Below are 72089 nucleotides of genomic sequence, written 5' to 3' on the forward strand. Positions count from 1 at the left end.
ATCTCTCAGCCCTAAAATGTTGTTTTACAAAGTGAATTTGGAGTCTCTAATGCCATATGAATAGTTGTCTTCATTTTGCTTCAGTTTTCTTCTTTTCATATATAAGCCAGTACACTGTCACATTTTTTTTAAAAAAATCAACAATTACAAAGTAATATCCCAATTTCAAGAAGAAATGTCAATTGTTTCCACAGATGAGAAATTCATTTCACAATTTTGTAAAATCAAAATATTGTTGTGTATTATAGTTTTAATCACCTTCCAGTCATTGTATGCTGGATGGGAAAAGACTGTCACAGTTGTACTTTTCTTGTATACTCTTCTATATAACTTATGTGTGTAGCTAAACTGTGCTAAAAGTAATATAATTGTTACAAAGTGTATAGCCATTTTATCATTCCTAAATTTTCTGTACTTATCTTTGCTTTATTGAGGTTTAAGTTAAAGAGAAGAGGTTGCTACCTTTAAAGAATTTTTTAAATAATTCAACTAAAGTTCTAGGAGAAATGTTAGATTATTCTAAAATTAGTTTGTGCAGATCTCAAAAGGATTTTTTTAAGAGCATAGGTTATTTTAAAAAGATATTAAGGAATGAAAGATCCTAGTTTCCCACTCGTTAAAGAAAGGCCTGCTTATTTATACCATGTGTTTGGGAAGCACTGTAAAAACCTTATGATCTGACGAAGAAAAAAGGTATGATTAAAATTAATGGGCATAGAAGTAGGCATTGTGCCAACTGAAGAATGTCTTCATCTTCTTAATATTTGGGGGCCTACTTATGTCTATTTACATAGCAAATGATCAATTTCTCATCTTTGAGGTAAGGCTGAGGATAAAATACTAAATAAATACAGGAAAACTAAATGCGAAGTGTCTCTTTTAGTCCTTAAAAATATGAATGAAGTCACTTTCTCTGAACCCTCATTTCTGAGAAGGTTTGATTCAATAATTTCTGCAGTGACTTCCATTTCTAAACCCTCTTATTGTTTTCCATTTTTTTTATTTTAAAGCTATGGTAGTTCAGTTACATCATTGGTAATAGGCTTTTTGTGTGCTATCTTTGGAGTCTAACTATAATTTGTAATATGATTTCTACAAGAAAATGTATTCCAAATTATTAAAGTGAAGTGGCATGTCTTGGGAGGAGATGTGTTTGTCCTTACTAGATGTCTTCAGACAAAGGTTAGGTAATATTTTTCATGTGGGTTCTGATCAAAAGGAGGTTCTTGTTCAAGTATGTATTAGACTAGACAGCCTCTGAGGTTTCTTTTTACTTTGAGATTCTGTGGCTATCTATCAATTTCTCTTCAATATAAAAAAATGAGTAAAGCTGTCATATTTAGGATTTGCCCATTTTCTCCAAATGATTTTGTGGTTTTTTTAAATTGAAAATTGAAAATCATATTTTGCTACAGGCAAATTATTATCATTTCTAAAATTGAGAAAAAGATTTTTTTAAATGTTTGCTCTTGGGTTTCAAATACTGCACATGAAAGGACTGCTGATTCAGTGTTCCGCAACCCTTAGACCAGAGGTGTCAAAAACATGGTCTACTAGTATGGGGCCCACAACCATCCCTAGAGCTACAAAACCAGATGAAAATGTAATTGGGAAACAAAATAAATAAACATACAATAAGAAAACTTAGATAATGTTAATACATGGATTTCTAAGTCAATATGTACCTTCGAGGATTCTTATGTATGGTTTAGTGGTTCTCATTTCTACCTGACTTTGATGCCACTTCCCTAGACTAGCATGAAAACCCATCCAAAAGATAATTTCTATTTTAGCATTTTACTTTCAAAATAGCAATGATTCAGCTATGTCAAAGCTTCTGACCATAAATGGTGAGAAGTAAAATTTCTTTTTAAAGTTACTCATGAGACTTTAAATTAGTATGGGGGAAGAGGGAGAAGAGAGGAAGAGTTGGCAAAATGAAACTATAGTGAAATAAGATCTTGTCTAGGCCTATCTTGAACATTTCCAGGATCAGAATAGGGAGTTCAGTTTGTAGGATCATAGATTTGGAACTGGAAAGGACCTAGAGGTCATCTACTCCAACCCCTTATTTTATAATCAAAACAATTCCAGCACAGAGAAGTGATTTGTCCAAGGTCACATAAGTAGGAAGAGGCAGAGCTGTGATTTGAACCCAGGTCTCTTTGATTTCAAACTAAACATTCTTTTCCCTACATCATGTTGCCTCCCTATCAGAAGCTTCATCAACTATAGCTTTAGAAGTGAGGACCCACTTGAATCTGAAGTAGTCATCCTCCTGACAACCAAGCCTGCAAGTAGGAGTTGAGTGAGCAACCCAGAGGTGTGCTTCAGTTCCACCATCATTTAACACAAGGTAGTAGGCAGAGAATGAGCTCCCGTAAACTCACAGGCTCACCCTCTATGGGGCTTACAGAAAGAGGGAGAAAGGTCCCTCCTGTAGTCAGATACAGCAAAAGAATGGTTGTGCTATGTCAAAATACAAACCTAGTCATACAACCTTAAAAATATTAAGGATGATGAGAGTCAGGAATTGATTATTTTCCAAATCACAAAGCCCCTACCCCTATCTTGCCAGCAGACTTCAAAAGCATCACAGAAAAAAGGAACATTGCCAATAGTCACAGCTCAACATTAGAATTCAAGATGGAGACAGTCACTTGTCTCCTTCAGGTTTGATATTTATTACATGGTATTGTCCAACCTCTTGAGAGAGAAAAAATGATCTATTTCCTGGCTTGTCCTTCAGTAAAAAGTATTAATTACTGGTTTACTACTTTGGACCTCTGGGAGAAAGAATATTTCCCTACCATCAGTGCAAAAAAGTTTTTGGTTATCTACAAGGAACTATGTGGCAAATGGGGTTTGGGAGCCAAGTGAGCAGTGCCTTTTCCCTCAGGGTGGTCTTTGCACAAACACATTTCATAGTAATAGCCCTCTTAATTAAATGGTTAATCTTCTCTTCTCCTAGGGACTTGTTAGATTGTTTAGTACAATTACAGCTCCCATTTCTGTAAGACTTCAGGGTTTACAAATACAGTCTCATAAGGTAGGGCCAGTACTGCAATCACACCCATTTTTCAAATGAAGAAGACAAGTGATTTGCCCGAGGTCACAAAACTTGTAAGCCTAAATTCCGGGACTCAAGCCCAAATCAGCCAATTCCCACATCCAGGACTCCTTTCATAGCACTATACTGTCTCTACTTCTACTTCATTATCACAATGGCTAAATTCTCATGAACCTCTTTTTGTAGTTTCATTTTCTGTCTCTTGGAAAACGTGGTTTTGCTTAACTTTAGTTTTCCCACTGAACTGGATGTTACTCTGCTTTTGACAGGTTTATGGCAGTCATCATAACCAGTAAGCTTCCAGGACTTTCCATTTTAACAAGCATTTAAGTGTCTAATACGTTCCATGCCTTTTGCTAGGCTCTGGCAGAGAAACAAAGATAAAAGTTGTTGAATTTATTTCATTCAATAAAAATCAACAATGGTCAAAACTATATAGAACAAACTTCTAGCATGTTTCAAGACCAAGGCAGCATGAAAGAAATTATTTGGGAGAGGTGATACTAGGGGTGTGTTGAAAATAAGAATATTGCTACCTTTGTAGTTAAATTCCTATGCTTGAACTCTAACCCTGTTCATTAAGATCTAAATCAAAGACCATTTGTGCATTATTAGAGTTTCTACTAACCTGGGAGTGTCTACACCTTTCAGCCTGATGGGTACTTTGTATAATATAGATGCCAACCACAAAGAAATACTTTGAACAGAGTTATGGCTGTGACTTAGACTAATAAAAAGGCAGGCCACTGAAAAACAAAATGGTGTTCTTTTTGTATTATCTGATGATGTGTCATGTCTTGCTGTTTTAAAGATCCCAAGACACATTTTAAAGTCTTCATTGTCTCAACTGAATGTATCCTTCAAAACATGATCAGATGGCTACTGATGAGGCACAAAAGCATTTATTTTCTTGACAATTTCTTGATTTTCCAAAAAAAAATTAAAAATTTTGGGAATGCTATGATTTATATAGTGTATTAGAAAGAATCACAGCAGATAGAGCAAACTGTAAATAGGATTTGATTTAAGGCCTAAGTCTTTCCAAGAGATGTAAAACACAAAACAGACATTTTTCATCTGTCAGATAAGCATTTGAGTCAGTACAGCACTAAGTTGGCTAAGATCTTGTCTCCAGTGATCGTAAGAACTTCAATCAGACATCCTATTTCTTGAAAAGTCTACTAAGCAGAAGTTTGGAATGCAGCAATTTGTCTATTTTAAATAGAAAACAGTCCAACTAGGATTTTAAAAGGACTAACTACACTAGTGTTCACATTCTCTCCCTAAGCAAGTAATAATATGGGTCACATAAGTAGAAAGGAAGGTCCAATAAATTTAGTTCTCTGCCAGGGTACCTTCTAATGGGTAGAGTGATGAATTTCAATAGGTTAGTTTGTTTTTTACTCTAATTTAAAAAGAATTCCCCACTTTAAAAGTTTATAAGAAGACTTTTTCTGTTTTTGTTCACTTCAATATCTTTTACAAAAAAGGACCTTATCCACGTGAAGTATCAGGGGAAATTTTGCTTTCTCTTAGTAAAAACTCAGGTTTCCTATATCTGCCAACATTCCCAAAACATCGATGGAATCACGGTAGATACAGAAAGCATTAGTATCAATCAACAGCCACAAGGAGCAGGTACTATCTGTGGTATCCCCAGTGTTTAGCACAGTGTCTGGCACATGGTAGGTGCTTAATAAATGTTTATTGATTGATTGACTTATTAAGCACCTGCTGTATCAGGCCCTGTGCCAGGCACAGGTTATATACAAATATATAAATGAAACATTCCAGGACCTCAAAGAGCTTACATTCCACTAGAGTGATACAACACATATACAAATAAGTAAATACAAGATATAACAATAAATACTAAGTAATTCTGAAAGAGGCACTAACAAGTAGGGGAATCAATGGAACCCTCTTGAAGAAGGAATCTCTAGCTAAGCCTCAAAGGGAGCTAGGAATTCTACGACGAATAAGTGAGAAGGGGGGAGGCATCTAGGTGGAAGATGGAATGTCATATGGATGGGCAAGTGGGCCATATTGCCTGGAACATGGAAGTCAAATACCAATTGTACAAGGAAACAAAGGTAAAACAAGCTTCCTGGTAAAGGGCATTTTGACCTCAATATTAAACAAAATATTCACATAGGATCATTTGAATGGTGTCAGGGTTACTTATCAAAGAAACATTTTTTAGTTATAAGTCACCAGAAATTACATGGATGACAAAACTTTAGTTGTACTTTCAGCCTTTCATTTATCTTAATTGACAGTAGTTTTAAACTCACAAAGAGAATTTTTAATAAAGGCAGTAAAAGTGTACACTTTTGTCATTTGCATAGCTCAAAAAAGTTTGTAGTATCATAGATCTTGAGCTGTAAGGGACCTTAGGGGTCATCTAGTCCAATTCCTTTTTTCAGATGAAGAAACTGAGACCCACAGAGGTTAAGTGAATGTCACAAAGGTACTGAGTGGCCAAGCCAATCTTGAATTCAGGTTCTTTCGTCTGTTGAACTCTGTTCTTTCCTCAGGCTAACATCACATACCTTTTTCCAAAATAGCATTTAGGAGAGTTTAGCAGTAGCACCATGGCACACAGCTTTGTCTGAGCTCCTCAACGCCAACCATTAGCCGGATGGAAGCAAAGTGAGATTTATTCTTTCTTGGTCCCAAAAGGCAGATGTGGGTTCAGTGGGTAAAGATCATCAAGGGGAACATTCTAGCTCTATATGAGGAGAAACCTTCTGAAAATTAGAGCCATTCCTAAGAGGAATGAGCTAACTTAGAGAGTAGTGAGCTCCTTGTTATTAGAAGTCATCAATCAGAGGCGAGGTGAACATTTATCAAGAATGGCAGAGAAAAGATGCACACATCAGGTTATATTTATCTAGACAAATTCACAAGTCTTTTCCAGTCCAAAGATGCATGATTCTATGATTTAAATAGAGTATGCATTGGTCTGTACAGGTCAGAATAAAATTCTGGACTCATAAAATTTAATTGTTTTTTAAAGTTAGGAAGCTCACTGCAACTTAACCACAAAACGTGGATTTTCACTTGAGTTTTAGAGCCAAATTACTTTGGAGACTGGATATGCAGCTTCTCTCTGGGGTTTAAATACCCTAGGTGGAGTTACTTTTAGGTTAGAGCAATGAAACTAAACGGGTAAATAGCAGTAGTGTTTCTTCTTGGCTTACAAAGGGGAACTGTTTAGACTCTTCAGTCTCTGGCTAGCCATACTGATCACAGGGTTTGTGAAGGAGTGACTAGAAGCGTATCCTTGGGATATTGCTTGGGCTGTAGACTTGTTGTCCTCCTCTTTTTAATGTAGTAAATTATTAGGCTCTCCAACTTGGATTCCATCACGTACTCTATGTGCCTTCAATTATACAGTAAACAGGTATAATTAGATTTGAACTTGGCACTTCTACAACATCACTCTATGGACACCAATTACTTTACTCAACCATTTTATAATTATTATTCAGGAGGAAACTGGTTGTTAATACACTTATGAGTAGTGAGAGCACAAGTGACTTCAAAAACGAACTTCAAAAAGGGAAGTCAGATGAGGAAAAAAAGCTCAGCATTTGATGCTTCAAAATCATCCAAATGAATAAAGAGAATGTCATATATGTACATGCTTCCTAAAGGCATACCATGGTTTTCAATCAATCATAAGATTATAGATTTACAGCTGGAAAAGGCACTGAAGGTCAGCTAATTCATGTCCATCATTTTATTATTAAAGAAACAAAGACCTGTAATAGCTAAACGATTTTCTAATCAATAACAGAATTGGTACCAATACCGAGGTCCTCAAACTACAAAATCCATGGCTCATTTTCCTGTACCATAGATATGACTTCCTACAACGTTAGTGACAGATGTATTTATAGAGAAAGGACAAAAAAGCTGATGCAATTATAGTTTTAAATTAAGTTCTCCAAGGAACTTTAATGAGATATTTTTATATATGCCCTTAATAAAGCCTTGTTGATAAACTGATTGAGGTAGTACAGAGAGCACTCAACCAAGAACCAAGAGATACTTGGGTTCAACTTAATTCAATAAATAATTATTAAGTACCAAATACGTGTGCTTCACTTTTGCCAAGTCTCAGTTTCCTCATCTTTAAAAGGGGAATGATAATATTTGTACTGTCTCATAAGACTGGGAAGAAAGTGATCTGTGATTCTTACCATGCTATAAAGCAGTGAGTCACTAAAGTGTAAGAGGTCATTGTATTGTTGAGAAGACAAATAGAACATCCAGGAGTTGAGAGTGATGCATTTCTCACTATCACATGTATACATACATATACATGTAATACCTAAGATTTATATAGTACTTGAAGGTTTACAAAGCTCTTTACATATGTTAACTCATTTAATCTTCATAACAACACTATGAGGTGGGTGCTATTATTATCCTCATTTTCAGATAAAGCAACTGAGGCTGAGAAAGGTTAAGTAACTATACTTAACTAAGTCACCAATTTAATAAGTATCTGAGGCAGAAATTCAATTTGGGACTTGCTGATGCCAAGTTCAAGTTCACACTATCAACTGTACCAAGGGAGAGACCACTCTCAAATCAAGAGGATCCTATACTGTTAATAACAGAAAACCACTTTTTCAATCCAGTCACATGACTGACTACATGAATGAAAAATCATTTATTACACACTAACTGCATGTTAAATGTTGTGCTAATAATCATTGGAGTAACAAATAGAAAAAGCAAACAGTCCCTGCTTTCGAGGAGCTAACACATTGAGTGAGACAATACATACAAGCATCAAAGGAAGTTCAGCTGCAGGAAATATGGAAAGTCCCAGGAAGTCCTAAGGGAACAGCTGCCGTGGGGCAGAGCCAAGGCCCAGAAGTCCTTAGTGTACATAAGTAGGTCAGATAATTGTTGTAGAAGATGTAAAAAGCAGGGCAGATGCTGATGCCTGGTATTCCAATATCTCATCAGGAGGAACAGAACTGTTGATTTCCATTTCATCTAAGGCCTTTGGGCAGCCAAAGCAAAAGGCAGAGGGAGAGAGGGGAGAGACTATATATGGGTAGGGACAGTGGTAGATCTTTCAGCCAGGTACTTGGCCACAGTCACATCATCATTGCTGGTCCTTTCTCTGAAATGCATTATTCTGAAAGGAGTTTATTGATTTCAAGTAATTACAACCCTTATTTCAAACATATATATATATATATGTATATATATATATATCCATATATATGTGGATGTGGGTATGTATGTATATGTGCATATAATGGTAATGTAGGCATTATTTCTATTTCACAAAGAAAATAAATTGGAACCCCTTTCTGAGGTATATATAACACACATATACACATGCACACACACAAATACATGAAGGATCTGTCAGTTCATCAATATGTGAACTCCTTCCCTAAAAGCAGATTACCATTTGTCTATGACTCATAGGTTCATAAAATTGTTGATCTAGAACAGAAAGCCATCTAGTCCCATCCCTCATTTTACAGACAAAGAAATGGAAGCTTGAGTGACCATAGGAAATCAGAGGTGGGATTTGAATCCAGGTCCTCTGAGTCCAAGGGCAGTGTTCTTTCACCTGTACCACCTGTATCATTATATAAGTGCTGGAAAATTACTTGAGGTACATAGAAGTTAAATGACTTCTCCAGGTTATAGTCAACAAGCATCTATTATGTGCCAGACACAATGCTAAGCACTGGGAATACAAAGAAAGGCAAAAAAATAGGCCCTACCCTCAATGAGCTCACAATCTAATACTTTTCAGAGACAGATTTGAATGGAGGTCTTCCTGACTTCACACTGAGTCCTCTCCTCATTAAGCCATACTGCCTTTCTCTATAGTACCTGTCATACAGTAAGTGCTTAATAAAAGGTTTTAAAATTTATTTTAGATTGGTTTTATACACACACATACATAGAGGATCCTAAATTTATTAACTGTTACTTTCAAATTGTTTGAAATGTAGTTGTATAATCATGTAGAACTCTCACCTATACACACAACTTCTGCTGGAATGGTAGAAATCAGAAAAAGAAGTATCAAGGGTGCATGAAACTATATTGAGGGCCTTTTGGCTGTTTTTAATAAGGTAGGAACCTATTGATTTGAATTTTTCCTTAAAATGGGTTCTTTAGAATACAGAAAGGGCAATTTTGTCCCCCAATGCTCAAAGGCATCTGAAGAACAGTCTACAATGAACTGGTAAGAAGTAAAATAATTTTTAGCAAATTCTCTTTCATATGACTGGCCTAGAATATAAGTATTATAAAGGTTAAGGAGAGAACACACACACAGATGTATATACATCCACAGTTGGGTTAATTTGATTATATGAGATTCATCTCACCATAATGTTCTATTTCTTGAATGCTAACGAACTCAGTAGTCACTGAGTAGATAGGGAAGTAAAAATGAGCCCTGAATACCCAGGGAATATGTGTATATAATTGGGAAAGAAAGATGATGTAGAATAGAAAACAATAATGTGATACAAGGTAAACATAGACCATGAAGCTAAGAAGTAGTATTTTATTTTTGCTAATATTAATTGAAATGTATGTTAAATGGGAGAATATTCAGGAGCTGAGAAATGATTGAATTTTTTTATGATATATTTACATTATAGAAATCTATGTGGAAATCCAGTGGAGTTGGGCCATTTTTGCCTAACCAAGAAGGAACTTCACTATGCTATTTTTCTTATAGAATAGTGCTTGCTTCTCTTAGTTCATGGATAATGAAGAGTCATTGTTCATTAACATTTTTGGATCAATGAAAGGGAGGAAGAAAAGAATGTACTTGTCGAAAGAGAGGGAAAGAGAAAAGAGGAAGAGAGGTGAAGGGAAGGAAAGAGAAGAGAAGAGAAGAGAAGAGAAGAGAAGAGAAGAGAAGAGAAGAGAAGAGAAGAGAAGAGAAGAGAAGAGAAGAGGGGAGGAGAAGAGGGGAGAAGAGAGGAGAGGAGAGGAGAAAAGGGAAGGAGAAGAGAGGAGAGGAGAGGAGAAAAAAAGCAGAAGAGAGGGGACAAAAGGGGAGGGAAGGAGAGGGAAGGGGAGGAGAATAAAGGAATGGAGAGGGGGGGAAGGGAGGGGAGGGGAGGAGAGGAGAGAATGACAATGGGAAACATGAAGAGAAAAATGCATTTGGTGTAGAGTTACCAATAATTATTTCAAATGCCACTCAGCAATACCTATGCCTACTACTTTGTTATTATTCATTTCAATTTAATTATGCTGCCTGATATTACATATAGTTCTCTTATTACTCATCTTTTTAATGAATAGCATACAGTTTTCAATCATAAGCATTCACACTTAACAGAGAATTATATGGTTTGCATAGTGCTCTCTTCACTGCAATGTGAACTTCATTATTCTCATTTTTATAGATGAAGAAACAAAATTCAGCATTCGAGGTCTTTCATGATTTGACTCCAGTCTACCTTTCTGATCTTCTCTATCATGACTATACCACGTTATAGTCAAATTAAACATTTTTACCATTTCTTGAGAATATCTTTCATTTACCCCCTCCTTACCATTCCCTTCCCCTAGAATGTCTCCTTTTATCACATCTTTACCTGTTGAAATCATACCCATCCTATAAAAACCATCTAAAGTTACCTTATCTGTGAAACCTCCCCTGATCCTCCCATTAAGAAGTTCTCTCCTACTGAGCAACCATGTCACTTTGTTCACACCTCTCTTACTGCTCTTATCACATGACATCCTGTGCTATAGTTATTGGGGTATGTGTCCTATTTCCCCTATTCAATCCCCTATTCCTTAAAAGGAGGAATGATCCCTCTTAATCTTTGCATTTCTCACAGTGTAAGCAGTGTAATCATTCACTAAATATCTGCTGACTGGACATTGCCAAAATTCATGATTTTATACCCTTTTTGATGTCCAATTTTGTATTAATCTTATGTATCCAATTACAGGTCATGGAGGAGGTTACCAGTGAATTCATTGTAGAGGTAAAGTATAATAAAATCATTCCATTAAAGTCTATTTTTTATATATAAACATTAATGATACATTCATCAATCAGGTCAGATTGCTATCACCCTTAATAATACAGAACACAATCTGAAAACAAACTCTTTGAGTGATTATAGGATTAACATTAAACTTGTACTCTGAATGACTTATAGTCAATCTATCAGGAAGGAGAGCCTAAAGCCTACTGACTTTCACCTGTCACACAATTTTGAGATTAGTGATCTAATTTCTTAACTCAGAGTTATGATTGGAAACAGCATGCTCATTGGAAGGGAAAGGACTGCTAGAGACAAGCACACTGATATCATTGACAAGTAACAGAGCCTCTTGATAGAGAAGTGATGGACTCAGAAAGTAAAATAGACATACATTTTTGAATAAAGCCAATAGGGTGATTTATTGTGCTTGCATAGGCATATTTCTAACAAAGTCTTGTTTTTTCTTTCCCCATCCCCCAGTGGAAGTGGGCAGAGAACAAGGAAAGATAGGGATAGGGCGGTTTTAAAAGGAAAAGAAAAGAGGGTCATTGAAGGATTTTCTTCAATGCAGAAAAGAGAAGGAAAGACAGAAAGAAGCACAAACAAGCAGTACAACTTTGAAAGCTGTTGGTTGGATCTATTATATGCTTTAAGAAGAAAAGTCATCTGCACATAACAGACATCTGTCATTTCATGTACAATTCTCTTTTTCTATTCTACTATGAATATATCCATTTTATTTGGTGCTTAGTTCAGACCTTTTTAAAAGAAAAATATTTAAAAAAAAAAAGAAATAGAAGAATGAGAATGAACACTGATAGAAAAGCTAAATCTGAGTTCTGAACTGTATAAACAAAGGAATTTAAGGCCAGCATTTGATACTTCAAATAATTCAAATGAGTATAAAGATAATGATGTATGCACATTTACTGCCTACATATATGCAATGACTTTCATCCCAGCTGCCTTTTAAATGTCATAGAATCATAGATGTAGGGTTGCTCTTGTAAAAAAAAATTAAGAATATTTTCGCTTTTGTGCTGGGTTAGCTTTGACTATTTTGAAAATGAACTCCTGAACATTTCAAAGATCCTGGATGAATAAGTTACTACTGTACATAAGAACATAAATGTGTATATCAAAATTGCTATAACTTCTACATACGTACTTAAGAATGTCACATTCTTAAATGCCTATCAGAAAGATACTATTATCAGACTACAATGGGGATAACATAGTCTCTAAAAGCAAGCAAGCAGTTTATCACAAGAAGATAGATAAATAGTCCCAAAGTAGATAATCTGTAGAATTGTAGATACATATATTTAAAGCTATTATTAGTATATTTATTAATATTATTAGCATTTAATAATCAAATTATTAAATGCATTTTAATATTAAATGATTGGTTTGAATTGATATTAATAATATGTTATTAATATGTATTACTATTCCTTTGTTCTCTGTCATATTGTAGTTGGAGATCTAGAAGTAGCAGTGCTCCCACAGTAAAACATCTCTAGCTACTTTTCATAAGACCATGTACATAGAGATAAATAATGCATAAGCCAGGTGTGTCCAGGTATACCAGTTTACCTAGCCCATGTTCTAGGCATACTTATGTGTATGTTTAAATATATGACTTGTTCACTATAGAATTCAGTTCTATGGAGCACTAGCAACTGTTTGGCTTGGGCACTTGAAAAGTCTGGTTAGAGGTGAGGATGTAAAGGAAAGTAGAATAGGAAAGGGATTATACCAGAAAGTCCTGACAATTTTTTTAAATGCTAGGTGCAGTGCAACACACTTTGGTACCTCCACCATTTGTAGCATCCTCATAATCATATCACTAAATCTAACCAGCCTTTCCAAAGATAATTTGGTTGATGGTATCTAAATTATATTTATCAACATATAAAAATTAGGCATTACCTTTCTTTGTCCACCAAATTCAATAAAATTCCTTTTTCCAGAGTTTCTTTCAAAAACTTTTTTTCAAAATTTCTTTAATAAATGTTTTTAACTGGATTTTTTTTTTTGCTTAAGGTGAAAGAGCTAGACAGTGAAAGTGGAACTGCAAAATGGCAAACTGTCAGAAGACAAAAGAGAGAATGGATTAAATTTGCTGCTGCCTGTAGGGAAGGAGAAGACAATTCAAAGAGGAACCCAATTGCCAAAGTAAGTGAGGAAGCCATCTTTCTACACATTTGTGGGGATCTTCCTTCTATAAAGCCATAAACAAAATGTAAAGTATCAACCATCCTTATTAGAGTCCAATCTATAATGTATAGTTATAAAGCCTGAGAAAATGTTAATTAAATACGATAATGATCAAGTGAAGAGGAAGAAGAAGAGGAGGAAGACCAGATGAAGAAAGATGGCAGAAGGAAGGAATGACTCAGGTCACAGCTGACCCATCTAGCCCTGTTCAATTTCTTTTCTTTATCTCAGCTTCATAAAATATTTCTAGGCTCCTGAGCTAGCCTTGGACTACCATGATGCCTTGAAGTAACCATGAGGAGCTCATTAATGGAGGAGGTCCATTCTATATCTCAGCACACACACACACACACACACACACACACACCCTATAAAGAACAAGGCATGTATAAAAATACCTTTTGCCCTTTGTTCAGAGGAGGCAAAACAAAGAATTTTTCTAAAGTACTTCTTACACAGAATTCAGTTTAATTCAATGAGTATTTATGAACTATGTATTATATATAGCACTACACTACATAGAGGAGAAACAAAACTTAGGTCTCATAGGGTGACGTGACACAAAAACAGAAATCCATAATGCATCATTGCACACTAAGGAAGCATAAATAAAATGCTATGTGGGGTCATAGAGGAAGGGGCATTGCTTGACTTGGCAAGGTGAGATGAGGGAGATTCAAGGACAGTTTTATATAAGAGATCGACAAAATCTTTAGTTACTAATTCGCCTCCTTCAAATTCTAAAAACGTAACTATAGCTTCATCATTAGAAACACTAAAAAGTTTTAAAATTATGCATTTTCCAACTTCTCCACATTTTTTCACATTTGATTTAGGCTTTTAAAGGAAATTCAAAAAATGAAGGAGAGGAGGGAGGACGTTTGCGGCATAAAGAACAGTGTGAGCAAAGGCATGAAAGTGAGAGACCATAGGGGCAGAGTTGTCCCATTTATGTGAGGCATAGAATATGTGACAATGAATAGTAGAAAATAAGGTGCAAATGGTAGGTAGCTGAGTGTGGAGAACCTTGAATGACAGACAAATGAGTTTGAGCTACATTAAGCAGGCAAAAGAGAACCTCCAAAGACATCTGAACGTGTTGACATGACCAGAACAAGGCATAAGGAAGATCAGTCTGGAATTCTTGTGAAAGATGGATTGTCATAAAGAGTGAGTGTAGACAGGAAGACTTGTTAGGATGCAGTCACACTTGTCTGGGCGGGTAGCAATGAAGGCCATTTACTAGACAATAATTACTAGGCAGTGAGAATTGGGAAGAGAGAATGGATGAAAGAGATGGAGGCAGAATAAACAGAGCTTGATAACTGGTTTTGAGACCTGAAGGTAAAGGAGGCATCAAAGATAGAGCCAAAGTATCAAGCATGGAAGGCTGAGTTAGTGACAATGACAAGGCTAGAACCAATGAAGTAACAACATAGAGTTTATGAATGAAAACAGTAAGTTTGCAATGGAACTTGCTGTGTTTTAAGAGTACGTACAAGTGAAGATGCAGGTCTAAAGCCCTGAAGATGTAGCTTCAGAGACATTTGTAGAGTGATGAGAGTTAAAGCCCTGGGATCGAATAGCATTGACAAAGTATAGAGTTTAGTAAAGGAAAAAAGGAGCAACAAGGTCTAAAGAGGGGTAGGAGGGCAATAAACATGAAATCTTAGAAACAGCCTAATTTTCACAGAAGTCTTTTTATTCAAATTATAACTAAACCATAGCCTTAGATTAGCTTGGGTAGTGTAGTTTACAAAACATCCATCCTCCAATGCTTTTGTGTCAACTTTTTCCAGAGTTAATTGTAGGAAATATACTTAGGATCGTAGATTTAGAGATGGAAGAGTCCCTAAATATCAATGAGTTGAATTCCCTCATTTTACAGATGAGGAAATTAAGAGGAAGAACATCTAAATGGCTCCGCTGAGAACGTAGAGATAGTAAATAAAAGAGCCAAGGTGCAAACCCTGGTCAATTGGCTCCAAATCTAATATTCTTTCCATTGCCCCACTCCAACTTATCGCCCCAGATAAACTTAAGCTGATACCACTGTCAGAACTGGTAAGATCTTCCCAGATGCAGCTTCTCAGCTTAGCTTCTGGATATGCCTCCCTACTCCATTTGTCTCCTTTGGCTTTACACTGTACTTTTACTCTGTGGTTTCTAATCTGGATGTAACAACTTGGGAGCAATTGGTCAGTCAACGTCCTATGTGTCGGACACCATACTAAGCACTGGAGATGCAAAGAAAGGCAAAAATTAGTAACTGCTCTCAAAGAATCCACAGTTTTATAGAAGACACAACAGGCATAAAATGACATACAAACAAGATGTACACAGAATAGACTGGAGATAATGGAGGAAAGGCACTACCATTAAGGGAGATAGGGAAAGAGTAGTGTGCAAGAATTCTATCATTATGATTTTCAACACCAACACACCTTAAATGCACAGCAACTACTATAGACATTTTCATACACAGCTTTAAGAATTTTTGAGAGTCTTAAATCTGCAATATTTTCACTGATATATTCAGCTGGCATCACTACGACATCACCCACCTGATGTCATCAGTCCTCTTCTAGAACGAAGGACAAACAACAACCTAGCTTTTAATCACTGAATGGGCATTGCCTCAAATAAACTGAGACCTGGGAAAGATCTTAGCTTAAAAAGGTCAGGGTCTCCCACTGCATCCATGGCCATTGCTAGTTGTCTTGATTTATGTCTTGCCACTAGATTCCGATGACTGTGGAGGGGAAGAGTGACGCCGATGACTTTGCATAGCCCTGCCTCACTTAAATCCAATTCACTTGCAAGTCAAGATATCACCTTCCTGATATTCTGAAGAGTGAAGGATGAACAACATGTTACTCCAGTGCTACTTCCATCTATCCTATGATTTCAGTGGCTTTTCTGAATTTTGATTAATTAAATGATGTCTTATAGACAGACAAGAAGAAACTAGGATAGCACTCCCAGCTCTCACTGCTAGGTTACACAGTGGATAGAGGGATGGGCCTGGAGCCAGGAAGACCTGAGTTCAAATCCAACATCAAACTAGCTGTGTGACCCTGGGCAAGCCATTTAATCTCTTTCTACCTCAGCTTCCTCATCTGCAAATTGAGGATCATAAAAGCACTTGCCTCCCACAGTTGTTGTGAGGATCAAATGAGATCATCTTTGTAAAGCACTTAGCACACTGCCTGGCTGGCTACAATAATACAGCAATAAGTTATGTAATTTTGGGCCAGTAATAGTAATCACATTCTTCACAGCCTGTCCGTGGTCATTCCTGTCCCATGGTCTCAACAGTCATTACTTAAACCTATAAAATTTTAAGCAGAAGATGTTAGGCACGAAAAATGTATAAGCAATCGTGAGATTGACACTTCTTGATTACGGATCCATAATGTTTGGTTTTGTTTGGGGAGGGGGAGGAATTAAATAATATCCAGAGCTAGGAAAGACATTAGAGATTATTTATTCTGATCATTTCATTATACAGATGAAGAAATTGAGGTTTGGGGAGGGTGGGGATGGAGTAAGTTGTCCAAGTTCACAAAAGTAGTAACACATTCTTGTGTTTTGACTTCAAAACAAAGTAAAACAAGGAATGCTGAGAAAGTTGGTACATGGCTCTCTTCTACTTTGCACAATTGCTCTTGGCATTTCCACCTGAAGTTAAAGGCATGTGAGCAACATGATACATCCTATTTTTAAAGGGAAGTAACTGAACTGATTTGTTTTGTCACACTGTGTGTATGTAGAATAAATCAGAAAACTGGGACAATTTTTAGATAACTCGAAGAAAGAAAAAAAACTTTCCCTCTCTTCTCTAAATATATCAGAAGAATCTTAGCTTTCCATTCCTCTGAGGTTCTCTTAATCTCTAGGCAAGATGGTCAATTCAAAACAACAAATTCAGTGGGAAAGAGAGGCTTAGTCAAAGTGATTTATTTGAATCAATTTTGTCCCAAAGACCAAGTGCCAAATCTGTGTAACCACAGCCTGTCTCATCTAATCTTCCTTCTAATAGGTTCAAATTGTAGATTTGTAAAATTTCTGAGACTTTTAGAAGGATGGAGTACCTGGGAGTAAGTATGTCATAAGTATGGTAATATATGTGTTCTATCAGAAATCACAAGCATAGTTCTTTTCTTACAGATACGATCAGATTGTGAAGCTAACCAGAAGATTACATATCGTATCTCTGGAGTGGGGATTGACCGACCACCGTTTGGAGTCTTTACTATTAATCCCAGAACTGGAGAAATTAATATAACATCAGTGGTTGATCGAGAAATAACTCCAATGTTCTTGGTAAGTCAAATCACTGTGCTTTGGTTTACTTATTTCTTTAAACTTTCCTTGCTGGGGATCTCCCAATATCAATGAAATCATAAGTCTGTACCAAAACAGAACAAAACAAAAACTCCCTCTTTCCAATGTAATTTAGATATTTTCTAAAGGCCAATTTTAAGTGATAATGTTTTACTCAGAAATTGGATAAATAATCAGCAGTAAAGGAAGGCGTAAAAATACAAGGAAACACACAATGAGGACTTTCTATTCTACTAGTACGCAAGAAGTCAAGTCATTCACCAATATATAAATTACTGAAAACAGAGAGTCACAGAATCTCAGTTTTAGAAGTCTGAATTTCAGAGATTATCTAGTACAACCATGCCTGAATAGCATCTCCAACACCCTGCAGCATCTCCAACAAGTAGTCATTCAGTTTACAGTTGGAAACTTCCAGTGATTAACTTCTCTGTCACTTCACTTCATGATTTTTCCCTAGTATTTCATTTATTCATTCATTCTTTTCTCTTTTTTAAGACTGAGTCCCCATATCTTTCCCAGGTTGGAAGTACAGCAGTCACTTACAGATCCAACTCCACCACTGATGATCAGGGAGGCTTTGACCTGCTCTGTTTCCAATCTGTTCTGGTTCCCTCCTCTTTAGGGAGTCTAGTGGTCTTCCGCTCCTAGATGCTCACCAGGTCAGCGCCAAACAACACAGACACCCATTAGGGCCTGGTGCAGCTCAGAATTCCCAAACTCAAGTGATCCACCAGTGTTACCCTCTCTAGTAACAGGTACTAGGTGTGTCCTACCACACCCAGCCATTCATTTATTCAGACATTCATTCAGTCAACATTCTATACACAAAATACTATGCTGTGTTTTGTTCACTTCATTTTCTCTTATGAAAAATTGCATTTTTTTTGCTTTGGACCTAGATCTATTGCCGTGCTCTGAATTCCCGAGGTGAAGATTTGGAAAGACCACTTGAGCTTAGAGTCAAAGTTATGGATGTAAATGATAATCCTCCAGTTTTCACACAAAATGTATATACTGCCAGTATTGAAGAACACTGTGCTACAAGTAAGTATAACAGTGGTTTTCCTACCTTGGTACCATTATGCCTTTCATAGATATTATTCTGGCCAGAAGCTTTAGAAGATTCTATTCCTTTCATCTTAAAGGTTAAAATTTAAGTGGCATGAAGCTGAGAAGGAAAGCTAAATTATATTATTTCAAATAGTTTCTAACCTAACTTAAAAAGAATTTCTAAACAAGGTTTTGTCAGATGTTGCTTAGCACAACTTTTAAAGGTGTCCCTGGAGATATGTTTAAGATAATCAAAGTCAATGAACAAAATTACAGCTGTAAGCATTAAGAAAAATATAAAAGTTTGCATTTAAGAAGGCAAATTTGAAACAAAAATAGGTTTTATGCTAACAGGTAAAGAACACCAATAAAACTTTTGTCAATTTATGAAACAACTGAAACACTGAAGTTGAACAAGATGTTTTACCTGACCTCTACTTTCTCTGTTTCTTCCTTTCTTTCTTCAAAGATCCATGATTTCATTATATGGCTATTTCCTTTATCAGGGTAGATCACAATCTCTTCCATATATTAGACAAAAAACTTTTATAATTTCTCATAGTCCAGAAATTTCATCACCTGTTGGCTTAGCATTTGGCAAGAAACTTCTCTGAACTCGGGTAGGCTGGTTTTGAACATATACCATCCAATCATTGGGCCCATGTGCTAAATCTTCCCAGATTGTTTGTAACAGGATTTATGTTCCACTGGTATAGCCTTCAAAAACCCAGCATCAACTTCATGACATAAATATCATAATAGGGCTTTAGGAGTGATTCATGACTTCCAGCATAAGATATATTGCTTTTTTCTTTGTATATCTCTTCTTCCTGATTATCTTACTTTCAAACTTTATAGGTTGGATCAGACAACACTGGGAAGTAGATAGAGTATTAGATTTTAAAGTAAGACAAGCTGTGTTTTAATCCCAACCTCCTTGCTTGCTGTGTGACCATGAGACAGTCAATCAGCCTTAGTTTCCTTATACATAAAACAGGAGCCATGAAATCTGCAATACCTCCTTCTCAGTGTGTCTCAGAGGGTAAAATGAAATATGTAAAATGTTCTGAAAACTTTAAACTGGCACTCCTCCTTCTATATCTCTTTCATTCTTCTTTTATCCAGTCTCCCTCTCTTTCTTGCCCTCTGTAATCCCCTTCACATGACCTAGTATCCTCCAAAGCAGAGATCGGAACAGAGGAAAATAGGAAGAGGACTCAGAAGCAAAGAGAGACAGCTGGGGGGTGGGTGGTTCAGAAAGAGGAAGGAAAGAGAAAGGAAGAAGACAGGAGAGGCATGAAAAACAAGGAAACTGAAGAAATACAGAAGAGAAGAGGGTCACAAGAGGACAAAAGTGAGAAGATACACATAAGGGGAATTGAACTAGGGCACAAAATCATATGCCTCCCCTAAATTATGTGGTAAATAAGGCTACATGCAATTTAAACTCCCATTTTACAACTAAAATAGAGAAAAAAGGGAAGAGAAATAAGGCCTGACAGAGAACAAAAGAGTGACAGAAGAGGAAGACAGAATAGCAGGCTATTTTACCTCTTCCAGTGAAGGAAAGGGAGTTAAAACTCAAAATCACATAATTTGGGGATCTTATTAGCTGCACTTATGGTATTGATGGCTCCGCTCTGTTCCCATCCTCAGGATTACTGCTCAAGAAGGCAGTTAGGCAATCTTCCTGATGACATGTGGGGCAGCACTTTTTGATGAGGATGAGGATGACTGTAGTAACTAACAGTCATATAGGACTTTAAAGTTTATAGAACAATTTATAAACATTTGTTCAGGAACGTGTTCGAACTAGCTCATATGGATTTCCCAGAGCCATTGTTAAGTTTTCAGTTTGAGCATTTGCACCTTAGCAATTGACAAATGCTACAAATCAGGGGCTTGATTTATTGTTTTACTGATTATTTAGACTTAAGAAAGTGACAGAGAACTGCTAGATATGTATCCCAAAGAGATCATAAAAAGGGGAAAGAACATATATGTCCAAAAATATTTATAGCAGCTTTTTTGTGGTGGACAAGAATAGGAAACTGAGGGGACACCCATCAATTGGAGAATGGCTGAACAAGTTGTGCTGTGTGAATGGAATGGAATATTATCGTGCTATAAGAAATGATGGGCAGGTAGATTTCAGAAAAACCTGGAAAGACCTGCATGAATTGAAGCTGAGTGAAGTGAGCAGAACCAGAACATTGTACACAATAACAGCAACATTGTGCAATGATCGACTTTGATTGACTTAGCTCTTCTCAGCAATACAATAATGTAAGACAATTCCAAAAGATTCATGACGGAAAATGCTATCCACATCCAGAGAAAGAACTATGGAGTCTAAATGCAGATCAAGGCATACTATTTTCTCTTTTTTTGTTTTTTCTTTCTCGTGGTTTTTTCTTTTGTTCAAATTTTTCTTTCACAACATCACTAATGTGGAATTATGCTTAACATGATTGTGCATGTATAGCCTATATCAGATTATTTGCCATTTTGGGGAGGTGGGAGCGAAGGAGGAGGGAGAAAAAATCTGGAACTCAAAATCTTATAAAAACAAATCTTCAAAACTAAAAAAAAAAGTAACAGAGAAAATTTAAATAATGAAGATTAAACCTAAAAGGTGCTACATTTTTGTGTGTGCCAGTTGTTAAACACACTACTGTAAATCTCATTTGATTATCAAAGCAACCCTGTGAGACAAGTGCTATGGGTATTACTATCCTCGCCCTATGGAAGATGAAAGTAAGGCTGAGTACAATGAATGAAATGTCTTGCTCATGGGAAGGGAAGCATTTATATGGCACCTACCATGGGCCAGGCACTATGCTAAGCACTTTTTTCAAATATTATCTCATTTGATCATCAATAACAACCCTATGAGGTAGAGGCTATTATTATCCTCATTATACAGTTAAGATAACCGAAGCAAATACAGGTTCAGTGACTTATCCAGGGTCACACAGCTAGTAAGTGTCCGAGAGAGGTTTTGAGTCTACCCGACTCCGAGCCCAGCGCTCTATCCACTTCATCACCAGCTGCCGTGCTCACATAGGTTAGGAAAAGCACTGTGCTATAATGGACAGAGTAACTGTCAAGGGAAAGATAAGAACCCTCGACTTCCTGATTCCAAATCAGAAATCCTTTCTACTATCTTACCTTGTTATCAAAAGATCAAGGTTCTAGATCTGGCTCTGCCATATGTCAGCTATGTAGTAACCTGGGAAGGCATTGCACCTCAGAACCCCTGTCTCAGCAAAATGGAGATGATGATATTTGCTCTGTTTATCTCATAGGACTATTCTGAAAATCAATCCAATTCATTAGGCATTTAGTAAATTACTACCATATCCATGAAGAAATAAAAACATCAATAAAATGTAATTGACTTTGAAGTAATGAGAAAAGCACTGACTTGAAGTCAAAGGACCTGGGGTTGTGTCCTAGCTCTAACACTTACTAGCTGTGATGAAGCAAGTCACATAACCTCTTTGAGACTCAGTTTCTTTATCTGGAAAGTTGGGATACTACTCCTTGAACTGTCTACCTTATGGAATATTTAATAAGGAAGGTGTTACACAAGCTGTAAAGTGCTTTATAAAGGTGAGCTATCTTTACTACATTCCGTTAGATGCAATTAGACATGAACACAAATTGTAATAATATAAAATGGAACATAAGTGCATAAGATATATATTTATATATAGATATATACATGTAAGCCTGATCTTTTGGCTCCCGATTTCTCTCTCTCTCTCCGTCTGTCTGTCTGTCTGTCTCTCTCTCTCTCTCTCCATATATATATATATATATATATATATATATATATATATATATATATATATATATGTACACATATGTGTACATATATACATACTCACATATATACATACATATATACATATATACACATGGCAATGTAAAATTTAAGAGGTGGGAGATACCACTTCTGGATGAATGGATCAAGGGCTTCATTGAAGAAGTAGCATTTGAGTTGTACCTTAAAACAAGCATAAGTAGACACAGTGAGGGAGAACAGTCCTGACATTTGGAATAGTATGAGCAAAAGCATGGAGGTAAAGATTAAGTGATATGTATTCTTGAAAACATAAATGGTAAAGTTCAACTAAATGTAGAAATGTGAGGGAAGGCTATAAAAGGTAGTTTATGACAAGGTTATGAATAGTTCTGAATACCAAGATAAGGAGCTTGGAATTTGTTCATCAATGTACATTTAAGCCCCAATTATGTGCCAGGTGCTATGCTAAGTAATACTGATACAAAGGAAGATAAAAGATAGTCCTTGCCCTCAAGAAGCTCACAGTCTAATGGAGGAGATGATGTGTAAACAACATAGAAGATAAGGTGGAAATAATCAACAGAGGGAAAATACTAGCATTAAGGGGGATCCAGAAAGGTTTTCTGTAGTAGGTAGAATTTTAGCTCTGTTTCCTATGTAATAGAGGACCATTTTGTAATAGAGGAAAGTTTTTTTTTTTAAATAGAAGAGAAAGTGGCACAATCAGAGCTAAATTATACAGTCAACAATGCATAAGATAAATTTAAGTGGGGGAGAGAGGTTAGGAAATCATTTGATGGGAACTAGAATACTTCAGGTAGTGGGTAATGATAACCATAGTAGAGTAGTAGCAATACGTGTGAGAAAGAAAGGATGAATGTGTGTCCCATTACAGAGGTAAAATCAATTAACACTTGTTAACTAGTTAGATATTAAGGGTAAGAGGGAGGAAGATGACATTGAGGTTTCAAACACCAGTGACCAGGAAAGTAGTAGTGAAGGACCAAAATACAGAAATGAGGCAGAAAAGCAGGTTTGTAGGAAAAGATGGTGAGTTTAAATGCCTGGGACTTTGAGATGGGAATGTTCAGTATGCAGTAGAAAACAAGAGAACTTGGGTCTAGAGATTTAAATTTTAAAATGTTGTTTGAAACCATTGGAGTACATAAGATTCCCAAGGGAATGATTGCTGAGAGAATTTTAAGAAGAAAGGTTTAAATCAGTTCAACTAGAGAGTATAATACCTATGCTAGGTACTAGAAGAGAAACAAATTTAAGATTAAACAGGTCTCCTGCGCTCACAGAATCTACCATCTAGTAAAGGGATACAGCACACACACACAGTGAATGTAGTACAAAAAACTACACAGTAAATGTAAAACCAAGATTTTGGTGAGATCCAAGGGAAAAGGCCATCACTAATTGATGGGATCCAGGAAGGCTGTGTGGAAGAGATGGGATTTGATATTGACATTTTTGGCATTTGGTCAACCATGTCAATTATTGTAGTGAGGTCAAAAAAATAAGAACTGAGAAAAAGCCATGTTTTAACAGTGGAGGGCATAGAAGCCAAAGTGAAGATGAAGGAGCAAATCAGCAATAGGGAGACTGTATCACTCTGTACAGACCATCCTTTCTAAAATTTTATCAAATGGTAGAGAGAGATATGGTGATGGTTTGAGAGGATGACAGGGTTAAGGGAAGGATTTTTAGTGTATTGTAGACCTGATTGTATTTGTAGAGAGAAGGGAGCCAATGAGGATGAAAAGATTGAAAACAGAAAACAACCAGATTCTGATTTTTTTAATGAAACCCAAGAAGTGGGCTGTATATATCCAAATTTGTAGTATTCAAGGTTTATAATTATAGAAAATATAGAAACTGGTTTCAGCCCAATGGAAATCTGACACTCAAATTCAAATAATGCAACCACTTCACAGGATTCATTGTTCACAATAATCAGGATCTAGCTGTAGTTGAAGTATAGTTGTGGGAGCAAGGTCATAGAGAAGATAGGGGAAAATAGGACTAAAGATACAGAAGGGATGTTACCTTCTTAGAAAAAGAGGAAAGACAATTTTTCCTCTGAAATAGAAGATGATTAAAGACAAGAGAAGTTTTAAGGTATGAAGAAGGGAAACTGAAAGAGCTCACATCAGATGGCCCCAATCATCTCAATAAAGTAGAAGGGGAGAATATTTTCTGACAGTGTAGAGCAAAAAGGGTAGAATTGGAGGGGACTTGAAAAGAATAGTTCATGTTCAGAACACACACTAAGAAACTTAATAGGGTGTTGATATATGGATAAAAATATTACAAAAGAACAGTGAGAATCCAGCTGAAGTTAAATAGCATGAATTTATATGGAACACCATCATCAATATGGTTTTATGACTTTCTCCAATGATGTTTGGCAGAGCCTGGACCAGAAATGGTGAATATTTGGATCTTACTGGTTATATATGAGTTCAGGGGCGAATAACCAATACAAACATAGCCAAAAAGTCATAGGGTTGCATGTGGAAATTCTGGAAAACATTTGACCAAATATGTAAAATGTTTGCAAATACTTGCCAAATTTGGCAGGAACTGTGGAAATGGAGGCTATCCAGAAACTACCTTGTAGAGAATCTATAGGAAATACCTCATTAAATTAGACTAAATTTCTTTCATGACCAAGGTGAACGCCTATAGTGAACACCTTTGTGTTTCAAGTTTTACTTAATGTTAATAATCAGACAACCATCAAACAAGGTTATCTTTATTATATTTCTCAAGGAATCTTGTATAATATTGACAAATGCATGGGAGATGACTTACAGGAAAAGCACCTTCATGGTACTATTTTGCTCCAACTTTTTGTGATGTCATTTTGTGCTTGCCATGTCCAAGTTGAAGAGAGATTCCCTAGAGATGATCATTGTTCTCCAAATATTCCTACTTATGAAAGACATTGTGCTAATTATATCTAGCAATAAATAATTGCAGAGTCTCTTGAATGAGATCCTTAATCACTCAAGTAGTTTGGCATGACTATCTGCAAAGGAAAAAAAAACAAGTGGACGAAAAACGTCTATTGTCCAGAAGATGTAAGGATAGACCACAGAGCTATCAAATAGTTGATGAAATTAGATGCAGAAAAATAATTCTTTCTTTGGTTCCTTCACCAAGAATGAGGGTGATACAACAATCCAAAAAGGTTTTGAATAATGGCATCGGAACAACCATTTGGAAATAGTAGTTATGCAATTAGTACTCTCTCCTTCTGGTCCAATTACCTGGAGTTATGGAAGCCAGGTTCCACTCACTTTGAGAAGAGTAAAAGGAGCACTTGAAGAAAAGCTAGAATTTTTAAAGGAATTTAATTATGATAAATAAAATAGGCAGAAGATAATTTATAATGCTTCTGTGAATTCTTTGCATTAATCTAATCTATTGAAAACTTTCAATCACTTTCTTTTCATTCCTAGATACACTGGTGATAAAGTTAAGTGCTACTGATGCAGATGAAGAAAATCATTTGAATTCTAAAATTGCTTACAAGATAATATCTCAGGAGCCTGCAGGTTCACCACTGTTTATTCTGAATAGATATACTGGAGAAATCCGCACGATGACGAATTATATCGACAGAGAAGTAAAGCCTTCTACGAATAATTAGATCTCTCTCTCACACACACACACACACACACACACACACACACACACACACACACTCCTTGATTTTGAAAAGACAGAAGATGATCTAGTGCATCCATCACTCTTCTTACCCCAGGGAACAAAGGAGGTGGGGGGAGGGGGAACCCATAAGCAGTACTCTTGAATAAAGTTCATATTCCTTTTCCTAATTGACATCTGCCCTAGATCTATGAGAAGAAAGATAAAGTGGTCTGAACTGGTCTTTACCTAATATATGACCAAATCCATAAATTCTTCTTTTTCACCTTCATTTAGGAACACGGCGCATACAACCTTGTTGTGAGGGGCTCTGATCGGGATGGAGCTGCAGATGGGCTGTCTTCAGAATGTGAATGCAGAATCAAAATTATAGATGTCAATGATAATTTCCCCAAACTAGAAGAAACTTCAGTAAGTTTTGCTTTTGAATATATACTAAAATCCACAAGTAGGAATTATGTATGTTTTTCTAGTCATCTCTGAGCCCAGCTCTGATGATAGGCATTTATGAACTTTTAATTTTTCTGAGTATTCCTTGGGATTAGATAACATGCTTTATAATGTTGTCTTTACTAATTCATTCAACTAATAACTATTAAATTCCTACCCTATCCAAAACATTGTGCAAGACCCTGGAATAGACTTTCACTTAAATAAATAATTCTATGAGATGTGACTGTAAAAAAAAAAAGAGAGAGAGAGAGATTATGTCCATAAGCCACCAAGAAATCAATTTCCTCATTTTACAGCCACATACTGAACAAAAGCAAAATTACTTTTATTAATATTGCTTATAAAAACTTAACTACCATCTTTTATTTTATATCATGGTAGAATGGTTTTAGGAGACCTGAATTCAAGTCCCAGCTACAACATTTATGAGCTGTGTGATCATAAGCAAAGCAGAGTTATGACTAGGGAAGGACAAATGGCACTCTGTTCCATTCAACACAGAAAATTAGAAGATGAAAAATTTCCAATAATAATTTTTAAAGATTGCACAATTTTAAATATTATATTCATGTTTCTATCACATGCACTCTAACAGAATGGAAACAACTAGTAAGAAAGAATAATAGAAACTAACAGATGTTATGTTTAAGAATACCCATCTGAGAACCTCTGCGGTAATGAATTCCTCCCTTCCACTCAATTGAATTGGCCTCACTCCATGAACCACAGAATAGCTTTAAGACAAAAAGAGTTTTTTTATTAATTATTTATTTAGCATTTTATTCCCCCCCCCATTACATGTAAAAACAATTTTTAGCATTCATTTTCAAAATTTTTGAGTTCCACATTCTCTCCCTCCCTCCTTCCTTCCCTTTTCCCCTCATTGAGGAGGCAAGCAATTGGATATGGGTTATACATGCATAGTCATGCAAAACATATTTCCATATTAGTCATGTTGTAAAAAAGGCAAGAAGTTCTTAACCTGAGATCCAAACACCGCCAAAAGCTCTGTCGATAGATTTCAAGAGGCCTATGACATTGGATAGGAAAAAATAATACATCTTTATTTCTACGTAATTGGTCTCCTTTGTAATTCAATGTACTTTATTTTATACTTTTAAAAGCATTCTTCTGAAAAAAGAACCATAGCCTTCACTAGACTGCCAAAAAGGCCATGATATTAAAACACATCAGAACTCTTATTTTAATTGAAGTTTCAGGCTATTTGCTATGGTTGCCAAAATTGCTAGTTAAAGGTCTAAGGTGAGGTCAATTAATATCTATGAATTTCAGATTCTTCATCTATAAAATGGTCATAAGAATAGTTTCACAATCTCCCTCACAGTATTGTGAAGAATAAACTTTGTAAACTTAAAGCAATTTATAAGTTGTTATCTACTACATGGGCTTGGTTTGAGGAAAGTGTTTCAAGAATCTTAAAGTGGTATGTAAATGTGAGTGAGGACGATGATAAATGTTACATAATAGGTTTCCTTTTTTGAAAACATTTCAGTTTATAGTAATGCTATTACTTCTGTCATTTCAGTATTCAGCAAGTATTGAAGAAAACTGTTTAAGTTCAGAACTGATACGATTTCAAGCAATTGATCTTGATGAAGAAAACACAGACAACTGGTTGGCAGACTTTTTCTTTGTCTCTGGAAATGATGGAAATTGGTTTGAAGTGCATACAGACCCAAGGACTAATGAAGGAATTCTGAAAGTTGTTAAGGTACTGTTTAGATGTAGCCATATTTTGTTTCAAATTTCTTTTAGTTACGTTCTGCTGAATTATCTCCTTTGTTCCCTTAACACTGTTTTTCGTAATGTTAAGGATCAATCAAAAACAAAGGATTATCTCTCCCTCTACCTCTCCTTCCTCACCCTAGATTCCATTTTCAATAAACTGTTCCTTGGCACTAACTCCTGGCCAAAAAAAAAAAAAAGTCACATGTTCCTGTTTCAACATCAAATGAGCCACTCACACGCACAGTAAGCTATTCAGTGAATAAACACAAACATTTATTGAGAGCCTGTTGTGTGCAAGTGTATCAGTAAGGCAACAATAACAACGTAGATGATAATGGTCAAAATGCCTCTGTAGTTCTGTATCGCAAAGTATACGAGACTCCCCACGTAGAAGGTGGAAGAAGTAAACCATTTATTCAGACACCAGAGAACCAGATCCCACAAGCCATTTATCTTATCCATCAGAGCAGTAAAACATTCCATACATGATATCACAACATGGAGCCTCGCCATCCCAAAACCTCTCTGACTGTCTGCTGGGGTCTTCCCAAAAACAAACTCACAGTACAGCTAAGTCAGCCTGTTCAGTTCTAACTATCACCACAGTGGCCATTAGCAGCCATAACTGCTCGCTCGCTCTCTCTCTCTCTCTCTCTCTCTCTCTCTCTCTCAGCATTTCCTGTGACATAACTTCCTTTTCCTGTCAGGAAGCTCCTCCCACCACATGTGTCTCAGGCTTCCTGTGACATAAGCAGGTCACATGGCCTATTAATGGGTGGGAAAGATCTTCAAATTTAAATTGCTACTACAGCGAGGCCCTTTTTGGAGTCTTATGAAGGATACAAAGAAGCCTAATATATAATCCCTACACTCAAAGAACTTAAAGTCTAATTAGGGAGAAAAGTAAATGACATGTAAAGTTAGATAATAATGCAAAAGTTAAATGTCAATACTATGGATGTCACAAGGCAGTAAGCACTTAATAATTGTCAAAAGGATAGTATGGCCAGTAAAAGCTATGAATTCAAAGAGGGTGAAGATAGTGTAGATTTGGAATGGTATGGGAAGGCTTTGTGGTAGCAGATGGGTTGGGTATTGAAGGATGTATAAAGATTTGGATAGTAAGAAGGAATTCAGGAGGGGAGGTAGGGAACAGAGTGAGCAAAAGACACAGACTCAATGGAGAATAGGAGATTGGAAGGTAGTTATGGAGGTCCTTGAATGCCAAGCCAAGGCACAATGACTTTGTTCCTTTTCTATTTGCATTCTCAGTGTTTAGCATTTTTTTTCTTCATTCATCCCCATAGGCAATGGGATCCACTGGAGGATTTGGAAAAAAAAAGAGATAATATGATAAAAATTGTTTCTTTAAGAATATTAGTCTGACATTGACATAGAAGGTGACTCGGAAGGTTGTTTGTGTTAGAAGATAATTTTAGGTGTTTTAAGAGACTAAGAATAATTAATAAAGCACTAATATTTAAAAGCATGAAAATAATGAGAAAAGCACAAAGGCACTAGTCTTTGCAGTCCATTAAACAGAGGTATAATGCTTCACTTCTTATCATGTGGTCTCACCATCTCTACATGACATGCATCTGTTTCTACTTCTGCTGATTTAATATCACAGTCCCCAGTGGAAGGTGGAACTGAGAAGACTGGCCTCATTAAAGAGCTTTTGCACAGTTTGAGAGGGAGGGAGTAGAGGGGTCTTTTCACCATTCATTCTTAACCCTGCTCAAGCAATGGGCTTAGATATGATCCTATGATGTTTTTTGTTCAGTCTCCCCTGATCTTAGACTTTTAATTTAGCACTCTATGGTCCTTTGGTGCATAGGTGTTTGAGAAAATTCTCATTTCAATTAAAATAATCAACTCTACCACTAGTAGATATTATATACTGTGTAAGTCAGTGTGTCATAATAGAGAATGTGCCAGCCTCAAGAGTCAGGACAGCCTAGGTTCACTGATTTCTGACTCTGAGCAAGTCATTTAACTTCCCAAGATACTCTATATGCCTATGATTTGCAAATCATATGTCTATCTTCATTGGAATAGGGGATTTACTCACTGGAATTTCCCTAAACCAGTGAAATCATAGGACAAGACAAAAAAATGCTATGTATCTTAATGGACCTTTATTATTCAGGGCCCCATTCAACAAAGAATAAAATACTCAGTAAAGAGTCTAGCTTCTCAACACTTTTTAAAGTAAGCTCTCTAAGAGTGATCATAGAAATATAGTATTTTAAATATAATTTATGCCTAACAAATATTTGTTGAAATGAAAAGGATTGGCCTAGATGGCCTCTAAAGTCACTTCCAGCTCTATGATCTGAGTGTTTAGGGGGCCCTTAGTAATGAAAAGTTAGTCGCTAGAACATAGTCAGTATGCTCTGCTTGATATCAATCCACGCGGTAGCTTAGTGAGCTCAATTTCAGAAATGTATGATGGAGGGGCCCTTTCCCACCCTGATTCAGAACATGCATAGGTAACCTCACTGTGTCTTATTGGCTTAATACATGGAGATAAAAACCTTTCTAGTTGGCTAATAATATAGATCTGAATGTGCATACAAAAATCTCTTTTCCTTGGGAAGGAGAAAAAAGAAATGCCTCTAGGTAGAGTAATAATAACAGTGGTCTGCCCTCACTAGACTAGGCACGCCTGGGGGAGGCAAAAGGGTGGCATCAAACGTATGAAACCTTCAAGGAAGCTTAACTGAAATCTAAGGAGAGAGCACTGGTTTGTCAACCAATAAGAAACAAGGGCTCAAGCCAATTCCTGAGGGAACAGCCAAGTCTTGACAATGCCTGTGAAGAATTTACCTGGATAGAATAAATACCTAACCAAAACTTCATGACATCATGAAATTGCTTGAGGGAATTTGTGTCTTATCCAGGAGTCCTGCTGAAAGAACAAATTCTTCATTATCTTTGTTTAGGAAATCCACTAAAAGCAATACTCAAATTAGCCACTTCAGTTCTCTGAAACAAAACCATTGATTAATCAGCTCAGTCTTCTTAAACCTCTTTTTCACTCCTATTTCCTCACCTGGCAGTTACTCGTCAATGTGAAACAGCTAAAATTAACCATCCCAGTTCTCTGAAACATACATATTTCCCAATTGTCTCAGCTTCCTATTTGTTTTTTATTTCAATTTTCTGCCCTGATCACAGTTACTCTTGCATAGTAAGAGCACTAGGTTTGTAATTAAAAGAACTATATTTAAACCCCGGATTGGCTATTTTCTAACTGTGTGACTCCATTGGCCAAGTTGCTTCACTTTTTTTTTTATTTTTGCAGGGGGAAGGCAGGGCAATGGGGGTTAAGTGACTTGCCCAAGGTCACACAGCTAGTAAGTGTGTCAAGTGTCTGAGGCTGGATTTGAACTCAGGTCCTCCTGACTCTAGGGCCAGTGCTCTACTTACTGCACCACCTAGCTGCCCCTGTTGCTTCACTTTTTATGGACTCAGTTGCCCTATCTGTAAGACAAGGAGACTGGACCAGATAGCTTCTGAAATTCACTTTCCAGCTTCCTAGGATCCCATAAGTTATAAGGCGAATGGCACCATCTCCCCTATGTCCAGGGAGTATGCGTCAATGACCACTTCTCCTGGAAGGTGACCCATTCCCTTCTGGGTATGATTTCTGTGATCGGGATAGAGATTTTTGACGATGGAGATTTCTTGCCCAGCCAATGCAGTGATATGAAATCAACTAGTCGACAAGCATTTATTAAGTATCTACTATGCTATGGTTTGGGGATACAAAGCCAAAATCAAGCAGTTCCTGCCCTCGAGGAGCTTACACTGTACTGGGGAAAATGACACCAGTTCTTCAGAAGGTCTTCATGAGACTTTGTGTGCTTCCTTCATTTTTTACCTTCATGACATACTGAGTAACCTTAAACTTATCAGTCTCCTTTATTCTGAAAATTATGTGTACGTGTGTGCATGTGTGTGTGCATGTACGTGTGTGTATGTGTATGTGTGTGTGTGTGTGTGTGTGTGTGTCTCAAATGTTTCTCCCTCCAGGGAAAACTGGAGCATTTTTACTTTCTTTCATAGAACTCTAATCTTATATTCTTTTTCCTTGACAAGAGAAGCAGTTAAAGCAGTTAAGGAGAAAAAAAATGTCTCCAATATCCTAGCCCCATTTTACAAGTGCAATCTGGAGAATGAAACACTTATCAAAAAACAAACCAAAGAAATTCTTTCCTTAGCAGAGAGTACATGTTAAGATGCTTAGCCTTTATGATGTTTTATCTGAAATGGGGCAGCCAGCTGGTGCAGTGGACAGAGTGCTAGGCTTAGAGTTAGGAAGACCTGAGTTCAAACCCAGCCTCAGAAACTTGCTAAAGTGTGTGACCTTAGGCAAGTCATTTAACCCTGTTTGCTCCTGGAGAAGGAAATGGCAAATCTTCCAATATCTTTGTCAAGAAAATCCTATGGACAGAGGTCCACAGGGTCACAAAGAGTCAGATACAAAGGCATTTAGAGCTCTATTGAAATACAAACAAACCACACAAAATATTATACTCTTTTTGTTTGTTTTTGGCAGGGCAATTAGGGTTAAGTGACTTGCCCAAGGTCACACAGCTAGTACATGTGTCAAGTGTCTGAGGCCAGATTTGAACTCAAGTCCTCCTGACTCCAGGGCGGGTGCTCTACTCACTGCACCACCCAGCTACCCCTAAATATTATACTCTTAAGAAAAGATAAGAGAATAGGTACATACATATTAGCAAATACAACTTCTTTCTGTTTCTTCCTTTCTTCTTTCTTTGCTTTTTGTTTTGCTTTGTTTTGTTTTTGGCTCAGACTTTGATTTCATCAGTTTAGGAAATCCCCAGTGAGGAATTTCTATCAATACAGATTGTCATTATTATCCAGTCAAATGAATTGAATGTCAGCCTGCTTTACAGGGCTTCCAGGTTTTCTTACCATAGTTGATAGAATGTAAACCCCTAGAGACCAGGAACTGTCACTTTTTTTAAATCCCCCACACAAGCACAACACCTGGCACATAGTAGGCATTCCCAGAATACTTATTACGTGCTTGCTTTATTGACAATTTAACATGCGTGTATGGATTATAAATCAAATCTTCTTGTTATCCTCAAACAATGCTATTTCTTCTCCAGTACAGAATCAAAAAATCACAAATTTTATGTGTTCAGAGGGAACACATAATTAACTAATTGCTAATTAATTCATAATCTCATTAAAAAGTAAGGAACACTTAAGCAGAGGGGTTAAGGAATGAGGTTGTTGACCTCGTTGCACAATTAGTGGTAGATCTGGTACCATATCTAATAAACTTCTTACATTTTATCATTTCAGATGTTGGATTATGAACAGATGCCCAATATGCAACTTAGTATTGGTGTTAAAAACAAAGCTGAATTTCACCATTCTGTTGCCTCTCACTACCGGATCCAGGCCACTCCCATCAGGATACAAGTTATTAATGTTAGAGAAGGACCAATATTTAATCCAAACTCTATGAATTTCAGAATACAAGAAGGCTTAAGAGGAGATGCCTTATTAAATTATGTCCTTGGAAGATATACAGCCACTGACCTGGATACTGGGATTGCAGCCACAAATGTCAGGTATAACACTCATCAATTAGTGTGGCAGACCATTGTTAGATCATTTTTAGAGATATTATTGTAGCATTGAAATCTTCCATGAAATGTTCAGAGGATGTGTTTATAAGCAGCACCAATCTGGAAATTATCTAAGGCTATGAACCAGAGGTGAAAGAAGATGGAGGAGAGATGATCTTAACTGATACCATCTGCTCTTGGAAGTTGGAAGAGCCACCCAATTATTTCATGAAAGTCTCTGATCTCTTCCAATTGAATGTGTCCCACAAGCATTAAAAGACCCTAAGAGCAGAAGTACCTTAACAGACTATTTAAAACCAACAACTGGCAAATGGCTTTGTTTTAACCCAGCTCATCTCAAAAAGAATGGCTATGAGAAAGATTTAGGACAGAGATATTTCAGCAATATGACTAATTTGAAGAAAGCTGTAACAAAGAGTGACAAAGAAGTAGTTAAAGTAACTGGGTAAAAAAAAATCAACATTTATTGAATGTGCCTTGGCAGTTCCTATGGTGAACTCTAGATAGATATGTTGTCTTTAAATAGCTCCCTCTTATCCTTTGTGACTTCCCTCACTCACGTTCCTTCCTGGGAAAGTCCTTCTTTACAACCAACCAATCAACCAATCAGTATTAAGTACATACTCTGTGCCATCCACTGTACTAAACATTGGGGATACACAGAAAGGCTTAAAAGGTAGGTGCTTTCCCTAAACAACTCCCATTCTAATGAGGGAGACAACATGTAAATGACTACTTACATACAAAATATATCCAGAATAGAAAGGGAAGATATCAGTAGTTTGGGGGATCTTCTGAAAAAGGTGGGATTTGAGCTGAGTCTTGAAGGAAGCCAAAGAAACTAATAGGCAATTCTGTTTCCAATATTTGCTACCTGGTTGACTATGGAAAAACCACTTAAATTCTCTGAGCCTCAATTTCTTTGTTCATAAAATAAGAACAAGTTAATATATCTACGCACTTCTTTCATAGGGTTCTTATAAGAATCAAAGGAGAAAATATATGTGAAGGATTTTGCATACCCTAAAACACTGTATGTTCTTACTGGTGTTTTACCAAAACACGAATAGCTTCTGTTGTATGGACTCTCAAAGAGTGTCTAATCTTTCTGCTAAACCTATAGTACATTTTAGCACATTATTGTTTTTTGAAATTTAAAATGACTATCATGATAGCATAACACTGAACCTTTTTTTAAATCAAAACAGGTATGTCCTGGGACATGATGCAGCCAGCTGGTTAAAAGTTGACTCAAGGACAGGAGAGATACAGTTTTCCAGAGAATTTGATCCAAAATCAAAATACGTTATCAATGGGATATACACAGCTGAGATTCTGGCTGTTGAAGGTAAGAAAATTGTCTCCAATTTGCTTTCATAGTCATTTCTTTTTGAAACTAAACACAAATGCTAGCAATGGAACTAATGACCATGTTTTTCATACTAAGGAATCTTTGACTGTAAAATTAAATGGCATTAAAATTTTATAGCTCCTCTCAGAAAATATTAAGGGAAGGGTGTCTCTAAACCATAAGGATCAAGCAGAAAGAGCTAAGAGTTGATGTGGTATCAAACTCCATGATGAGTTTAAAGTGTAAGAAGTACCAAAGATGATGAACTATTTATTATTACAGTGCCTAGAAGGAAGCCTGGGACCGCCTACATATCATCTTTAACCCAAAGATGAGTTTCATATCAATATGTCAATTTAATATCTCCAATAATAGTTGAAATCTTACTCATTTCTCAAGGTACAGTTCAGTTTCTACCTCTTCCATGAAAAATAGTCCTCATTTCTCCAGACAAAAATGACCCCCCAGTGCCTACCACAATGCATGACATGCAGTAGGTACTTAATAAATGCTAGAATAACAAATTAACTCCTTTAAATTAGAAGTAACAATTTTATGTTATCTCAATGGACGGTCACATTTCATTTTTTTAATGTATTTACTTCTCTGAGTTCCTTATTTGAACTGAAAACAATAAACAATGCATCAAACAATAGTTAAATTTATCCTTTAAGGCAACTTTTAAAAGTCTAAGATACAATTTGATGCCTTTATTTCTATTCCTTAACCGTTATTTACAAAGACATCAAGTTATAAAATTCTATGATTATGTACTCAGACCCCAACAAAACATTGCCTTGTAACTCATTTCACTTCAAGTTAAAAGTTTTTCCCAGTGGCTTATCAGGCCTTCAACCTCTGGATGGCTCAGCTTCAGAGCACCCCCAACTACTTATCACAGGAAATGTGATTTCTCCAAGTAATTACTTATAAGTAGTTGAGTGATTTTTAACAGGGTACACTTGGTCTATAAAATGCCCCTATAGTTCTGTAAATATAAAAGGTATCCTACCACAGACTGAGAAATAGCAGTGACAAACAAAAATTTTCCTAAATTCCAAATGTCCTAATGCTTGCCTTTGAGAACAATTACCTGTCAGTCACGTGGTTGCTAATATCTCTATTTCAGGATTGTAAACCTTAGCCTCAATCATTCCCAAATGAAAGATTCAATGGATTATCCATTACTTCTGAGAACCTGCTCAGAGCACTTCTGAATCTTGCAACATCTAGCAAGTCAAAAGAGAGTTGTCATTGGGTATCACTTATCTGAATTATTTGTAACAATGTTGTTTCAGATGGCATTGGGAAAACTGCAACAGGGACAATATGTGTGGAAGTTCCTGACATCAACGATTTCTGCCCCATAATTTTCTCTGACAGCAGACATATCTGTGTAGCCTCCCCATCAGTCATTATCTCAACAAGAGATGACTCCTTTGGCTCACCCTTTACATACTGTGTCATGGATCAGCCACCAGGGACAGCTGACATATGGGATATCAGATCAATAAATGGTAAGAAGAACGCAAACTTGATGTCACTTTTAAATCCAAAAAAATAGTCACTTCTTTCTCAAAGTATTTGATTCATCCAAAGAGTTATATTAAAGTAACAAATATTGTACATCTTTAGAATACTTGAGGGGAAGCTTAGAGAGATTCTTTGATTTGAAATAAGACAAATGATTAATCAATAAGGTTAAGTTGACAATTAATAATTATATATTAGAACCCCTTTGTAAGAGATAAAATCAATTCTCAGCTTAGAAGTTAACTAGTTTTAAATGAATACAAGTGATATAAGTAGAGATTACATCACAGCATGGTAGACCTAGAAGGTATCTTAGCAATCATCTTAATCGATTCCCTCATTTGCCAGATAAGGAAACCGTAAGATGAAATTATTTACCCAAGGTCATACAGTTAGAGACAAATCTAGGACTAGGAAACTCATGTTTCCTGAATTCTAAACCCAGTTTTCTTTTATTATGCCACACTGCTTCCCATGAGATTTCACCAGATCTCAAAATCTTTTATTGTTTTAAAAGTATATTTGAAAAGCCATGGTTTCACAAAATATGTAGCAAAGCCCATGAACATAAAATTCTTTTATAACACATGTATCTGGTACTTTGGATTAAGGACAAAGTTTTCATTAGTTTAGTGTTACATTTTCTTTTCTTAAAATTCCCCTTGAATTGATATTTAAAACTCAAACCAGAAGTTCTAGGTGCAAATGCTTCCCATACCATTTACCCATGGAACTTTGAGTAAATCAATCAAACTCTCTGGATCTCAGTTTCGTTATCTACAAAATAAGGAGGCTGGACTAGGTGACCTCAAAATCTATGATCTTACGACCCAATATTTTAAGCAAATGGTGCTGCATAAGTGAAGGATAATTATGTAGTCTGAGAAAACAGTCATTAGAATGACTCTAGATTAAAGTGTAGTAATTTTGAATAAAGGATAAAAAAAACCTTTTACTCCTAGACAATGTAGCTGTAAACTTGCTATAAGAAACAAAAGCTAGAGGAGATAGATGTCCTGTGGACATCACTTCTAACTCGATTATATGATTCCATTAAGTAAAACTAACCTTCCATTTCTTTCCTTCTTTTGTAAAAGCTACCTCGGCAATACTCACTGCTATGCAACAGTTATCACCTGGACTTTACCAAATTCCCATCTTAGTGAAAGACAGCTATGACAGAACTTGTGAATTGCCACAAATTATATCATTAGAAGCTTGCGAATGTGATGACAACCACATGTGCTCTTACTACAGCACAACTGGCATCTACCCTGGGGGCTCCAGCATCACCATAATTACCGATAACAATTATGGGACTGCCGCTGGTGACAGAATTGGGGATGGCAATGTGGGGCTTGGACCAGCTGGAATTGGTCTGATCATCCTTGGTCTCTTATTACTGCTATGTAAGTATTCAGCTAAGCTCTTGTCAGTGGATTTTCTAAAACTAGAATATAACCACTGGATTACTTTCTCATGTTCGTTTGACAATTTTAAAAATAACGTTTATCTGTTTGCTTGTTTTTTCACTTATTTCTGTATACTGTGTACATGCATACATATATATGCAAATGCATATAGATTAATGTATGTCCATGTTTCCACATATACATATACAGATCCATTTTTGTGTAATTTCATTGGGATAACAAAAAAAAGCTTGGCAAAGAGCCAGTTATTAGTACTGGGGCTTGGTGACCAATAGGTCAGTTTAAAGACATTTGAGACCCATCATCTAAGTGGTTGGTGAATTAGAGGAGTATTGAGGCAGGTAAATAGATGGCAATCTGGACAGGCAGGTGGCAGTGTTAGGGTGTTCTAAGACTGACCAGCATGAAAGCTGTCCTGACTGATAAAAAAGAAATCATGATAATTGGGTAGGAGGCAGATATAGGAGTGAGGAAGGCCTGGCAGCAGGGAGTCTGGGGGACTACAGGAATCAAAAGTCATAGCATTTAGAGTTGAGATTCTGTGAGAAAATTATTTGAGGAAAATTAGCACTGGACTGGAGGTCAAAAGTGAATTCTAGTCCTGGCTTTTCTACTTTTTCATTGTGAGATTTTGGATATCTTTCAGTCTAGCGCATGGCCTGTAAAATAAGGGTTCTAGACTGAATAATCTCCAGCATTTAGCTCTGTCTCTGGATGGTCCTAGTTCTTTCTCTGAACCTGCCACCAGAGGGTGGCATAATCACATATATTTGACTATATCTAAGGAGAAGAATATAAATTAAATTATTACTTAAACAATAATGATATGTTGTTATTATGGATGGGAAACAACTTTTTAATTGAATTTCTGGCCAGCTCCCTTTCTCAGTGAAAAGTATTATAAGCAATAGTCTCCAGGTCTACTAGAATAGCCAAGCTTAAATAGTAAAAGGCTGTAAATATGAGGTTTCATATGTTTGTTTGTTTGTTTCAGAAAACAGCTCTACTACTATTATGGGGTTCTGACACCATTTTAATTGTGAGCAGTAAAATGATTTCCCACAGCAAGAATCAGGATGCCACTAGAAATTTTCAGTACTTTCCTCAGAAGCTTGGCAGGACAGGACCTAAAGAGAAAATATGAAGGTCCTCAAGGATATTGCAAAATTTTGTGGAATGTTGGTTATTTTCATTGTCATTTTTCACTCACATATGACTCTTTTTAACCCCATTTGGGGTTTTCATGCCGAAGATACTAGAGTTGCCATTTCCTTCTTCGGCTCATTTTACAGATGAGGAAACAGGGGCAAATAGGATTAAGTGACTTGCCCAGGTCCCAACAGAATTTAAGATTCCTGAGAGCAGAGACTGTTTCATTATTTGTTTGTATCCGCAGCATTCGGTACCGGAGACATAGCAGATACTTAAGGGATGTTTGCTGATTGAGTGATCAAGCCCTTGAAGTTTTTAAGTTCTATCCATGACTCTGTATGCATACATACATATGTGGGGGAATGAGGGTTACCATTTTATGTCTTTACCTCCCTCCTTAATTTTGTTTAATGTAATGCTTGACTCTGGAATTTACAGATCTTTTGTTAACTGTCCATTAACCCTTTCTCGGTCAGTGATGCCACTCCTGCTGCTCATTTGCTGCTGCAGACGAAAGGCACCAGCAGGCCTGGGAACTCGATTTGCTCCTGTGCCTGAGGGGGGTGAAGGAGTGATGCAGTCATGGGGGATAGAAGGAGCCCATCCCGAGGACAGAGTGAGTTTCAATCCACTTTCCTTCATATATGAAGCATAGTATGTACATAGAAATGGAGAACCGAGACATTTGGGGCCTCTTGACAGTTTTTCAACTCCCCAAAGATGAATGAAGAAGAAGAAATAATAAGGAGAAGAAGAAATAATTGGAGAAGGAGAAGTTGTATCACAGCATTTTTTAACTAATATTTTGGGGATTTTTTTTTTGTTTCTTTCAGGATGTCTCCAATATTTGTGTACCAATCACAGCCTCCAACACACAGGATCGCATAGAATCCTCTGGTTAGTAGATATTAAGCTTTTTGATGCTTTTGAAGTGGAAGAGACTTAATCAGGGATTATACAGTCATAACTCTAGAACAGGAAGGAGACCTCAGAGGCCATTTAGTCCAAGCTCATCATTTTATAAATGAAGAAACTGAGGCCTAGAAAGTTTAAGTGACTTTCCCAGAATTACATAGACCACAAGTGGAAGAACTAGGATTTGAACCATGAGATTATAAGTTCCCTGAGGGCAAGTACAGTCTTTTGCCTCTTTTTGTATATCTAGGTTTAGCATAGTGCCTGGCACATAACAGAGACTTAATAAATTTGTACTAATTGGTTGATTAAACCCAGGAGATACAGCTGGGGTATGTGTGCTTTGGCTCTATTCAGAAGGACATATGTTCTACCATATCAGGAAATCCCTATAATCATGCCTGTTACAGAAGCAACCTGAAAAACTGAGTTGGCCTGGCTAAACTCATGAGGAGACTTCTATTTGTCATAGCATACCAATCATAGGCTACCATCATGAGACCTATTCTAAGTTTGCTTAGAATTCATTCACATTTTTTCTCTCAGTCAGTTGATAAACATTTATTGAAGGATTTGTATGTGCCAGGCACTGTGCTAAGCACTAAGAATACAAAGAAAGGCAAAAAGCATCCCCTGTCCTCAAGAAGTTCACATTCTAATTAATAACCTCCCAAAAATGTACATACAAGGTGTGAACATTACAGTAGAAGTGGAATATAATCTCTAAGGAAAAGGAACTCCTTAGGATAGTGTTAGGGTATTATTTTTACAATAGTAAAGGGAGAAGAAATGGGGGCATTGTCTAATAAAGAATTTACAAGTTCTTCTTATACACGTGGACCTTTCATGGCAATCACATGCATGCCCAAGACTCTTTAGAAAAACCACTCAGGCTAGTGGGGATTATTAGAGATGATGAAAATTATTCCACAGATCTAAAATAAGCATATTTGTCTTGCACGATCCTCCAAATTGGGGAGCCAATCCAAAACTGCTCTCTTTAGAATTCTAAGAACAGCCCTTGCAGGAGAATGGATGTAACTTTGAGGTTGCCCATTGAAGGCAGGCCACTCACTCCACCACTGGGCAAAGAAGATCTGTGAAAGTTTCTAGAAAGCATCCAAAGACCCACTTGCATCCATATAGATTGAAAAGAAAACCCCTCATAAGTAGTCAGTGCAGCTCGATAAGCCCACAGGAAGTAGCCATTCTACCCTAGAAGGATCACTATCCCAACTCCTGCTCACTACCTACCTTCTTTACCCTCTTTAGACTAGGTGAGAATCTAAGGGCCCAAAAAGAGGCAGATAGAAGTCTGAATTACCTGGATGCTTTCATATGAATTAGAAATACATTTGGGTTCTGTGTCCAGAGATCCCAGACAAAAATTGGGATATTAGAAGCATACGATCATAAATTGGGAGCTGGAAGAGACATTGGAATCTAACACACTCATTTTCCAGATGGGAAAACTAAATTTCTGATAGGTTAAGTAATTTGATCCAGGTCACAGAGTAAGTAGCAGGGGTGATAACTCACCTCGGATAATAGGATCACAGATATAGGATAAGAGCGGACCTTGAAGTCATCATCATCATCATCATAGCTAGCGTACATATGTGTGTGTGTGTGTGTATATGTATATATATATACATATATATATATATAATTTACTATGTGCCAGGCACTATGCAAAATACTTTACAAATATTATCTCATTTGTTCCTCACAACAACCTTGTTAAGGTATTTGCAATTATCATCCCCACTTTTACAGATGTGGAAACTGAGGCAAAAAGAGGTTAAGCGACTTGCCTGTACCCATTTCCCCTAGCCTTTACCTGCCTGTTTAATTTTTCCACACAACACAACTTTCTCAGTCAACAGGAAAAGGATCATGCAGGTACTTAGAGGATGAAGCCCTAAAACAATCTCCAGCCATATAACATGAAAACACATTCTTTCCAGAGATCTATACCAACACATACGCAGGTGGCGGCACTGTTGAAGGAGCCGCTTCTGGGGTGTCTGGCGTGGAGCTGAATACAGGAGTCGGAGCAGCGCTAAGTCTTGGGGCTGGGGGACTTGCAGGAGCAGTGAGAAGACGGGGCTCCACCATGGGAACACTGAGGGAGTATGCAGAAACAGGCGTGAATATGGCTTTCTTGGACAGCTACTTCACTGAGGTAATCCCTTGACAGTCACAAGAATGAGGGTTCATAAATGGTGATATGTTCTCTTTGGTCTATGGTCTTTTTGGTGTGACTCTGATAACCATGATGCACAATATGGGGTGGGGGGAACCTCTGTCATAAAGCACCTTACTATTGTACATCACAGCTTGAGTTACAATGAGACTTTAAATCCCATCCTCTACTGTGGGAGTTTAATGAAATTGTCACTATAACGAAGAAAAACATATTTAGAAGTGTTTCCCATCCTTGCTAATACCAATATTACTAAAATCAAACAAGATAATCAGTCTGCCCTAAATGCTAAAGATACAAAGAAAGTTCAAAAAAATCCCTGCTCTCAAGGAGCTCACAAACTATATATGTAATGGGGCAGCTAGGTGGCACAGTGAGTACAGCACCAGCCCTGGAATCAGGAGGACCCGAGTTCAAATACGGCTTCAGACATTCGACACACTTACTAGCTGTGTGACCTTGGGCAAGTCACTTAACCCCAATTGCCCTGCCTTCCCCCCTCCAAAATAAAAATCTATATATGTAATGTAATATGTGGTATATATACCTATATATATATATACACTATATCTGTATAATATATGCGTATGTGTGTATATATGTACATATGTGTATATATACACATATATATGGTATATATAAATATATACATAATAGCTAGCATATATATCACTTTAAGATTTACAAAGCACTTTATAAATATTATCTCATTTTATCTTCACAATCATCCTGGGAGGTAGATACTATAATTATCCCCATTTATAGATAAGAAAATTGAGGTTAAGTTACTTGCCCAGGGTCACACAGTCAGCAAGTGTCTGAGCCTGGATTTGAGGTAGGTCTGCCTGAAGTCAGTCCCAATACTCTATCCACTGGATCCACATGAATCCCTTTATAAATCCAAGCTCTTATTTATAACATTGTATTTATTACTTCTATTCAACTGTTATAATAAATCTTGATGCCAGGAATAGTCAAGAAACTCTATCATTCCATTTCATCCTCTTTCTAGTTTTTCCTTCTTTTGACTCTAATAACTACAAGATTCCTCTTCCTCCCCATCCAAGTTTGGAGTTTTCTACTTCTTTTCCCATCTCCTTCCTGGTATAGGGAGACCTGAAGGACCCTGACCAAGGCTGAGATATCACTCCAAAGGAGGAGAAAATTACACAGGATGGAAAGTGACAGCTTGCAGCAGAACTCAAGAACAGGGTGCCACAAGCAAGAACGGCCTTAAATCTTCTATTAAAACAGGGCTAGGTGGGGGAAAAGGAAGAAAACTAAATCAAAGGGGTGGGGGGAGGGGGTAGAAGAAAAAAAGTCAGAGGGACACAATGACATATTTTAAAAGGAAAAAAGTCATATGAGGGCATATGGGAATCTCATCGTGAATCTGAGCCTACAAAGTGCAACATTTATGTCAGTATCCTGCACAATAAAGTAGTACCTTCCAGGAAGGCGAGGTGAGGAGAGAGAATGAGAATGATGAAACAAGACTCAGGAGATTTCACCAAAAACTAACTGTTTGCCCTGAGGTAATATGCCTGAGCTTCATCTTCTCCATCTATAAAAAGGGGATAATATCAGTCCCAGGCCCACCTCATTTATTTTGTGAGTATAAACAAGATAATAAGCATGTGCGCTGCTTGGAGCTCTGGAGACAAAAACTCCATATAAATTCAAAGTATCATCATCCTTACTGTTTCCCCAGAGCAGATAGTTTAACCAGCTGCTTATGCCTGGGACAGAACCTGCGAAGCTGGTTTGGTTTGGTTTTGTGTTTTGCAATATTACTTTTAGCCTTTCACTCATTGAACCTGAAAATTATTCCTTTGGCCATAGTTTGGCCAAGTCTAACTTCTGGGAAATCCCAGGGATTTACAAAGACTCAATTCAAAAAACACATACTTACTATATTGTATGAAAATGCTTCAGGAAGATGATTTTCTTTCCAGCTAGTCCCAGTAGAATAGAGAGATGAGCTCAATCTCAGTCAATAAAATAAACACGAAGGGTATTTAGTGGGAACTTGGTAGCCCTCAGAGTTTGGGTAGGGGGGGAGTGGGGAGAGAAAAGGTTGAATTTCTAGTTCAGTATAATCACGCAAATCCATAAGAAAATGACTTAATTGAGGCTGTAACTGTCAACAATAACCCTAAAAATACAAATATACAAGGAATTCTGCCAAGAGCACAGAATTCATTTATAATAATTGATATGATGTCATACAGAGAGGGAGAGGTGGAAAGAGACAGAGAAAGAAACAGACAAATAGCAAGAGAGGTAGAGAGATAGATAGATCTAGAGAGATAAAGACAGAGATATCAGAGATAGCAAAAAGAAAAATAGAGACAGAGATAACAAGTTATAGAGAAAAAGACCAAAAGAAAACAGTATGTAGCCAATCCTCTGCTAGGCCCACAAAGAAAGAGTCTTGAAAACAAAGTTCTGTGAGCATCCCATTCCAATATCCTTAGACTCCTTCAAATGTAATCAGGTCACTTATTCTCTCTTTTTTGAATCCTTGAAGCATGCAATCCCCAAGGATGGGAGACAAAATCATAACTGCATTCTGAGATATATACTAAATTTGACAGTCAGTTGTGGAGTGCCTTCCCTTTTTAAGGGATAAATCTATTTTTAATTAAGAAGGCCCTGCCCTATTAACAGGAAGCTGAAACCTTAGTCCAGTTACATAATCCATTGCTGCCATCTTTTATGAGACCTACTGTTCTGGTTAAAACTGGGGTATGGGTGAGTATACTAACTGGTGTAAAGTGATGATTTTGACATTAGGAGCTTCTGAACATATATTCAAAAGAAATCAAACCAAATTAAAATGTGGCTGATTCCAAATTCGGATTTTCCATCACTGCTGGCAAACCATCTCTTGGGGGGTGGGGGGAGGGAGATCTTTTTTTAAATAAGGCATCTTTTTAAGTAGAGATCTACAGAGGTAAAGTTAGATAGTTTGTAGTTTAAAAAGTATCAAGAAATCTAAATTTAGAGGAAAATATACAGAATCACAGAACTAGCTGCAACCTTAGAGAAAATGGAGTTCCACATTTTCATTTTGCAGATAAGGAAAGCAAGGCCCAGAGATTTTAAAGTGTTTCAGAACAATTCAAATGCCTAGATGTTAGCAGAGCAAAGACTAGAATACAGTCCCCCAAATCCTAATCTAGTATTCTTTCTATGTCATAGTGCTGCTTCCAAAAGACTGAATTTCTGTGATCTTAGTAAAGAAGACCCCCCACTCTCACTCCAGCCAATCATTATATTAGCTTAATATCAAATCATTAAACAGTAAATAAGTCATACTGAGTTTCTTTTAATTAGTCTGACCTGTTTAATTAGCAGCTCATTTCAGCTCAGATTCCAATTTGCCCCAGTGTTTTATTATTCATTGGAACGGATGAAAGGAATGGAGGAATTAATATGGCCTGTACAATTTATGACCATGAATACTCTTGCAGAATCTAGCTGATAACATCCACTAAACCCAGCAATTAGAGATGGAGTTAGCTGCCAGCACTGTTGAGTATTCATCAGGGAATGCCATCACTGAGCGGTATAGTTTGACAGTATAATTGAAATTATATTTAGCACAAAATCCCCAGTGGTATGTTAAAAGAAGGTTGCCCCTAAGGTTTATCCTTTGTTCATGAGTGTTTTTTTCAAAATGAAGGAAATCAAGGACCCCCTTTTCTTATGTTCTAAAACATTGTTGCTGAATCTACCAGAGATGATGCTGGCTTAGAGAATCCGTGCCACCGGCTGTCTTCTCTGAAAACCTCATCCCCAAATGTTCGATTGACTTTAGGAAAAATTTTAAGTTAGGCAAGAGTTGTCTTAGGCACCCTCCCACCTCTCCATGCAGTCCTCCTCTTCATCTTTCTAAAAATCCATGCCCTGTAGGTAGCTACTTTGTACTCTAAGCCAAGGAGCCACCTTCTCTCAGCTACCTGTCACTACGAAAAAAGCTCACCACACCATGGCAGGGATAGTTCATTTTAATCTGGGGCAGATAAGCCCTGAGAAACCTAAGGAATTACTCTCTAATCTTAGAATTTAGACAGCTAGGTCTATCTGTGGGCCTGTGAGCCTTTCTGACCTACCTAAATAATGTCAAGGAAGTGACTACCAATTCTCCTACTAGTAATTTCAGTCTTATACATAGTGATTAAAGTCCCAGCATTTTGTAGTTAAATTTGCTTCCCAAGATTACATTGACTCTGTTTCATTTCTTCATTAGAGAAAAGGTCAAATATTTTAAGCTTCTCAGAAAGCATCTTGATCTTATTATTTCAGATATACAAGAGGACAAATCTCAAAGGTCAAAATTTAGCCTCTAAGTAGAATATGGAAATGATCATTAAAATCATTTCCCAAACATAAGCATTCATAAAATGTTTATGCAAATATAATGCACCTGTGATACCCACCCCCCACCCCTTACAAAAAGATCTCAGCCATTTCTCAGTCCATCGTTCCACTGGACAAAAAAAAAATTCACAGTAGCACCAGTGTTTACATTGTTTGATATTTTAAGAAAGGGAAACAGTTCTAATTCTCTACCTCTACTCTACCTTTAGAAAGCCTACGTTTATGCAGATGAAGATGAATGCCGACCTGCAAATGACTGCCTTCTTATTTATGACCATGAAGGAATGGGGTCTCCTGTGGGCTCCATTGGCTGCTGCAGCTGGATTGTAGATGATCTGGATGACAGCTACTTGGAAACTTTGGATCCAAAGTTTAGGACTTTAGCTGAAATCTGCTTAGACACAGAAATTGAACCATTTCCATCTCCTCACCAGGCCTGGATACCAATCACTACTGATCTTCCCCTACTTGGAACAAATTACATTGTGAATGAATCTTCAGCGATGTCTCTCACAGAGGCTGGATTCCAGGCGGAAATGGCAATGCCTGATCCCATGATTCATGGTGACATTATAGTGACAGAATCATATAGTACTTCTGACCAATGTGTACAACCAACTACCATTATTTTTGAACCTCAGCTGGTTCCCAATGTCCTGGTTACAGAAACGGTGATGGCACCTGCCTATGCTGTGCAAGGAAACATTTGTGTACCTGCTGAGTTAGCCAACACACATAACGTGATCTACACTGAAAGAGTAGTGCCAAGTCCAGGCATGACTGCCATGAGTAACAGCAGCATGACCAGTGGTTGCATGGGTACTGGGATGAGTGGCAGTGGAATGGTAGGCCCTGATATTCAAGTGACCCAAATAGTAAGTCCAGATGTTCATGTCTGCCAAACCATGGGTTCCCCAATGACATCCCGACGTAGGGTAACACAGCATAGTACCGTACAGTACTTCCAACAATAAGGCCCTTACTGATGATTTTCTCAGTAATACTGACATATTCATAATCATCAAAGTTAACTGTCACAAAATCTAATTATTATTCTTTTTTCACTTAGCATTGAACACTCTAAATTTATGCTCCCTCTGTTGATAGGGAGTTTGGCCAAATATTTTGAGTGAAGATTTCTTCTTCATGATTTTTAATGGAGCACCAAGAGTGTATTAAAGATACAGTATGTTCTTTAGCACAAGGCCTAGAAACTTACTCCTAAAACAGAGAGTCACTAAAGCCTTCAGGTCTTCCAAACAGGTTATGAAAATGATCTGTCCTGATGCTTGAATTTTGCAGCAAGTCTATCCTATATTCACCTACCATATTACAGTACCTCTAGAAAGGAAATTGCACTGAAGAAGAACTTCTTTAGAATGAATTTGAGTATTGAACAGTCTTATTCGGTTCATGAAAACTGTACATTTCAAGAAAGGGGGAGTGAAGAGTGAATTTCCTCCTTAAAGAGGTCATTCGAGACTAGACTTCCCCTTCAAGGATTTTCTCAACTGCTAAAGTAGGTAGGATAAGCTTAATATAATCTGGGAAAAGGAATCTTATTGCTGAATGTATCAATGGTAAAGGTTCATTGCATGGAATAACATGGAAACCATTCAACATGGATGAATTTTAATTGTACCTTATAATTTCATATCATTGCCTATAAATCAATTTAAAACAGCAAAAACAACTAAAGGACTGAAGGAGTCAAAACAATTCATTTATAAGTATGAAGTAGAATAAGTCCTTGGAGAAATATTTCTTCCTTCCCCACAAGGACTTTTTCTCCCCATGTTTAACAAATTACATTAGTTCAAAACACAAATGAGATGAAATTAGGCCCATGCCATTGGCCCTGAACATTAGCTTGAGTAAAATCTTTTCTCGAATACCTCCTTCAGTTACCAAATCTGAGGCAATATGGACACACTCATAATAAACTGGGGAAAAAATCCCTTTTGCCCTATTATTAACTAATGCTTCCATTCCTAACCTTATCATTCATGTTGAAAGAACGAAACAGAGAGCTGACACTGCACAGACAGTTTCTGTCTGTGTAAAGACAACTGGAGGAAGGGATTTAACAAGGTAGTTTTATTTTAATTCTGTAAAATATGTAAACTATACATAGTAAGTAGTGTACACAGCAAGACTAAGTTGTAAATATAATAAAGTTATTTCCAAGGCCTTGTTTCTTTTTTGATTGCAGTAACCAAGAGACTTTCACATTTCTCCTCCTTCTTTAACGACAAAAGGACCTTAGAGGTCATTTAACCCAATACCTTCATCTTAAAAATGAGAAGCGCAAAAAAGTTAATAATAGCTCATTATAATTGTCTATTGCTTTAGAGTTTATGAAATTCTTTGACCATCATTACCTCACTTGTAGGCCGACATAGTGGGAGTCGGGAGACCTAAGTTTGATTCCCGCCTCCACCAATTTGCAGTTTTATGACCTTGGGAAAGTCAATTAGCCTCACTTTCGTTGTATGCAAAACAGCAACAGTAGTACTTACACTGTCTACTTCACAGTACGAGTACAGAATCTTTGTAATCTATAAAGTACTCTATAAAACAGAATTACCATTAATGATAATAATAATAATAATAATAATCTGAGGGTAGGTGTTATTAGTTCCATTTTATGGATGAGGAAACTGATATGGAGAAAATAAGCAACTTGTCCAAGGTCACAAAGCTAGTGAGTGACAAAGGAAACTGAAAAACAGACCTTATAACTATATGTTCAATGTTTTTTGAACTTTTCCTCTTTCATCATGTTACCTCCAATAGGTTAATTGGTCACCCAGATGCTTAGCCGTAAAGTTTGCCCTTGATAGAAAATCCAGTTCACTGCTTTTCCACTACAGCCTCTTTGTTACGGATTAAAAGAGTTGCATTTGAACTACCACTTGCAGCCTGGTATTATCTCCCTTGTAATCTCTGTACAGTGTACAGACTAATTAAGCCTCACATCACCTAAAAATTCTTTATAATTACTGATCATTTCCCAAATCATCTGTGCTGTATAATGCTCTCTATGTGTTCCATACTTATCGTTTTCACCACCACGGCTTATGGAACATTTCTCTATCCTGCAATTTGACAAAGATCTCTTTACATAATCTGTTACATAGCCAAGTTACACAATCTGTTACATAGCCAAGTGTCAGCTTTTTTCTTTAAAAAAAAAAAAAGCATGTTTCCTTTTCTTTTAACACTACAGATATTTCCCCTTAACTACTCTCTCCCCCATTGTACTTCCTTGTACTTCCCCCTGAAAAGTTTTAAACAAAGCCAACTAACACAGCACTGATATCTCACAGGGTATACTGCATTCCAGATCCATAGTCTGGACCTCTCTCCTAAGCACAAGAAGGTCTATTTCCTCATCGGTTCACCAGGACCATCATTATTCATCCAATTCAAATATGATCAAGTCATCTAAGGTCCCTTCCAGCTCTAAGTTCATGATGCTACGATATGACTTCTTTTTTGGTGTTGTTATTTACATTATTGTAGTCATCGTGTACATTGTTCTTTACATCCTGCTTTTTTTCCCACTTTGTACCACTCGATATGTCTTTCCACCTTTCTCTGAATTCCTCATATTCTCAACTTATTTTTAGTAATCAACTGATGATTATTTATTTACCATCTTGTACATGCCACAACACTATGCTGGCATACTAGTGAGGAATGCTAAAGTATAAAGCCCCCAAGGAGCTTATTATAATATAGTTGGTGGGGTATGACTAACCCAATTGTTGAACTATATGAGTACAATTGAGCGCTGATTGTGTGGTTCTAATAATGTGTTTGCAGTTGGGCAACAGGGATGGCAAACAGGGATTTGTTTGTCTCCTTATTCCATGGGATAAAGTGAAAATTTTGGGGTCTTCCCCATAAGTACTTAAGAAATATTTTAAAAAGGAGAGAGAAAGAAAGAGGAAGGAAGGAAGGAAGGAAGAAAAGGAGGGAGGGAAAGGTGAAGTGAGGAAGGAAGGGAGGAAAGGAGGGAGGGAGGAAGGGACAGAGGAAGGAAGGGAAGGAGGGAGGAAGGAGAGAAGGAAGAAAAGGTAAGTCAGGTCTAGTTCTGGTAGGTATATCTGTGTGTATGTGTGTTTGTGTGTTCATCAGTCAGCCAATAAACAATTACTGAAGGCCTTCTATGCCTACTATGAGGCAGGTAATATGCTAAACACTAGGAAAACAAAGACAAACAAAAGACAACCCCTGCTCTTATGGAGCTCTCAGTCTAATTAAGGAGAGACAATATGAAAACAATTATGCAGGATAAATCAGGAATAATCAGTAGAGGGAAGGCACTAGCTTTAGGGGGTGAATGTGGTATGCAGGTGCGTGCGTGCGTGCGTGCGTGCGTGTGTGTGTGTGTGTGTGTGTGTGTGTGTGTACAGATCTCCTACAAAGTTCTGGGTCAAGACAGGGTCAAGGAGGAAAGCCAAGACTAGAAGCTTTAGACAAAAAAGTATTTTTAAATTGGTAGAACTAATGATCTTTTATTAAATTGGGGAACTAACATTATCTCATGAAATTAAGAATATAAATTAGGAAAGAAGGTTAATATAAGATGAAGTGCCAAATGCATATAGAGAAGGTGAGTTTTTCTTTCTTCCTTTAAGTGGATTTTTCCTTTTTATTGAGTTGCATGCTATATTTGGAAACCAAAGAAAGAATTTGTAAAAAGAAAAAGAACTCGTTTAAGCCCTGCTGAAAATTCAGTCAGCTGTCTGATGCAGACGTTATCTGCATCCAGAGAAAGAACTGTTAAATAGAAGTATGTATGGAATAATTTTACCAGCTCTTTGTATGCAACATGACCAATCCTAACCCTCTACCAAAACTTTAGTCATATGCATTGTTAAAGAGTAGTAGATATTAAGAAATATATTTACTGACTTCCCCTAACTATTCTATTATATAAAATTATATATTATATAAAATAATTAGGCACAATTCCTGCCCACCATTTTAAATTCTAAATGGAATGTATTATTAATTTGATGATGTAACATTGGGACATTCATTAAAGATTAAAGATGGCCAGCCTATGAAGCATTCTTTTGGTGAACATCTGGCCTCAGGGACAATCTCTAGGTGTCAGAGTCACCTCAAAGGCTAGGATAAGATGACTGAAGCAAATATAGTGCCTGTATTTGTCTTCTATATTAGTTGTAGGAATAAAATCTAACAAGTTGTCGTGTGACCCTCGCCATTTCAGAGGACACCTTTTATACTTAGTGAACTGGTAAAGGTTGTTTTATGGACCCCCAAATATTTATTGAGCACCTATAGGATGCTTGCTGCCACTTTCCATAGCTTTAACTATCATCATTTTTCATACAGCCTGCATCCCAATAGATCACAGCTATGTAAATAGCACACTTCCTAAAAATTGCATGTTTTCAGGTGCCATTGTATTAAGTGAAATTTTAGCATGAAGTCAGAAGCGCTCTGCTAGTGTAAATACGCATTGTCTTTCCCCATATTTTCTTACAAATGTTTGTGTCATACTCCCTCCACCTGCAATCCTTTTTTAGCAGTGAGTAGATACAAATTAGAAGTCAGTGCAAGTTCAGTAGTATAAGAATAATTATGGAATCAAAGAATACAACCATTATAGTAAGCTTAGAGACCACCTAGTTTAACTCAAACTTAAATAGAAATCCCCTCTAGTCTACACCTGAGGACTACCCCTGGGTGGAACCCATTGCCTCCCAATTCCTCTTTGTTGTTATTGAGTCATTTCAGTCCTGCCCAACTCTTTATGATTCCATTTGGGGTTTTCTTGGCAAAAATACTGGAGCAGTTTGCCTTTTCCTTCTCCACTTTATTTTACAGATGAGGAAACTGAGGCAAATGGGTTTAAGTGACTTGCCCAGGATCACACAGCTAGTATGTGTCTGAAACTGTATTTGAACTCAGGGAGATGAGTCTTCCTGACTTCAGGTCTGGCATCCTATCCATTGTACCACCTAGCTGCCCAATTCCTCTTTATGATAGCTTTTCTTATGCTTAGATATATTTACCTGTATATAACTTCCTCTTGTTCTGTTCTCTAGACTAGAACAATGAAGAAAGGTAAATCTCTTCCACCCAAAAGTCATTAAAATATCAAAACTATTCCATATCCTGTTACACTTTCCCAAAAATCTTCTATTCTCCAAGCTAAATATCCCCTTCTTTCAACTATATAGCATAGTTTCACATTGTCTCACTTACTCACCCTCCTCTAGAAACATTCTTAAATGTGATATCCAGAACAAAATACAATAGATGTGTTCTTGACAGTTCATATCCAATGAGCTTGAAGTCCAATAAAACCCTCACATTATCTCATGGAGCTCTTGTCTAGCTTTGCCTTTTCCACCCTATACTTGTAGAGTTGATCTTCAGAGAATCACAAAGTCACACAATTTAAGATTTGGTAGGAACCTCAGCAGATATCAAGTCTATGCTATATATGAAAGGGTAGGGACAGGAATAGGACTGGACCTATTAATTCATTAGTATAAAGTACTCCCAGGTAAGGAACCTCCTGCCAATGTAGGTCATTATCTTCTCTGTAATTTAAAAGTCTTAGAGAGTTGACTGGAGAGCTGAGAGATTAAGGGATTTCCCAGAATACATTTAGTAGCTATATGACCTTGACAAGTCACTCCTCTCTTAGCCTCTGGGGCTTGCCTACAGAGGCTCCTGACCAAGGTGTAGGCTTTGTATTGTAGGCTTTCCCATATTTTCTTGGGCTTTCCCAGATGATATGCTATGTATTGTATGTTTTCAACTTTATTGATCTAGCATTTTACCTAGTATTACATAGCTGAACATTGGGACCCATAAAATAACTCCTTTTTCATTCCCTTTAGTTCCTAAAATAATTTAAAATTAATTATATCCAGAAAAATGTAACTCTCTGCCGATACTTTTGTCATCCCATTTTTTTTCCATTATAGTACTAACAAACATGTTTTTAAAAGAATGATTTGGATGTAACTAATTTTAATAATAACAAACTATCTATTTATATATGTATATATATATATATATATTTAATAGTATTACTTAATGTAGTTGGGAGAGTTGATTAGGAGATCCTATTCAATTTCTTTCATGCCCCTTCCCTAACCCACCCAATTAAATTATAGAAGATAAAAGCATGGAAAAAGACCAAGGCGTTATTTTAAAAGAAATATAAAGAGAAAATAAGATGGTAATAAGTTGTTAGACAAAGTACAAAGAAGTATCTATACTTTACATAGATATCACATCTACATAGGTAACTAGCCATAAGATGGTCAAAAGCCAGTGCCCCTGCTAGCCCTTTAAAGAGCAAAACATCCTCTCTGAAGAGTCATTCAAACTCTGTGAGTTGGAAGAGGGTAAGTCCCGGTTATCAAGAGACTAGCTACATAAAAGACCAAGTCCAGGGAGACCAACTGAACAACCTGCCTGGCAGAGATGCTGCATCTCAGGAAGCAGAATAAGGACACCATAAGAAGGGAAAAGACATCCGTGCCCCCAGTGTAGGAAGTCTGACTTGCTTTGGCCATATGTATGGTTGATCTATGTTATTTTTATTGTTAATATTAGTTAGCATGTGCATAGTGATTTAAGCTTCACAAAGCACTTTACAAACATCACTTCATTTTTATCCTCACACCAACCCACAGAGTGCCCTGAACCTACGGTAAACACCCACTGGAGACGTCAATCTTTAAACGTAGGTAGGGGGCATACGTCAAAAGGTACACTACAATAATCATAACGACTCACATTTCTATAGTACTTTAAGGTTAACAAAGGACTTTGTCACAACAAGCTCATGAGGTAGGGAATGCAAAATTATTACAGATGAGGAAACTGAGGCTCAGAGAGGCATAGAGCTAGTAAATATCTCAGCTAGGATTCAAACCTGGCCTGCTGTTTCTAAGGTCACTTTTCATTCTACTGCATTTCTTCATATCTAGGCCCCAGAAAATGTAGCAATAATAATAATGTAATTATTGAAATAATAATGTAATAATAATAATAAAATTTAATAATAATAATTGGCATATATGTAGTGCTTTAAGATTTGCAAAGCACTTTACAAATATTATCTCATTTTATTCTCATACAATCCTAGGAATTAGGTACTATTATTATTTCAATTTTACTAAAGTGGAAACAGAAAAAGACACTGGCTAAGTGACTTGCCCAGGGCCATACAGCTAGAGTTGTATGAGGCAGGATTGAACTCAGGTCTTCCTGACTCTAGGCCTCTCATCATAGGAATCATTTAGCCTCAATTTCATCATATGTAAAAGGCAGCTAGGTGGCACCATGGATAGAGTGCCAGGCGTGGAATCAGGAAAACTCATCTTCCTGAGTTCAAATCTGGCCTCAGACACTTGCTAACTATGTGACCCTGGGCAAGTCACTTAACCCTGTTTGCCTCAGTTTCCTCATGTATAAAATGAACTAGAGAAGGAAGTGGCAAATCACTCCAGTATCTTTGCCAAAAAAAAAAAACAAACTCAAATGGGGTCACAAAGAATCAGACATGACCGACATGACTGAACAACAACAAAAAAGTGGGGATGATATTGCCTCTAGTACTATCCTCATAATGCTGTTGTAAAACTGAAATGAGATAAAGTATTTTGTAAACTTATGTTATATAAATGTCAATTATGATGATAATGATGATGGTTTCTAGCTTCTCTTTCTTCCAGCTTTCTGATAACCTGATTTCCCCCAAAAAATTGGCTAACAAAGAGAACTCCAGACTTGGCCATCCTCTGCCTAAATCTGTTTATCCTGGGGAGTTGAATGAGTGTTTTTCCCTTTTATTTTTTTATTACATTACTACATATTTATGGAATAAAACAAGCATTTCCATAACATAGTACCATAAAAAGATGATTATACATGAAAATTCAAATCTACTGTGCGCAACTTGCTATTCCTTTCAAATAGACAATAAAATTATCATGTACATTTCTTTTTTTTTCTTCTCTCCCCCCTCTACACTAGAGATGCCTACCATTAGACACAAATAGGTACATATATATACAAATTTATTCTATACATACTTCTATTTATCTATTCTTTTCTGGATACAGACAGTGTCTGTATCAGATAGTTGATGACTTTTTTAACAAATTCTTGAATGAGTTTTTTTTTCACAAATTCTCTCTTTATTCTCCAGATACAACATGCAACTTGCTTATTCAAACAAAAAGGGAAAATTGACTTAAAGGAAGAAAGAAAAATATGCTTTCTCTATGTACATTTGGCACTTCATCTTCTATTAACCTACTTTCCTAATTTATATTCTTCAATTTAATGAGATAATATTAGTTCTCCCAATTTAATGAAAGATCATTAGTTCTACCAATTTAAAAATTTGTTGCAACAATCTGCTAGCAGCTGCTGTAGAGCTGTAAGACCCACCAACAACCACCACACAGAAAGCTGCCAACACAGATTTTTTTTGATCTGCTTTACTAAGGAAAGCAACGTTAAGGGGTTAACAATCTTATTTTAATCCAGCATACAAATATCATTCACTTAGTTCAGGGGAAAAAGCTAGCACCCTGAACTTCAGAGCAAATACAAACAAATTACAAATATCAACAGACAGACCTTGTCTGATTCAAATCTCAATGCATAGTTACCAGGGTTTAACAAAGGCCAAACGGTCCGGGTTTACAAGCTGGAGGGCTCTTAACTACAGCTGCCCAGAGTCTCTGCATCAGCATGCCTCCAAGAGTGAGAATCCCCTGCAAATAGCTCTGCTCTCTCTTTTTCTACACTCCTTAGCCATCCTTAAACATCATCTGAGCGACCAGAACTTAGGCTTCTACTATTGGCTCTGGTCTTAGCAACTCCCCTTAGGACCCTGAGGGCTTCATGCCCACATAGACTTAGCACCTAGTAGATAGGGGTTTGGGCCTGGGATTTAGCACCTAGTAAGACTCAATCAAAGACACCCAACTCAATTGATATTACAAAATTCTTCTTTCTGAAGCTACATTAAAGCTTCTAACCTTGGCTTTCCTCCTTGATCCTGACTTCTCATCACTGGTAGCTTGCAAGCTCCTGGTTATCTCTTGAAACACTGAACTTGTGACAAACCATTGAATGATAGAATTTACTAGAAGGGGTCTTATAAATCAGGTGGGTCAGTGTGGTACAGTAAAAGGAGCCTTTGCTCTGGAGTCAGAGGAAAAGCATTTATATCCCACCTCTTATGTTTACTAGCTTTGTGGCCTTTGGCAACTCACTTAGTCTCCTTGGGACTCAGTTTCCTCATCCAAAACTGAGGTCTTCTGAGTTTCCTTCTAGCTCTAGAGCTAGGGTCCCTAACCTCCGCGCTATCCTAGGTAGGCACAGACTGAGTGAAAGATGAGTCCTGATCATTGTAGCATTTTAAAAGTTTGAAAGACATAGTTTCTGGGTAATCTAATTATTTTATTAAAAATGCCATCATGTTAATTAATAAAAAGATGGTCATTTGGCCTTCTCTTTTAGACCAAAGACCCCTCATGGTGGTAGGCTCACAGTTTATATGTTCTTGGAAAAGTAGGTGTTCCTGAGGATGGCAATCAACTCTGGTAGGCTAACAATAAGAAAATAAATATTACAATGAGGGACTGGGCTACATTTCAATGAGAGTCTTGAGGTAAGTGACTTAGATCACACAAATCTTGGTCAAAGAGACTTACCAATATACATATCAGAGAGGGAATCCACTTCTGCCCCAGACCTGTCTGACCAAACACAATGAACAGTACTTCACCAATTCTCTCAACCTGGTTGCTAAGTTTTTGTCCAAGATTTTCCACACTGCTTGATTCCTGGATAAGGAAGTAGAAAGGGGGGAAAACTTTGGTCCCAATACAATAATTAGTTATTAAATTCAAGAGAGTAATAATCATTTCTCTCATCATTTAAAAATTGTCAGTTCCTTATTAAAATTGAAACTGATTACATTGAAAAAGAAAATTGAAGAGTAGGGAAAACAGACAATAATATGCCAGTTAATAAGGAGGCTGAATTAGTGATTTCTAAGGTCCTTTCTGTTTTTAAACCTTATGATTCTCTGATCCTTTAAAAGAGAACATTTGGAATATGAAGAAATACAGTAATTATCTGATTAATATCTTAAATAGATGGAGGAATAAAAACATTGAAAATAAAGAAGTTAAGACAGAAGAATTACTTAGGTAATAGACACAAATAGAAATGGGAGATATGAAGACAAATCTATGTTTGAGGTTAAAATGATGATGACAGAAGATGTCTGGAAACAATCCTAGAATGCATGAAAAAAAATCACTGTAGTAGGCACCATCCTAAGCACTGGTGATATAAGTACATAAGTGAGACAATACATGCCTTCAAGGAGCATGCATTTTAATAGGGTTAGACAGAAGCTAGGGCAGGGTGATTTGGTCAGGAAAGTTACAAGAGTGACAGTGGAGCTATAGGGTAGTTGTTTGATATCTCGTTTTTCCTGGTGTAGGCTTCATTCTGGGCTATAGCACATTTCAGCTTCTTTCTGACTTTACTCCTGAGGGTTCCTTTACCCATGGGAAGGTAAAGGAAGAGAAGCCCATGGGAAGGGAAAAGAAAGAAAGAGGAAGAAAGTTAAGTCATCAGGGCTGAGTTATTTCACAGGCAGTTTTTATATTACAAAGCTTATTTTATTTGTGACACTTGCCAAATGAGAAAGTCTGGTGAGGACACTCTTTCAAGCAGAACTCCAACTCGAATACGTGTGACTAGTGAGTTATTAAATGTCCTAACAATTTTCATGGAAAAGATGGGTTCTTTAAAAGAAAGGGGAAAAAATTGATAATTTATTGGAACAAACCAGAATCAGATGCTAATATTGGTTAAATACCATCTTCCTGTAGCTCATTTTTTGTTTAGTCTTTTTCTAGTCATGTCTAACTCTTTGTGACCCTATTTGGGGTTTTCTTGGCAAAGATATTGTAGTGGTTTACCATTTCCTTCTCCAGCTCATCTTACTGGTGAGGAAACCGAGGCAAACAGGGCAAAGTGACTTGCCCAGGGTCACACAACTAACAACTGTCCGAGAAGATTTGAACTCAGGAAGAGGAGTATTCCCAACTCCAGGTCTAGCACTCTACCCACTTTACCACCTAGCTGCCCTCCTATAGCTCAACAATCCTAAAAAAAAAAAAAAAAAACCAGTGATTTTTTTATAGTCCAAACTAAAAGGGTAAGGAAGACCAAATCATCTTACCTTCCAGCAGAGGGCAGAGCTGCCTTCCTCACTATGTGAGAATTGATATGAAAGCTTTCCTCACTATGTTCTATTGACGTGAAAGTTTGCCTCTCGATTTTGGAAGCAATCTATGGATTGCTTATTACTTCCAACTTAATCACTCATGGAAATTAAATTAAGAAATGTGTAGTTTAGCCTATATGCGGTTGCCAGCACTGGGTATTAATTGTTCACTTAACAAAGAGGAACTAAATGTATCTTGGGAAAGGTGTTAGGATAGGTTGAGAATCCAAAAGTACATCTGAGCACCTATGTGGTGAGTGTGGTTTTGTTCTTTTAAGTGTAAGAAGAGCCAAGTGTACCTTTAACGGGGAAACACCAAACATGTTTAGGGAATGATGTTAGGCCTTCAGAATCAATCAGCCATGAACCACTGGATAAAAGAAATATTTAAGAAAAGGCAGCTTATATATTAAAAATTCAACTTACTAAATACCATGGGTATGGTTGGTTGTTATCCTTCATTCTTGAAGAGGACCAAAATGACATCACTATTCTAGAGCCAAATTTCAGTGTGTCTGACTATGGCTGCTCAGACCAATATGAGTTCAGAATGCTCTACCACAGGTTGGGTACAGATAGTCTGTGTGAACATTTGGGGTCAATTCTCAAAATTTGTGCATTCTGCGTTTCCTTCGAGCTGTTTCAATTCTGCTTTGCTCCTGGAACACAGTACCTTCTCTGATGTGGGCACACCATGCTGAGTAGTCCTGTGCCAGTGTCTCCCATGTCATACAATCAATTTCAAAGTTCTTAAGAGAGACCTTGAGAGTGTCCTTGTATCACTTCTTCTGACCACCATGTAAACCATGAGTATAGGCAGATTGAATTCCCCACTAAGGCCTTACAATTAATAACAGAGCTTTACATTCATTTAACATTGTTATCAGTTTTACATCTATTATTTCACTTGATCTTCTCAACAAACTATGAAGGAGGCCAAACTGGTAGTATTATCCCATCTGTAAAATGCTTTGGTTGGCCTAGATGGCCTATAAGACCCCTTCCTAGAATTAATTTTAAAAGTATTTGTTCCAGGTACTATCCTAAGCACTGGTGCTATAAACATAAAAGTGAGACAAAACTTGCCCTCAAAAACCTTATATTTTGATGGGGGAGATAACACTTATGGGGAGACCAGTAGCCAAGACAGGATGATTTGGTCTAGAGAGCTCTAAATCTATGATCCTATAATGTCCATTTAATTCATGAAAAACCAAGACTCAGAAAGGTCTAAGTGATTTTTCTAAATTAAGGGGGTCAGGAGAATGACAGTGACATAAAGGATCTCCATCTTCTTTAGCATAATTATCTGTAATTGTGTTGTTATTCAGTTGTTTTCAGTCATGTCCACCTCTTCATGACCCCATTTGGGATTGTCTTGGCAAAGATATCAGAGTGGTTTGCCACTTCCTTCTCCAGCTTATTTTACAGATGAGAAACTGAGGCAAATAGGATTAAGTGACTTGCCCAAGGTCACACAGCTTGTAAGTATCTGAGGCTGGATTTGAACTCAGGAAAATGTCTTCCTGACGCCAGGCTCAACACTCTATCCACTGCACCACCCATCTGTAATAGAGATCTTTTAATTAACAGGAGTTGCTAAAGTCAGACATTAAAAAGGGAACAATTCTAAAGTGTGATTTAATCAGCAAACCAGGAAGATTTCATCATCTCAAATGCATAGGGGCTGTTGAAAATTGGAGGGGTGTAACAACAATGCTGCTAGCAGCTGCTGTGGAGGTGAAAGACCAACAAGACCAACAACAAGAGCACACAGAAGGGCTGCTAGCACAGATTCTTTGATCTGGTTTTCTAAGGAAAGCAACTTGAAGGAGTTAACAATCTTATTTTAATTAAACATACACATACCATTCACTTAGTTCAGGGGGAAAAGCCACCACTCTGAACTTCAGAGAGAATACAAACAGAAATTACAAGCATATATTATTTAACAGGGCAAATAAACACAAATCAGCAGACAAGCTTCTAGCACTCTGTTCAAGCAATACACAAGCAATTACCAGAGAGAGAAGCACCAATTTTTCAAAGTTGGGGGGCTCTTAACAATGGCTACCCAGAGTCTGGTCTGGTCTAATCACACGACACTTTTCCAGTGAGGGAGAACCCTAAAACAAAACACCAACCTCAGATCTTATATATCCTTCTCAGGGTTAGAGGGGGACATAACCGTGCCACTCAAACCTATGTGAACTAGGGTTTCTTGTTTCTTAAGCAGGTCAAAGACTCTTGATTCAATCAAAAAAAAAAAACCAAAAGACAACAAAAAGTCCACTTTGCTTGCCATTACATTTGAAAGGCTAGACTCATCAAAGGTACTTGATTACCTCAGCATTCCAAAAGAGAAAACAGTGAAAAAAAAAAAAAAAAGTCCCACCCTAATTACCATAACATGGGGCTATATTCCAGAACTTCAGTATATACTTGTTACTGTCATCTTTTTCTTTCTTTTTTTAACAAACTAGCATTAGTCCATTTTTTAAATTTTTCCATTAAAAGGTATAACTTTACTAAATTTTATTTCATCCACTGCAAAAGAACTCTTACTTTAACAAAAAAAAAAACCTTATGCACATGATGCAACCAGATCATCTTGAAAGTATTCCTCTTAATATGACCTCTGTTTTTAATTCTTGGCTTGGTCAGAATTTAAAACAACCACAACTACTCAAAAGTCCTTTTGAGCACTTAGGGTCATTATGGTTTTCTTGAATGAAGTTTATGTTACCTTCTTATTTAAAGTACTATGATAACGTCTAAAAAAAAAAAAGAAATTATATTGAACATTTCTACAGGAGGAAATCTGGAATAGGGAGTTAGCAAAGCCTGCATTAGAACCCAGAACTTCTGACTCCTGATTCCTGACTTTGCAGTCCTAAATTGGGCAGTTAATGACCTGGGTTTCTCTTTACATGTATGCATTACAATATGCATTATAACCACAGAAAAAATAAAGTACCACACTATACTGTAGCATCAAATTTTAATTATTTCAAGTCTGAATGGTCCACTATTCCAGCAGTACCCAAAAGACTGCAGCTATAATAGGAAGTCATCAAGGGTTTCACAAATTTCGTCTTTTGAATGGTCTGAAGACACAAGATAATGAGAAAGTCCAGGATTCTTCCCAGGACACTGAGTACAATGTTATGCTTTCAAATATGGGGTTAACAACACAACCTCAGGTATTATTGAGAATATTATGTAGTAACAGAGGGGTAGTAACAAGAATGTTAATGCTTCATTTAAAAGTATTAGATTCTAGATTTTTTTAGGAGTACACTGCAACTGAGGTAGGTTACATAACATCTTTCACAAATATATTCTTAGAGATCCCACCTAAATTTAGATCTGCACCTAGCAGATATACACTCATGGAGCAGGTCATCATATTAAGCCCTTGTGGAGGCAAAGCCAAGATGGTGGAGTAAAGGCAGGTACTGTACTGAACACTTTCAAATTCTCCTCCAAGTAACTTTAAAATAACTCTTCAAATTGAATTCTAGAGCGGCAGAACCAACAAAAGGACAGGGCAAAACAATTTTCCAGCCCAGGACAACTAAAAAAGTCTACAGGAAAGGTCTGTCCCACTAGGGTGAGAGTAGAGCTAAGCCCAGCACAGGCTGAGCCATCACAGGCCCTACCCAGCAAGCCAGCAGCAGGCCGTGGGAGTGATTGAATCGGCAATGGCAGCTTTCAGAGCTCTCAGCCCACAGACGTACAGGGGTCAGACAACTGGTCAGAAAGATTACAGGGAACTCTTTGCTGGCACTGGGTGAAGGCCTCTGTTACATTTTCAAAATCCCACGGTGAGGAGGAGCACTAGCACACCAGAGAGTTCAGCCCCAGGGGAGTAGGGACACTGGTCACAGTTCCAGGGCAGAAAAGAGTGCTTATGGTCGCTCAAAACACCAAAAGACAAAAGCACAAAGCCAGAAGATCACACCACCTTGGAAGAAATGAAAACTTACAGGACTCCCCCCCCCCCCCCCCACCTCCCCGAACTACTCTGAAAACAGCAGCATGAAAAACCTGAAGCTAGGGACATGCCCTTCCACCCCAGGAGCAAAGCCCAACTTTACCATAAAGTTAAAAGTCAAGAAACAGGCTGGGAAAATGAGCAAACAACAACAAACTTGACCATAGAAAGTCATTATGGGAACAGAAAAAAATCAAAACACAAACTCAGAAGATGACAATGAAGTCAAAACTGATCAGCTGTGACTGACTTAACTATTCTCAGCAATACAATGATCCAAGACAATTCCAAAGGACTCATATTGAAAAATGCTATCCACCTCCAGAGAAAGAACTAATGGAGTCCAAATATAGATCAAAGCATATTTTTTAAATTTTCTTCATTTTTCCTGGTTATTTTTTTTCTGGTCTATGTTTTCTTTCACAAAGTAACTAATATGGAAATATATTTTGCATGACCGCACACGTATAACCTACATTAAATTACTTGCCTTCTCAATAAAGGGAAATGGGAAGAAGGGAGGGAAAGAATTTGGGACTCAAAATTTTTACAAATGAATGTTAAAAATTGTTTTTACATGCAATTGGGGGAAAAAGAAGTACTTACTAGGAAAAGCATAGTGGATAGAGACCTGGCCTAGAACTCAGGAAGACTTGGGTTTAAGTCCTGCCTGAGGCACATAAGCTATGTGACTTTGGACAAGTCATTTAACTTCTCAGTACTTCTAGGCAACTCTCAGTCTGAAACATTAAGTTATAGAGAAAATGTCAATTTGCAATGGTAAAGAGCAACCTTGTTTGGATTCAGTCAAAGGTTCACACTTAGGGGCTACATGTGGCCTGGAGGCCACAGATTCCCCACTCTTGGTAAAGGGAGTTGTCCTCAATCTGAGTTTCCCCCAGAGTTGTCAAACTCATAGCCCATGGGGACTCCAGAGTACAACTGAACAAGATTAAAGTGATATTGGGAAATGCTTAACAAAAGAAATCAAAATACAATGCCACCTAGATAATGCTAATTTGTGGTTTTCAAAGTCAATATATAGCTGGCAGTGATCTGTTTCTATATGAGTTTGACACCACTGCAAATTTAAATCACAGGTCTAGAAAAAATTAAAACTGGAAACCTAATGTTGCTAAATGCCATAAAGAATTATTTAAATAAGTATGGTCCATGAAATCATGTCAGATGCTCAATTAGCATGTGATTGCTGGTGATCACAAAATGTATTCAGTTAATGGTTTAACAGAAAGAGAGGCCTAGCTACCTGTGTTCAGATACTGGCCACTGACCATGGATTATATATTACATGTAATATATACATGGTTAATATACACAAGGAACCAAAGATGGGATGCATGAGTTTCAGGCAAGTATAAGTTTATCAACTGACAATCTGAACCCAGATGAAGCCCCACCAATGTTGGTTCAATGAAGGTCTGACGATCAATACCCAACTGGAATCTGTGGTATGCCATTATGGGCAGAAATCACATCTTACATATCTGCTTCCCTCCCCTCTCCACTTCATTAGACATAAAAAAATGAAACCCAAAAACATACAGATATTTGCCAAAGGTCAATCGGGGTATACAAGTAACAAAGGCATAATTTGAACTCAAGTCTTCAACCCAAATCCAATGTTCTTTACACAGAACCACACTGCTTCTCTAACAAAGCTGCTTAACAGAGGCTTAAGAATGGAATGAAGTAGAATGGAAAGACCCTCTCTCAGCTGAGGAGTGTGCCAACCATCAGCCAAGAAGGAGTCATCCATTTAACCATATAAAGTCTCCTCTGGACCTCTACTCTGTCAAAAACAGAAGTGACTCCAGATACATGACACAGTGGATAAAACACCAGGCCTGGAATCGGGAAGACCTAAATACAAATCAGACCTCCAACGCTTATCAGCTATGGGATCTTGGACAAATCTGTCTGCCTCAGTTTCCTCAACTGTAAAAATGGGGATAATAATAATAACAGCACCTACCTCCAAGAGTTGACATGAGGATCTAATGAGGAAATATTTATAAACACTTAGTATAGGGCCCAGCCCGTGGTAGGCATTACTTAAATGTTAGCTATTATTTTGATTAGTCCACACTAAAAGGACATAAAACATTGCTTGAACAAGCTCATACCCCTAAACATGTGTAATACCTTTAGACTAAGCACTTTCATAACAAACTGGAAGGCAAATTCTCCTAAACAAATGACCTCATGAGCTAATTAATCCACCTTAGCCTTCTGAGAAAGGCTGTTACTGTTCAGACAAGCCCACTTCCCTGGCATATTTAAAATGTTATGCTACAAAGAGCAGAGATGTTCCCACCATCCTGTGAGAGATGTACTACCCAAGGTAATTGAATACAAAGAAGCCTAAAAGAACTCAAGAGTCGAGTTGGGAAATTCTGTTCTAAGTTAAGGGAGTACTTTTCACATCTTGATGCCAGATTTTTGTTAATTGGTCCTCATATAGTGCTTTAAAGTTTACAAAGCACTTTACATGCTTCTTTTTTATTTAAGCTGCTTAAAAACCCTGTGAAGGAATTACTACAGGAAACAGTAACCCCATTTAAGATGACAAAACTGAGGCCCAGATCAATTAAATGTCTTTCCTGTGACCACACAGCTAGAACATGTCAGAGGCAGGACCTGAATCCAAGTCTTCTTCTCTAATTTCAGCACTTTAGTTCACACTGCCAAAATTTAATTTATGAAAGATAACAAATAAGCTAGAGAAGGGAAAAGTCACCCACATGGGTGCAGTTTGACGACCTGAACTAGCTGGGGAAGAAATTCCTATTACCTTCGTCTCTCTCCTATCTTTATAGCTTGTACCACTTTGACATCGTTGGAATAGAAGGTAAGGGGGGAAGGGAAGAAGTGTTGAAACCAAAAAGAGGAAGAGGCCCTGTGGGGGAATAAGGGGGCAGTAAAACTATCTACCTACCATTAATTCTGATCTCTCTCAATCTTCCTCCACACAGGAAGAGGTTGTCTCTCATCCTCTGTCTCTCCAGCAATGTAACTGGACCCCAAAGCAGACATTAGAGTGGAGAAGCAGCAGAGTTCTGAGCTCTTCCCCAAGGTTCCCTCTTTCTTCTGTCGCCCTTGAGGATAATCAAATCAAAGGTGAGGAGGAGGCCGAGACCACAGAAAATCTCAATTTCTTACTAATTGACATTGGGCCTTTTAAAGATGTTTAAAAAAAATAAGATTTTCTTTGTTAAGTATTCATAAACCAATGAAAGTTTTTTTAAAAGGCTGTTTCTATGGAACAGAAACATCGTTCTTTGTATGGAAACAAGGGCGTGCCAGTTAACAGCATACACAGTTAACAAGAGCACTTACTGTGAAGCATTCTTTCAAGACCCAGAGGTAAAAGGAAAACATGCTGCTTCACAGGAGTAATGAGTTGAGAAATTAAAGCTGAGGGTGAAATTTCAGATTTCCTCGTTATTAAGGAAGCAAATGAAAAGGGAAAATGTTGATGACTTTGTCAACTGGAAACTCTCATCAAAACTAAAAACAATGGGGGGAAAAAAGGAAAAATTAAGAAAAGAAATAAACAGATAATGAACTTTGAGTTTGAGAACCATTTTTTGGTTTGGTTTTTTGTTTTTTTAAGTAGGGATAGAACTTATAGCTTTTACTTTCCTTTATCACCCAATTTATCAAAAAAAAAATCTTCATGAGATCTCTAGCACTGAGGTGGCTAGATAGTACAGTGGATAATCTGAGTGCTAAACCTGGAGTCAGGAAGACCTGAGTTCAGATCCAGCATTAGATACTAGCTCTGTGACCCTGGGTAAGTCATTTAACCTCTGCGTCAGTTTCCTCATCCATAAAATGGGGATAATAATAGCACCTACCCCCCAGGGTGGTCGTGAGACTCGAGTGAGATAATAGTTATAAAGTGCTTAGCTCAGTACTTGGTACATGGTAGGTGCTTAATAAATGTTTACTAACTGATTAATTGCCTAGCACTTATTAACTGCTATGGAAGTGTTAGTTATTATTATTATTGTCTGACGCCCTTTCCTTATCTCTATCTATTGGGATAGCTTTGGTCCAACCACTAGTCATCTTCCCCCTATAGTATTGTCACTTCTTTCCAAGGGGGATGACTAGGTTCCAAGAAGGGTGGGAGGCTGAAATATATACCTGGGAAAGGGTAGATTTAATTAGTACTGTTATGCACACATTATTACCAAATAATGACACTCCTGCTGGCTGGAAGAACACATTTTGTGATCCATTTACTCCAGGCAAGGCGTGAGACCAATTAAAACTCTGTATAAATATAGCCGGAGGACTAGAGAGCATTAAATATTTAATCTGTAAGAAGATCATTCCAGAGGGAGACATGTTAAGCGTTGTTTTTAATATATCACATAAGTAGGGTTATATATCCCAGAGGAGTGGCAGTTGTCTACAGCTATTTTAATTTACAAAAAAATAAAAAAGGTAATAGGAATCTGGCCTCCAACTGGAGACCTATTTCCCTGAATAATACCATAGGTAGGGTCTATGCTTCCTTCCTGTCTAAAAGACTCATAGATTGGAGTATGAGAAATGGACACATCAGCAGGAATCAAAAGGGCTTTGTGCCTACTGATGGCTGCAGCAGGCATAACTTCTTATTATAATCTATACTGAATGAAACCAAACATAAAAGGTAAATGTGTTGAGGTAGCCTCTCTCAGTCTAACCAAGGCATTTGGCTCAGTGCCAGACAAGACAACACAGCTAGTACTAAAATGGGTCAGTTTACACAAAGAGGTGACTGGTGTTACAAAAAGACTCTGCCAGGACTATACGACCACACCAGAGACCACCTCACACCAGACATTGATATTCGGGTATGGGAGAGGCATTGGGCAGCTAGGTGGTACGGTGGATACAGTACCAGGCCTGGAATCAGGAAAACTCCTCTTCCTGACTTCAAATTTGGCTTCAGACTCAGCTGTGTGATCCCAGACAAGTCACTTAACCCTTTTTGCCCCTGTAAAAAGAGCAGATAAGGAAGTGGCAAACTGCTCCAGTATCTTTACCAAGAAAATCCCTAATGGAGTCACAAAGAGACAGACATAACTGAACAGCAATGGGGAAGCGAGGGCTATTCTCTTAGTCCTATAATTTTTTTTGGTAATTCTTTTTATTTTACATTTAAATGCAAAATGAGGAAAAAATTGCCATGTACACATTAGACCATAAGAGAGCATTCAACGTAAAACAATAAATTTCCATTTCAAGAAAACCTATATAATAAATACTACACATTGTTTTCAAAGCTGCCCAGGTTTTCTTTGCTTCCTTGTTGGTTTTCTTTTGTTCTCTGCTGTGCACTTTTTACTTTATTTTTTCCCCTCCCTCTCCCCCCCCCCCTAAAAAAGGTTACAATTAACCCAAATATGTATCCTTGTTGATTGACGACCTCATACAATACTCCTCATAAAATTCCAAATACAAAGTCTGGGGATAATAATGTCTGAAGAAAACAGCTTTTCTTACCTTCGAATCCCCATTGGGTTCCATATCGCAAATTCTGTGAAAGATGACACAACTAATATGACGACAGACAGACCTTGGGACAAATCTAAACTGGTTCTTTGGCAGAAAATAGATACATAGTAAACACTTCCATCTTACTCTTGTGTGGGACGAGTGAAGACCTCTCATAAAAGAGGACAAATTAAATAAATAGAAATAAGTAGGATAGTTAGTCCCATTTCTCTACTTAGATATTTTCCTTTCTGTAAAGCCATTTCTCTACTTAGATGTTTTCCCCTCCACAAGCTTAGCTAGTGACCGTAAGGCCCCCGAGGTTAAGAACAGGACACAGGATGCTCGCATCCTGTGTATTTACCTAATGGTGAGAGGCCTGAAAGAAAGAAGGGTTGAGGTGAATAAGTCAGCAACCATAAAATCCTCTGAAAGTAAGGATAGGACACAGGATGCTCACCCCCTGTGCATTGACCCCAGGATAAGGGACCCTCAGCTCAGCAGAAAAATGAATGAAAAGCCGGAAAGCCAGGTGCAATGTAGACGTGCAAGACCAGTTAGGTATGAATGATGGGAGACAAGGTGTAAGGGTACTGGGGATATCCGTCGTGGCCACAGATGTGAAGATGAGGTAACCAACAACTAATTCCTGCCTGTTACCGATAACCGAACTGTTTGTTCAATCGTCATTGTCATTGTTATTAAGACAGATTTACTACCTTGAGGTTGATAGTAGAATGAAATAAGAATGGTAGGAAGTTCATGTTCATCACCTGATTGTCAAAAATAACCATACTGTTTGTTCCTTGCCATTGTCCCTGGGATAGATTTATCGCGTCCAGATTGTACCCTCAAAGCTTACGTCTGCAAGCTGAGAGGAAGGAGGTTGGGAGGGGGAATTGCGGTTAGGGACCTATATAAACACCCCAATTTTCTGTGTCCAGTGCGCTCTGACACTGAGAGGACCCCCAGTCCTTTTAGTATCCGGGTTGCCCTTTCCCCGCGGGATCGTAATAAATTTTCCTTTCTACTTTCACCTTGAGATACCTCTGTTTTTAATTCTTGGATTCGTAAAATCCATCCCACACACTCTGCATCTCATTCATTCCACTTTAAGAATGGCATGGTCCCCAGAAGTACACTAAAACTCTTGGACAGAACAATTTAAAAAGATGCCAAGAGATAGCTATACCTCCCTCCCAAATAACCAATATCAAGTCCCTATATTTCTCCTAGGGAATGGGAGTGAAGGAGGAGGGAAATGAACGTGCTACCACTGGTAGAAGCAGCAGACATCAGCCAAGTGACTTGTGGAGTAAGGCCTCTGGAATCAACTGATCTGGGTTAATTCCCCTACCATTCTCTTAGTAATATCATGAGGAACAAATTTAAATACTACCCTAAACCAAAAGACCCTGCCATTTACTTGAATGGCTCAGTGAAAGGCAAATTTGAAAATAAGGGCACAGTAGCTTTCCAATATCTGGTCCCAACTATGACCAACTCCTGACAATTGTCAGCTAAAAACTCAATTGAGTAAAGAGTAAAAAAAAATGGTGTCTTGGTATTGTGGTTAGATGACAATCTGTTGGCCCTAGAAGAAGAGAAGAGGAATTTGAAATATGTTCTAAGATACTATTTTCAAAAGTAGCTAACCAGCAAACCTTGTCAGGATCAAGTATATTCTATCACTTCAATAACTATGGCCTCAAAAAATTAGTCTTAAATGATCTTTTCACCCAATTTGTGGACTGATGATTAATTCACAGAGACACACTGGACTGTATCCCACTGAATGGGAACAGGAAATTTTACCCTAGAAACAAACACTGTCATTGGTGTAGGGCCTCAAATGAAACACTCCCACTCATCCTCTGCCACTGTAGTCCTCAACTAAATGGAGCAATTGCCCAATGGCATGATGCTATTTTAAATAGACTTACTAAAGCTATCAAAGTGCCAGAAAAAAAAACTGAGATTTGGGCAAATTTAACAGTTTCAGGAATGGAAGAGGCCTTAAGAACAGATTTAGTAATCTTGGATGATGAGGATTGTAATGCCACTGTCATAGACATTACCATTCCCTTTGAAAATAAGGACTCTGCCTTCCAAATAAGCCAGGGCTGAAAGGATTGAGAAATATCAGCTAATCTGTGGGCATCTGGCTCAAGAGAGCTATAGGATATACTGCAATTCCCTGACAGTGAAGGCCCTAAGGGAATAGGACCCAGTTAATGATATTGTTATTTAAATTAAACATCAATCCAAAGTATGCTAGCTTGATGAAGAATTTGATGATATGGGACTCCATCAGATGGTACAGGGACATAAGCATATAATAGGAATCAGTCAGTACTCAGAATGAGCTCATGGAAAAATTAGATGAGAAGGAATTGTGTCTCTTTATTTGTATCATAATGTGTCTTTGGTATATCTTTTATAATTGAATTGTACATATGTAATATTTACTTCTTTAGATTTTATATTGCATTTTTAATATTATCAGGTATTTACTTATTTCTGTAAAATGGAATATGCAATTAAATCTGCCCATAAATCTGTTCCCTTAAACATTATGAATAAAGTAAAAATATCTTGATCCTAGTAGATCCAAGTAATTTTGATCCCAGTAGAATTTAATAGGTATAGATCTGTACCATAGATCTAGGGCTGAAAGAAACCTCAGAGACCAACCCCCTTATTTCACAGATAAGGAAACTGAGACCTAGAAAAGTAAAGTGACTTGCCCAAGGTCTCCCAGGTAGTAAGAACCAGAGGCAAGATTTTAACCCATTGACTCTGGAGCCTGTAATCTTGCCCCTGTGAATGTTACTTCCACCAATCATACCCCTTGGCTCCACTCACGGCACTGAGTCAGCAAATTCTAGATATTTTTAGGTTTATTTTAATTAAGGAGATGAAACAATTGATACCATCCCCATTTTGCAAATGAGCAAGTTTTAGTGAAATAATGTGTGTAAAATATTTTGTAAACTTTACATCAATTTCAGATATTATCATGACTGCCCCTTATTAGACCTCACCCATATGTACTTATCAAGGAAAGTAGATTCTAAGGTGTAAATACTCAAATTGAAATTTAACAATTGGTTCTCGCAAGCTGATTAGAGCTGACTGTAATGCACCCCTGAGTGTACTTTAGAAAAAGACTGGAGTATAAAAACAAGAAGCTCTTACTCCTCCACTTTAATGGACAATGGCATGAAAGAAACCCTGTGTAAGCTGTTTTT

General features: G+C 37.3%; 1 protein-coding gene across 1 annotated transcript; it reads left to right on the forward strand.

The window, feature by feature from the left end:
* Positions 1-9709: 9709 nt before the first annotated feature.
* On the forward strand, positions 9710-47979 carry DSG4 (desmoglein 4). The gene is made up of 16 exons (XM_036741090.1): positions 9710-9738; positions 11025-11079; positions 13129-13260; positions 17473-17628; positions 18552-18696; positions 25984-26150; positions 26468-26602; positions 28191-28376; positions 33740-34011; positions 35238-35377; positions 36679-36897; positions 38011-38322; positions 39975-40114; positions 40332-40395; positions 42381-42598; positions 47215-47979. Exons 1-16 carry the CDS (start codon positions 9710-9712, stop codon positions 47977-47979), a joined length of 3135 nt encoding a protein of 1044 aa, XP_036596985.1.
* The last annotated feature ends 24110 nt before the right edge of the window (positions 47980-72089 follow it).

This window comes from Trichosurus vulpecula, chromosome 1 (assembly GCF_011100635.1).
Source record: "Trichosurus vulpecula isolate mTriVul1 chromosome 1, mTriVul1.pri, whole genome shotgun sequence".
Classification (NCBI taxonomy): Eukaryota; Metazoa; Chordata; class Mammalia; order Diprotodontia; family Phalangeridae; genus Trichosurus; species Trichosurus vulpecula.

Bases quoted from the DNA above. Each gene is read 5' to 3' on its own strand.
- DSG4 (XM_036741090.1), top strand. From the start codon at position 9,710: ATGATATATTTACATTATAGAAATCTATG. The intron at 35,378-36,678 runs GTAAGAAAATTG...ATGTTGTTTCAG, and splicing joins TGAGATTCTGGCTGTTGAAG to ATGGCATTGGGAAAACTGCA. The intron at 36,898-38,010 runs GTAAGAAGAACG...CTTTTGTAAAAG, and splicing joins GGATATCAGATCAATAAATG to CTACCTCGGCAATACTCACT.